The sequence below is a fragment of the Takifugu rubripes genome, chromosome 21 (assembly GCF_901000725.2).
Source record: "Takifugu rubripes chromosome 21, fTakRub1.2, whole genome shotgun sequence".
Taxonomy (NCBI): Eukaryota; Metazoa; Chordata; class Actinopteri; order Tetraodontiformes; family Tetraodontidae; genus Takifugu; species Takifugu rubripes.
In genome coordinates, this window is record NC_042305.1 from 5944450 (window position 1) to 6015939 (window position 71490).

Below are 71490 nucleotides of genomic sequence, written 5' to 3' on the forward strand. Positions count from 1 at the left end.
CTAGTCACCTGATATCAACAGTGAGAAACAACCCATATTAAACAAATACAGGGCTTCGCCGATTACTAGCATTAGCGTGGCCTCACCGTCTGTTTCACCCGGTGTCTTTGTCTGTTCAGCGTGTGAAATGTTTAGTTACTCCTCTGCCTCCCTTAGTGAAGGGAATAGGTGCAGAAAGTGTAGTTTATTTATGGCTATGGAGGCTAGACTTAGCGAGCTTGAGACACGGTTCCGCAGCTTGGAGTTAGCTGGAGTTGCATCAAGTAGCCAGGATAAGCTAGCTGCTGCGGAGATGCCTAGCGTAGCTTCAGCTAGCGGTCCCCCGGCTGGGTGACGGTTCGCAGGAAGCGTAGCCCAAAACAAAGGCCCACGGTGCACCACCAACCGCTTCCCGTGGCTAACCGCTTTTCCCCACTCGGCGACACACCCGCTGAGAAACCAACCCTGGTAATTGCCGACTCTGTTTTGCGCAACGTGAAGCCGACTCCAGCGACCATAGTCAAGTGCATTCCGGGGCCAGAGTGGGCGACATAGAAACAAATTTATGGCTGCTGGCGAGATGTAATCGTAAATTTGGTAAAGTTATTATTCACGTCGGAGCCAACGACACCCGGCTTCGTCAGTCGGAGGTCACTAAAATTAACTTGGAGTCGGTGTGTAACTACGCAAAAACGATGTCGGACTCCGTAGCATTCTCTGGTCCCCTCCCCAATCTGGCCAGCGATAAGATGTTTAGCCGCATGTCATCGCTTCGTCGGTGCCCCGAAAACCAGGTAGCCTTTATAGACAATTGGAGCACTTTTTGGGGAAAACCGGGTCTGATTAGGAGAGACGGTGTCCATCCCACACGAGATGGTGCTTCTCTCATTTCTAGTAATTTGGCTAATTTTATTAGACCCAAAGTGACCTGACAATCCAGGGTCCAGACCAGGATGCAGAGTTGTAGTCTTACACACCTCTCTGCTGCTTCCATAGAACCCTCATCCACCAACAATAATACGTATATTTAACACTATAGAGGTAGTCTCTGTTCCACGTGTGGCAGCATGGAGTTCATGCGCTGCCGATCACCTTAATTGTTCAGGCAGTTGCAGCTGTGGCGTTCCCCTTAAAAGGAAACTGTGCTGCACTGGCTGCTCTTGTTGTCGAGCTTTTGGGTGCCTTTGGTTCGTCGGCTGTTTGGCCCTGCTAGCGGGAACGCTGTGGTGGCTCGGTGTGCGTCTCCATTTTAGAGATTTCTTTCCCTTACCTGACGGTACGTAGCGGCTGCTTTTAGCCTCACCATATGGGGAATTGTCAGCAACCTAAAATTGCTTTCTCTCTTAACAGAAATTGTTACAGGTGCCGGCTCTAGTGCGCTTTCCTCCCGTTGCCGTTGGCCGGCTGCTGTTTTGCCCTCCGCATCGCGTTTATCGCGTATGCTCCCGGCTGTCACTCCTGTCTACCTCTGCGAGGTATCATCGTGTGGGGTCCAATCTAAAGTGCGAGTGTGTGAGTGAACTGAAACTAGGATTGCCTTTATTTTGGGTTTAATGTTTTGTTGCGGGGGTTACTTTGCATGTTTATTTGGGTTTGACTAAGTGTGCTTTTTGCTCGTGTGGGTTATTTTTGCATGTTATTTGGATTTGATTAATTGTGTTATTTGTGTGCTGTGTGGGTTATTTTTGTATGTTTATTTGGGTTCTATTATTGTGTACGTTTTCTGTTATTTTCTAAGTGGTGCCGATCCTACCCTGTGGGGTGCAGGTGTTTTAAAGATAATTGATAAATCTTGAATATGAATTTAATATCTGCACGTTGAGTGTGTGTGAATGGGTGTGTGAGAGTATTTTAGCAATTGTTGTTAGCGGATATCCGGAAATAAAGGTATTTAATTTTGCACATTGGACCAGTCTCTTATCCTCATTAGAAAACACTTGTGCGGCCTTGATGATAATTCTCCAGGTGGAATTCCTGGGGTGGCGTTGTCGACTTAGAAAGGAGATATACCGAGCCCCGTCTGGGCCCCGCCACACAAGCATAGCTGAATCTTACCTGTCTAGGAGAAAATTAGCAACTTCTGTGTCGGTCTTTATATTCTTCTCCATATTCAGCCATCCCCATCTTTCAAAGGCATCTTCTATGCGGTTCATTCTTTGATTCTGACTTTGTCATGTCATGTCAGACACTGGTGATTCAAAATGTTTGTAGCAGCAGCTGAGTGCTAACTGACAACCTGAGTGCTGAAATGTTTTTGATTTTTTACATATGGCTCCTTTAAACTTCCTTATGGTAAACTCACACTAGGCAATCATACCATGACCAAGCATGTTTGGGTTAATTGTTTGGCTAGAGTGAAAGCAGAGTCACATTTTGCTGTCACTGCACACCTACTCGGCATGACATGGTGGAAGAAAGTTTTGAGAAAAATTAAAAAACAGTCATCCGTGTTTTCACGTTGCATTAACCACATGTAAACAATGGGCCAGATTCACGAAGCGTTCTTACGAACAAATTTGTTCTTAAGTCCCACTTACGAACAGTTGACGAAGATTGTGGCATTCACCAATTTCTTCTTATCCTGGATTTATTCGTAGGTAAGAACAAATCCTACGAACACTCAGGAGTACTCTTGCGCACATTTCAGTGCCGACATGTTGGCATGGTTGTGTTTTCTTCTCTTGTGCAGTTCAATAAAATTCAATATTACAATGATAATTCTGTCATATTTATTTATTTATTTGTTTATTTCCTATTTTTGGTGATTTACGGAGAATTTTAAAATTACGTAAATGTGCCAATGACTTAACATTAATCAACCAAATTGGAAACCATGCCAAAACTGTCTTTTTATTTGATTTTATCTTGATTTATTTTATTAGGGGATCGAGGATATTCCCTGGTTGTTGACACCACTGAGGGTTATTTTTGTATGTTTATTTGGGTTCTATTGTGTATGTTTTCTGTTATTTTCTAAGTGGTGCCGATCCTACCCTGTGGGGTGCAGGTGTTTTAAAGATAATTGATAAATCTTGAATATGAATTTAATATCTGCACGTTGAGTGTGTGTGAATGGGTGTGTGAGAGTATTTTAGCAATTGTTGTTAGCGGATATCCGGAAATAAAGGTATTAATTTTGCACATTGGACCAGTCTCTTATCCTCATTAGAAAACACTTGTGCGGCCTTGATAATTCTCCAGGTGGAATTCCTGGGGTGGCGTTGTCGACTTAGAAAGGAGATATACCGAGCCCCGTCTGGGCCACGCCACACACGGTTAAAAGTTCACCAAGCACAGAGCAGGGGAGCGGTCAATCACCAAAATCTTATTAAAATTAATACTAAAGCACAAGTTGGAGAAACTAATATCACAATTAAGTGTGGACTGTTAAATATTAGATCTCTTTTGTGTAAATCCATGTTAGTACACGACCTGATAGCGGATCATCACATTGATTTATTTTGTCTTACTGAGACCTGGCTTCAGGAGAAGGAGTATGTTAGCTTAAATAAATCTACTCCTCCTACCCATCTTAATTATCATATTCCTCGTGTTACTGGTCGAGGAGGGGGAGTGGCAGCAATCTATCACTCCAAGTTATTAATTAATCCTAGACCATAATATAGCTCCAGTTCATTTGAAAGCCTGACTCTTGGCCTCACACATCTGAACTGGAAGGCAGAAAAGCCACTTCTGTTTGTAGTTGTATATCGGCCCCCTGCTGGGCCACATTCAGAGTTCCTGTCTGAGTTCTCTGATTTCTTATCTGACTTGGTCTTTAGAACGGACAAAGTCATTATCATTGGAGACTTTAATATCCATATACAGTGATCCCTCGTTTATCGCGGGAGTTGCGTTCCAAAAATAACACGCGAAAAGTGAAATCCGTGAAGTAGTCAGCTTTATTTTTTTTTTATTATTTTACAATGCAATACTGAACTATAGAATGAAACCAAAAATCAAAACCTGTTTTAAAGCCCAAAATGTGTTTAAAACAATTATTTTAATATAGTAATACAAGGTTGGAAACATTGTCACTCGCGTATTTCACAGTCCCAGCTGTGCCTCTTCGTCCTGACTCCGCTCCGCTGTAGCGTCTGTTTCTACTGAAGGCGCAGGAGTCTTTCTCCGAGAGAAGAACATTGTTATGGGTAGTTGTTGGCGCTCTTTCTTTTTCTGAGCAAGAAGATTTTTATAAACGGATATGCCACCTTCGATTATATTTGAGAACTGCAATGAACGACTCGCAAAAAAAATCCGTGAAGCAGCGAAGCCGTGAAAGATGAAACGCGATATAGCGAGGGATCACTGTAGACGTTATAAATGACAGCTTTAGAAATGGCTTCATTTCATTACTTGAGTCAGTTGGTTTCCTCCAGCAGATAAACCAACCAACTCATAGCTTCAACCATACCCTAGATCTAGTTCTGACTTATGGTGTTGAGGTAGAACATGTGTCAGTGTTCCCTCAGAACCAACTCCTGTCAGACCATTCTTTGATCACTTTTACATTTATGATTAATGTTTCTTCTATGCTCAGAGCACAGTCTTACTATAGCAAATGTCTTTCAGATAATGCTGTTGCTAAGTTTAAGGAAGTGATCCCTGTGCTAATCCCAGGACCACCAAGTGCTTCTCTGCAGAGGTTGACTCTATTGCTGAAAGTGCAGCAGCCTCACTGAGAATCACGATTGATTCTGTTGCCCCCCTGAAAAAGAAAATAGTAAATCAGAGGAGGTGTGCCCCTGGTATAATTCACATATCGGGACCCTCAAGCAGAAAGTGCGAAGACTGGAAAGGAAGTGGCATTCTTGTAAAATAGACAGCTATCATGTAGCCTGGAAAGACTGTCTATTAGTTTACAAAAAGGCCCTCCATAAAGCTAGAACAGCTTAGGTCCTAAAAAGTGGCAGTGATTAAGCCGTTGCTTAAAAAACCATCACTGGATCCTGATGTCTTAGCAAATTATAGGCCAATATCCAACCTTCCTTTTATCTCTAAAGTTCTAGAGAAGGTGGTGGTGACTCAGTTACTGGAGCACCTGCAGAGGAACAGCCTGTTTGAGATGTTTCAGTCAGGCTTTAGAGCTCACCACAGCACAGAAACAGCACTTCTTAAAGTCACTAATGATCTTCTCATAGCTTCCGATCATGGACTGGTCTCTATGCTGGTTCTGCTGGACCTCAGTGCTGCTTTTGATACAGTTGATCACAGCATCCTGTTACAGAGACTGGAACATGTGATTGGGATTAAAGGGACAGCACTAGACTGGTTTAGATCATATTTATCTGATAGATACCAGTTTGCTCATGTCCATGGTGTTCCCTCCTCATACAGTAGGGTTAGCCATGGAGTTCCTCAAGGTTCTGTACTTGGACCAATCCTTTTCACCTTGTACATGCTTCCCTTAGGGAACATTATTCGGCAGCATGGGATACATTTTCATTGTTATGCTGATGACACTCAGCTCTATTTATCCATGAAACCCAAGGAGACAGAGAAGTTAGTGAAGCTCCAGACCTGTCTTAAAGACATAAAGTCCTGGATGTCTTCAAATTTCCTCCTCCTTAACCCAGGAAAAACTGAGGTCATGTTGTTTGGTCCTCAACCTCTCAGGGATAGATTAGATCACATGATCACTCTAGATGGTATCTCATTAACATCTAGTCTCTCTGTGAGGAATTTTGGAGTAACTTTTGACCAAAATCTCTCCTTCAACTCACACATTAAATTAGTCTCTAGAAGTGCCTTTTTTCACTTGAGGAACATCACAAAGATCAGGAAGCTGCTGACGCGGCATGATGCTGAAAAGTTAGTCCATGCATTTGTTACTTCCAGGCTGGACTACTGTAATTCTTTATTATCAGGGTGTCCAAACAACTCTTTAAGAAGCCTCCAGTTAATCCAAAATGCTGCAGCCAGAGTTCTGACAGGTATTGACAAAAGAGATCACATAACTCCTGTAATGGCGTCGCTTCATTGGCTGCCCGTTAAATTTAGAATAATTTTTAAAACCCTTCTTTTGACCTACAAGGTCCTCAGAGGCCTAGCTCCATCCTACCTGGAGAGCTAGTGATACCTTATCAGCCCAATAGACCGCTCCGCTCTCAGAATGCTGGTCTACTTGTGGTTCCCAGAGTTTCTAGGAGTAGAATGGGGGGCCGAGCATTTAGCTACCAGGCCCCCCTGCTATGGAACCAGCTCCCTGTCCAGGTACGGGAGGCTGACTCCATCCCCACTTTTAAGATCAGACTTAAAACCTACCTCTTTGAAAAAGCTTATTGTTACTAATTCTGTAGTTCCAGTTACTATCATAGACAGACAGATTATCATACTTAGGGGGTCGTCTAATCGTTAGGTCACATCTTAGTTATGCTGTTATAGGCCAAGGCTGCCGGGGTCCGGAAACATGATCACCTGACAGGCCTCTGTCACCCCACTGGGTCATGGCTTCCTCTCCTCTCCTCTCCTTTCCTCCTCCTCATTAAGCAGACTAGTTATGCTGATTCTTGTGTAGTTTTTCTGTTTCTCCCCCCCCCCCTCTCTATTTATTTACAGGTATCGCTGCATGATGACCTCCGGCCCCGCTACCTCACCTTCACTCTACTTCTCCTCGCCTCTAACCCTCTCCTCTCCTCTACCCCTCTCGTTTCCTCTCCTCTCCTCTCCACCTATTCTATCCTCTACCTGTCCTCCCCCTTCTCCTCTCTCTTTACCCAGCCGGCCATCAGCAGGAGGGTCCCCCTACATGAGCCTGGTTCTGCTCAAGGTTTCTTCCTGTTAAAGGGGAGTTTTTCCTTGCCACTGTTGCTTGTCTGGGGTCAGGCCCTGGGATTCTGGAAAGTGCCTTGAAACAATTTTGATTGTATAAGACGCTATATAAATAAAGACTGATTTGATTTGATGTGCCTCTTTTTTAGAATATTAAAAAGAAAGCAACTGTAGTGACCATATCAGCCCATACTACTAAATGGCTTTGTTATGTGTCAATAATTACATTAACTAGACTATCAACCAACAGCCTTGATACATGTGGCTGGGAATAAAAAGTCTCACTGACTCAAGGACAACTTCATAGATACCAATGCCACAGACATAAAATCCCAGACACTCTGAACCACTTCTCCTGTTTTGACCAATGGAAATCAGCAGCTGGCATTTGGCTAGCCTTACTAGGGAAGGACGACCCTCATACAGCTGACACAACTTTAGATCAGGTCCTCTCCGTGTGTAGTCAACATGAGGCAGGAAGCTGGTCCAGATGAAGTCAGCAGAAGGATTCTCAGGGCCTGCACAGATCGGCTAATAGAGGTATTTACTAAACTTGCGACAACAGTCTGCAGTCCCTTGACAATTATCACAGTGACAACAAAGAACAAATGCTACTGCCTTAATGAATACAACCATACGGCTCTGACTCCAATCATTACCAAGTGTTTTGAGAGTCTCATCCATGTACGGCTGTCTAAGTACACATAATCTACCCTCATCCTCAAAATAGTCACATGCCGGGGATGTACCTTGGCTCTCTCCTCTACCCCATATTCACAGATGACTGTCCTCCTATACAGTCTACCTACCAGTCAAATTTGCCAATGTCACCACCATAGTAGGCCTGATATCAAACAACTACATGGCAGCTTACAGAGAAGAGGTTCCGTACTTAACAAATTGTTGTCTTCAAAATGACCTGGACTTAAACATAACAAAAAACCAAGGAAATCTTAGTGGATTTCAGAAGATCTAGAAGCACTGCTAGATGGGCACTGCTTTTCAGTTCATATGGAGAAGTTTGAAAGATTAAAGAGCTTCAAATTACTCGGTGTTTACATCTCAGCCATCAAAGCCCAACAAACTCTGTATGTGTACCGTCTACTGTACCATCTATCTGTCAGCCATAGAAAACATCCTGACCAACTGCTACACCAAGGGGTGGCAACCCATGGTTCTAGATCTGCATGAGGCTCTTTAGTGCTGCCCGAGTGGCTCCCTGGAGTTTTTTCAAAAATATGAAAATAGAAATAGATTTTAATATAATTTCTGTTGTAGGAAAAACATGACAAACATTCTTAAAGTTTTCCAATGCTGGAAAAATATGTATAATAAATATATAATTTCAACATTTCTGTCAACAAAGATTTTCGTCATAGCCTGCGACACATGTTTCTTTGAGCTCGTCGTGGTGCCAGACAGGTGGCTGTTGCAAATAAACCAACGGGTGTGTCACGGGACATAAACATTTAATCATACATGCTCATTATGTATTTATAGCATACTTATTTTGATAGTAGGCTAATATAGCTAATAGACACTTACAGCATGTGTTGCCTTCATTTTAAGGCTTGTATAAGGCTTTTAATTTTTGTGCGGCTCCAGAAAGATTTGTTTTTTTCTTTCTTGGTCCAATATGGTTCTTTCAACATTTTGGGTTGCCGGCCCCTGTGCTTCACTTTGGTGCTATACAGTCTGAGCAAAGCAGAAAACTCTGAATACATATTAAATACATATTACACCTCAAAGTCCTTACTGCTGAAGCACCTCAACCTCGCATAAACAAAGGGAATTTTTCCCATTCGTTAGGGTTCAACAGTCCAAATCTTCCACCAGACAGCTGCACTGAGCTAGTCATTGCTGTTTGTTCCCATTCACATACATTGGCATTGGCAGCCAGATTTGCACGATAGCCATTCCCCTGACCCAAATTTCCTTCACACCAATATGCTAAACACCTGGCTCAGCAAGCAAAAATGGTTGCATGGAATTAGTCAAGCTTTAAACATCTTCTGTACTGGTGTTTTGTTATTAAACAAATCAACCTTAAAACTGGCTTCCCTCAGGTCCTCCCTGAAGTTTACAAATCTGTTAAATTGGTGCAGTGACTCTGGGATCTCTTTTAGCACAGACACTTACTCTGGCTGACTGGAAAAGAAAGCCAGTTGTATTTCCAAATATCATTCACTCTCTGGACACTGTTTTTTTGTCTATCCTCTGTGAGAAGATACAAGATTTTTAAAAAAAACAGACTGAGAAGAAGCTTCACCTCATGAGCTGTTACTGCCATCACCCCTGATATTCAAAGACTGTTACAAATAGAATTTTGATAAGTCAATGTGACATGTATCATTCTGAGAATTGCATTGAACTGTCTGCATGAGCTTCATTTTTAATGTTTTTTAATTTACATTTTATTTATGAACGATGTATGATGTTTACGCCTGCCATATTGGAGATGCTGTTTCACATTGTTTATTAAGAGGAATGACTGTAAAATTTGTATTCTAGAAATTTATATACTATCCTAATATGAAGAAATTCTATTCAGTCTATTCACAACTCACCAGAATTTTGATTATGAAGAAATATTGGAATATAGTTTCCTTGTCTCATTCTTTTTTTTAAACCTTTTAGAACAGTTGTAATGCTATAGTTGTGCATATAAACATGCATTTACTTTGTGCCTCTTTCAAATGATAGGTAATCATTCATTTAGCATCCATTAGAATCTATTTATTGAGCAAATTAATTATGTTTTTTTTAAAGATTTAATTTGCTTATTCTCATCATAGGTTTTAATCTGACTCCTGATCCTGGGGATTAATAATCTAAAGGTTTGCATATTTAAAAATAAATAAATAAATCAAAGAAAAGTTGCTTTGGCACCAGCACACCAGCATGATTTTTTAGAAATAGAAAAGGCAATGTTTCTGTCAAAACTGTAGAATTTCAATCTGGAGACGGCTGGATGGAGACGGGTAAAAAATGCAAGTGTATAAAGAGACACGAGTAATATTTACCAGAGTAAGATGTGATGTCATCAGTAGCAGAAGGAAAATATTCACAAGATTTTCGTCAGAATCCATTGAGAGAAAATCACCTTTAAACGTCATCAAATTATGTGTCTGTGTTTTTAATCTTTTTTCTCTTGATTAAGCTTAGAATGTGTCGGATGATTTTCATTTGACTGCTTCTCCTCTATCCTTCCCCTTTTTCTCCTCCCCATCCTCCCCCTTTTCCTCCTCCTCCTCTTGATCGTTTTTTCTGAAGAGAAGCCAAGTAGAAATGAGATTCTGCTGCTCACACTGTTTCAAGGTTCAATATGATTCTCTTTATAGGATGAAAATTCTGACAAAATTCACACATTTAGATGTCAGCATAAAGGAATACAATGATAAAATAATAAAATACAGACATTATTTTTGCATTGTGTGCATACAAACACACTATTGATTTTAGTAATATAAATATTTTTTTAAATGTTTCAAAAATATGTAAAATTCTACAACATTTTAGTTTTTTCTATTAAAAAAGATTTGCAAATATGTCTACAAGAGCTTATTTCTGTTTTAAATGTTAATTTTGAGCTGAAATAAACCTTATGAATTATATTAAATGGTTTTTTTTTTATCTATTTAGATTGTTGTTCGGGGTAAGACAAGTCCTAAGCATTTTCAGTGGTGAAAGGTTCTTCTGCCCAAACTAACCAACCGAATCTAAAAATATATACATGATCTATGCTCTGTCTATACAAACCCTAGCTTCTACATTATTTTAATATTTTGATATGTGACTATGTATCTAATGTTAAATGACCTTAAGCAACATAACCCAGATTACAAGGCTTAAACGACAAAAAACATACACAGATGAGGTCATGAATGAAAGTTAAAAATAGCTCATCAAACACAAACACAATAGCAAACCCAATAACTTTTCAGCCTGGCTTCCACCTTCCACCTAATTTTAATGATGGTGATGATGATCTTTTTGTTCAGACTGACCAAAGACAGCTTCCTGTCAGATGCCTATGTTGTTTCATAAAATATGAGAAAAAGCAAATGAACAGATGGAGTCTCTAAATAAATCATCACTTTCTTCATGTGGTTGTCATGGAAACACCATATCCATCTGGAGCCACATTAAAGAGAGAAAGATGGGGATGGAGACAGTTGTCAAGGCCATCGGATACACTCACACACCACAGTCTTTATTTTCATGTTTTAACAGAAGCACAATTATATACCAATTTAAACAACTATACAAACACAACTGTGTATACACACACACATATATAAAAAAAAATCTCTTCCTCAGCCTCCTGGGCGGTGCCTCCTTCCTTCAGACTCGGGTCCTCTACCGGAGTCTGAGGGTTCTGCGCAGGATCTTAGCTGTTCCTAGGACTGCGCTCTTCTGGACAGAGATCTCTGATGTGGTTCCTGGTATCTGTTGGAGCCATCTACTCAGGTTGGGTGTTACTGCCCATAGTGTCCCAGTCACTATTGGGACCACTGTTGCCTTAATGCCGCACATTCTCTCGATCTCCTCCTTCAGCCCTTGGTACTTCTTCAGCTTCTCATGTTCGTTCTTCCTGATGTTGCTATCACTTGGGATTGCTACATCTATCACCACCACTGTCTTCTGGTGTTTATTTACCACCACTATGTCAGGCTGGTTGGCCACCACCATCTTGTCAGTCTGGATCTGGAAGTCCCACGGGATCTTGGCCTGCTTGTTCTCCAGCACTTTCGGGGGTGTCTCCCACCTGGACCCTGGGACCTCCAGTCCATACTCTATGCCAGCCACCTGGTTATGCCGCTCCATGTATGTCTTGCCTGCTAGTATCTTGCACCTGATGAGAATTGTCTTTATCTTGTTGTATGTGTTTTACCATATGTTCCTGTCTTCTCTTAGAAGTTAGGCATGGTAGATTCATTGGCAACTATAACAAGGATCAGAGACATTCCTTTCACAGGATTGTTGTTTGTTGTTCCATTGTAATCTCAGGAGCCAGTCAGGCAGGGGGTGTTAAACACCCATCATAAACGGGACATCATGGTGGGGTTGGTGATCTTATTTGCATAAAGAATGGGAACTTTGATCTGGCCACCTGGGAAGATAATGGACAAGAAGGACTGTATCAACACCAAAGGAGGCTGGAAGAAGAGGACGAGGTCATCCCAGCAGAGGAACTGGATTGGATTCCATGAACATTGAGAATTTGCATGTGTGTTTCTATAAAAGACTGGGCCAAGGGATAGTTAGGTTGTCAGACTTCGTGCCCTGGCAATTGACTCTGTTGTTGCTAGGGTTATGAACTGGCCCGGAGCTCTGTAATATTTGTATCTCGAATTGGTTCTATTGTTAAATACATTTTGAAATTGGCATTTTTCTTCTTGAAGTCTTCATTCAAAGAACACGCGGATTAGCAGCTACACTTGAAAGGTATTGCGATCCAACAATTTGGTGACCCCGACGTGATGAAGACAGAGAAGTCATCTGAGGCAAAGAATTAAGCAACGGTCACTTCGGAGGACAACTGACGACAAAGGGATCCCTAATAAAAGGTAAGCAGACACCTGTTTAATCAAAAGTTCTGCACATTGGCAATTTCCAAAAATTTGTCGTCATTGTCAATTGAAGTGTCCTAGTTATAAATTCCAGATACAAATATAGAAAATATTGAAACGACTGCAGGAATTACGGTTAGAGTCCGGAAAATAGACGGTTAGGGGCCGGAAGTACTGTTGAGAAAACAGGGAATTACGGTTAGAGTCCGGAAAATAGACGGTTAGAGGCCGGAAATACTGTTGAAAAAACAGGGAATAGACTAGTAGAGCTAGTACAGTGCTGTATTGCTGTATACACAGCACTGTATATGAAAAAGATTTGGGTTGGGACTCGGAGCGCAGTTGACGGGACGGACACTCCCGACGCCCGAGATTTGTGTTTTTGTGTGGGTTGGAAAAGTGCCAGAGTGAACGTGAATTAGAAGGCTCTTTGTCCTTGGGAATTAACCCCCAGAGTGGAACCGGATCAAAGACGTTTGATCTAGAAGCTTGTTTCAATGAGGCATTGAGTTGACCGTTGGAGTCATTCACATTCAATCTCACTTGGGAGCATAGTTAAAGATGGAACTAGAATGTGGTAAATCGTGCTGGGATAAGGGAGAATGTTCTCCCTATCCTCGGTCTGTGGAAGAACAGTGGAAGTGGACTCTTGATCAGGTGGTGAGTGGCATGAAAGAAGAGGACAGGGAGAGAGAATTGGATGCAATAAAAAAGTTGTGGAAGGAAGCTCAGAAGCAAAAGATACTTCCCCCTTGAGAGGTGAAGGTTAATTTAGCTGAAGCATTGTGTAAGTGGGAGTCAGAAATTCACACCATATTACAGGATCATCTTGATAATCCAAAATTAGGGTTTATAGCAGGGAAATCATGGAAAAAACAGGGTAAGGAGTTAGAAGATAAGCGTCGAAGGATACATGTTGTGGCTGTGGCAGGTGCAGCGGTGCACTATTGCAGATCTAGGGGGGTCACACGAGTGCCCAATGTAGAGAAGCCTTTATTAAAAGATCCAAACCAGACACTGACATTTAACACCACTCTTTACCCATCATTACCTACTACCTCTTCCCCACCCCCATATCAATTGCCAGTTTTGACTATTAACAGTGGTCAGTTAGATGTGGACAGAGATGAAGAACTGCAGGAGTTAAGTGAGACAGTGTGGGAACTTCGGAGACATTCAATTGTTTAGTGGATAAGATGCCCCCACCCGCAGAAAGAGGCGGCAAGTGGATGTCCAGCCTTTTTAGTTTAACACAGAGCATGCAGTTGGTGATGGGAGACTTTAAAGGAATTTTAGGGAGACAAGTCTCTCTCTGGGATTTGGATAAAGTTGAAGTAGCAGCAGGCATTAGACAGACCTAATGCTGCACGTTTTGGACCTTGTGCAACCAGGGTTGGTGAAGCTATGAGACAGGTATTTCCAATATCTCCAGGAGCAATGCAGAATTTAAGATTTAAGTGGGAGGAAAGTGAGTCGGCACATGGGTTCCTTACGAGGTGTAAAGAGGAATGGATGTGTGCCACAGGGTGCCATCCTGGCTCAGATAATCTACACACCACTTTGTTCTGTCAGGCCATAATTTTAGGACTTCCACAGTTAGTGAAAGAAGCCATGGAAGGAAATCCTGACCTTCCAGGCAGCACAGCGGATGTCTGGGAGAGACATCTTTCACACCACATCAACACATTTAAAGCTAAACAACAGGGAAAGAAAGAGGAGGTGATTACAGCGCAGGAACAGCTCCTAAAAATACAGTTAGATGAGGCACGGAAAAAGCTTAATGATAAACAAAAGGAAGAGAAACAGATGGTTCAGCAGTTTCCTCGGCAGGTGCAGCCAGATCAGTTATGTCCGCAACAGGATTTTGCTCTGATAAACCCGTATTGGGTCAGTCCAAGGGGAGGCATGTGTGGGAGACACGGTGGGCAGGGATACGGCTTGATAGACGGGTACTTAGGCCGAGATCAGTGTCACGCCTGCAAAGGGTATGGTCATTGGCAAAGGGACTGTCCATATCGCAACTATCCGGATGTACCAGGCAGTGTTCCACTATCTCATGGAATTTATCACCGGAGCCGATCTCATCTGACACCGTCGAGCTTGTGGGGCTCTCAGGGAGACCGGAGAGACTGCCGTTTTTGGTGCCATTAGTGACTCATTTTGCCGGACAGACTGTGTTGCACCCTTTGTCATTTCACAACATGGCCCTATCAACCTGTTGGAACGAGATCTCCTTGTGAGGACAGGAGCAGCAATTCTGTGTGGAGACAAAGGTCTTGTGGTGCAATTTCCTAATGGACTGAAACTGAACTGCTGTATTTCACACCAAGGTGTGAAGGGACAAATGCTGATGAGTCCGACACCCTCTCCAGAACAGGGGGTGTGGGCGGATATTTATTGGGGAAACCTGAGACCTCACCTGGTGTCGGGGTTGTGGCATTGTTTCAGAGCTGGAGGCCCTGGTTGTCGATGCTAAGTCCCTTTGCCCCGCCAGTTGATCCCTATCATGTCACCCTATTTTACGACCGTGGGAATAATGAGGTCTATCAGGATGCGTTTAGAGAAAAGTTATAAGGAAATTTCTGGATGATTACATCACCGTGTTTGTGTGTTGGGCCTGAAGGTGTGGCTGCTTAGGTTGACTTTACTGCTGAACAGAATGAGTGCTATGAGAGACTGTAAAGGAAATGTTGTCATTTCTGGGTCTCGCGACCTATAGTAGACATTTCATTCCTATATATTCAGAAAAGTCTACACCCCTACGTACAATGGTGAATGAACAGGGAATGCGTGATTTGACAGCCCGGCTAACATGGACAACTGAGGGAGAGAAAGCATTCATTGCACTTAAACAGGCATTCACCACAGCTGCACATTTGGCAGTTCCAGATTATAAGGATACTTTCTTTTTGGATGTTTCTGAAGGAGAACATACAGCAAATGGTGTTCTCTTTCAGAAAAAAGGGGGTAACAGGAAAGTATTAATGTATGCAAGTATAATGCTGGACCCCATTGAAAACAGGCAGCCACCATGTGTAAGGCATGTAACAGGGGTAGCAAAACTTTTACAAAAAACAGCACATTTAGTGATGGGTTATGCTCTGACAGTTCTTACAACACATAGTGTGGTATCACTGGTTAGCTCAGCAGCATTCACCATGACCTCACTTAGACAGACCAAGATGGACAAGATTTTAACTGCACCACACATAACATACACACATGAAGGGATAAATATGGCAGGGTTTAACACAGCATCAGGCTCTCCTATAAAACATGAAGCAGAGATGAGGCAATTGGCACGGGCACTCGTGGAGCCAGCGGAGGTCACAGTTGTAAAGTGCAAAGGTCACAGCAAGGAGAACTCTTTAGAGGGAAAAGGTAATGAGGCGGCAGATCAGGCAGCAACGAAGGCAGCAGGTTATAAACCAAGTTACAGTTTGTTGTTGGTAGAGAAAATGGTTCATGAAATGCTTCCAAGATACGACAGGGAAAGACTTAGTTGTGATCAAGAAGAAGCTTCTCCACATGAAAAAACTGATTGGAAGGAAAAGGGGGGCTGTGAAAGTTGAAGGAATTTGGCGGGTCCCAGACGGCAGACCTGTTCTCCCGCCCGGTCTGTTAGATGCCGTTCTGGAAGAGGCCCACGTCCTGACACACTGCAGGAAACCTCGAATGATGCAGAGAATGTTCAATATGCACACACTTTAACGTAAAATCAACAATTAGACCACATGAGGGTAAGTTTCCATGGCAGGGCAAGGAAAATTATAGATTTCACCGATATGATAGTCCGAGTCAATGGGTTCCGATACCTCTTGGTGGCAGTGGATGCATACACTGGCTACCCAGAGGCGGTTCCCGTAAAAGCAGAAGATGCAAAAAAAAGTGTTATTACATTTTTGATTAATCCGGCACATGGTTTCCCCAAACAAATTAGGTCTGATAATGGAACTCATTTTAAGAATAAAGATTTACAAGAAGTAGAGAAGGCGTTAGGCAAAGGTAGAAAGAATGAATCAAACACTGAAGAGCAAAATTGGCAAGATATGTGCTCACAGTGGAATGAAATGGACACAGGCGCTTCCAATAGCCTTGATGTCAGTAAGAAGCTCTGTTAAGCTCCCGGACAGGATTCACCCCCTTTGAGCTCGAGTGGGGTGTTCCCTTTCCGGGACCAGGAGCAGAAAATCCATAGGCCAGCCCAGCACTTTTATGTAATATAAATCTTAATTTGTTCAACTAAAAACGACTCTCTCAGTTTTCTCCCAACAGGCAACCTCTGTAACCACAGTCAGTAAGGATCCAGGAATTCCACACACAGCTGAGTGGGTTCTTCTGAGAGTCATCAAGTGAAAGTGGTCAGAGCACAGGTGGACTGGTCCCTTTGAAGTTGCAGAGTGAACATCACATGTTAACCCTAACCCTAACATACTAACACCCTAACACCTTAACCCTAACACTGGTATTATTGGAATCAATGTACCCCAGCAGGTAATTCACAGAGAACGCTTGGACAGATCGAGGAACATCTAAAGAAGACGGCACCATGATTGAACTTCTATTATCCTTGATTACATCAAGAGGAGTTGTCAATGAATTGTTTGTATTGGCCTAGCTTAGGCTAGGCCAAAAGGGGGATTGATGAGAATTGTCTTTATCTTGTTGTATGTGTTTTACCATATGTTCCTGTCTTCTCTTAGAAGTTAGGCATGGTAGATTCATTGGCAACTATAACAAGGATCAGAGACATTCCTTTCACAGGATTGTTGTTTGTTGTTCCATTGTATTCTCAGGAGCCTGTCAGGCAGGGGGTGTTAAACACCCATCATAAACGGGACATCATGGTGGGGTTGGTGATCTTATTTGCATAAAGAATGGGAACTTTGATCTGGCCACCTGGGAAGATAATGGACAAGAAGGACTGTATCAACACCAAAGGAGGCTGGAAGAAGAGGACGAGGTCATCCCAGCAGAGGAACTGGATTGGATTCCATGAACATTGAGAATTTGCATGTGTGTTTCTATAAAAGACTGGGCCAAGGGATAGTTAGGTTGTCAGACTTCGTGCCCTGGCAATTGACTCTGTTGTTGCTAGGGTTATGAACTGGCCTGGAGCTCTGTAATATTTGTATCTCGAATTGGTTCTATTGTTAAATACATTTTGAAATTGGCATTTTTCTTCTTGAAGTCTTCATTCAAAGAACACGCAGATTAGCAGCTACACTTGAAAGGTATTGCGATCCAACACACCCTGCTGTGATGTGCTGGACTGTCTCAGGGGCATCTCCACACAGTCTGCACCTCGGGTCTTCTCTTGTCTGGTATGGTAGACCCTGGCCTCTATTGCTCTCGTGCTCAGGGCTTGTTCTTGTAGAGCCATGAGTAGTGCCTCTGTGCTGTCTTTCAGTCCAGCCTTTGTCAGCCACTGGTATGTTTTCTCGATATCAGCCACTTCCTCAATTTGTCGGTGGTACATTCCATGCATGGGCTTGTCCTTCCATGATAGCCCCTCAGGTTCCTCCTCCTTGGTGGGCTTTTGTTGCCTGAGGCATTCACTCAGCAGTGGGTCAGAGGGGGCCATCATCTTGATGTACTCTCGGAGGCTTGTTGTTTCCTCCTGGACAGTAGTTCGGACACTCACTAGTCCTTGGCCCCCTTCCTTTCGCTTTGTGTAAAGCCTCAGGAATACTGGACTTAGGGTAAAACCCTCCTGCACCCCCTGTGCATTGTGAGGTGCTCTTACCTCTGTAGGTAATTAGCTGTGGCTGACCACCTAGCTGCCTCCTCATGGTTACCACTTGCCTGCGGGATCCCCAGGTATTTGTAACTGTCCTGCATATCTGTGATGTTCCCTTCAGGTAGGTCAACCCCATCAGTTGCGATCACCTTTCCTCTTCTAGATACCATCCGCCCACATTTATCTAGCCCGAATGACATCCCTATGTCCTTGCTGTAGATCCTAGTGAGGTGAATCAGAGAGTCGATGTCACGCTAGTTCTTGGCATAGAGCTTGATTTCATCCATGTAGAGGAGGTGGTTGACGGTTGTTCCACTTCGGAACTGGTACCCATAGCCACTCTTGGTGGTGATCTGGCTGAGGGGGTTTAGGCCTATGCAGAACAGCAGGGGGGACAGAGCATCTCCTTGATATATGTCACATTTGATGCTCACCCGCGCAATTGGCTTTGAGTTGGCCTCCACAGTCATGTTCCACAGCTTCATGGAGTGCTGGATGAACTATTTTAGTGGCCTGTTGATGTCCAAAGACTTGGATGTCTTCAAATTTCCTTCTCCTTAATTCAGGAAAAAACTGAGGTCATGTACCTGAACCTCAGGGATAGATTAGATCACATTATCACTCTAAATGGTATATCCTTAGCATCTAGTCTCTCTGTGAGGAATCTTGGAGTAACCTTTGACCAAAATCTGTCCTTTAACTCACACATTAAAATAGTCTCTAGTAGTGCCTTTTTTCACCTGAGAAACATCGCAAAGTTTGGGAAACTACTGACGTGGCATGACGCTGAAAAGTGAAAAGTCCATGCATTTGTTACTTCCAGACTGAACTATTGTAATTCTTTATTATCAGGGTGTCCAAACAGCTCTTTAAGAAGCCTCCAGGTGATCCAAAATGCTGCAGCTAGAGTTCTGACAGGTATTGACAAAAGAGATCACATAACACCTGTACTGGCATCTCTTCATTGGCTGCCCAATAGACCACTCCGCTCTCAGAATGCTGGTCTACTTGTGGTCTCCAGAGTCTTTCTACTTTTAGGATTAGACTTAAACCTACCTATTTGAAAAAGCTTATTATCACTAATTCTGTAGTTGCTATTATTATCCTAGACAGACGAACTATCACACTTAGGGGGTCGTCTAATCATAAGGTTAACATCCTAGCTATGCTGTTATAAGTCGAGGCTGCCGGGGCCCAGACACATGATCACCTGACAGGCCTCTGTAACCCCACTGGGTCATGGTTTCCTCTCCTCTCCTCTCCTCTCCTCTCCTCTCCTCTCCTCTCCTCTCCTCTCCTCTCCTCTCCTCTCCTCCTCATCACGTAGACTAGTGATGTTATTTCCTGTGTAGTTTTTCTGCCCCCCCCCTTCTGTTTTCATCTGCAGGTATCGCCGCCTTCAGACCTCTGACCCTGCTGACCCAATCAACCTGACCCTTCCGGCAGCCTACATTACTAAATATAATGTATTTCTGTATGTTCTCTGTGGACTATGTGTGCCTATTCTCTCCTCTACCTCTGCTCTCTTCTCCTCTCCTCTCAGCCGGCCATCAGCACGAGGGCCCCCTACATGAGCCTTGTCCTACTCAAGGTTTCTTCCTGTTAAAGGGGAGTTTTTCCTTGCCACTGTTGCTTGTTTGGGGTTAGGCCCTGGGTTTCTGTAAAGCGCCCAGAAACAATTTTGATTGTAAAAGACACTATATAAATATGGATGGATGGATGGATGGATGGATGGATGGATGGATGGATGGATGATGGATGGATGGATGGATGCCCCACCCACCTGGACAAGCCCGGTAGGCCACCTGGAGGCTGAGGGGGAGATAATGTTAGGGTCCAGGTTTCCAGGTCGTGTGTTGTGGTCCTGCTTGTTTCTTCCTGTAGCAGGCGTGGAGAAGCAGACAAATTGCTACAGCTGTCAGCAATCTACATCTGGCCACCTATTTAAGGACAGAGCGCCCATCTACCAGCGTAGGAGAGTTGTCGTTTCTGAATGGTAAATCTGACTCCTGTTTCTTCACGTTTGACAAGACCCATAGTAACACCTCTCCCAGCTCGTTCAAGGTCTCCATGGTGCCCTGCTGGAGGGAAGAACAGGCAGGACCTGGCTCCACAATGGAGCTCACTGTGCGCCCTGGAGGACTGGACGAGTGCTTTCCCTGCAATCCAGGAGGACTTTCTAATTAATATTTCAATAAAGACTTTGTTTTTGGACTTTTTATCACTGCATTTTGCCTGTTTTCGGGTCCTTACACATGGGTGATTGAATTTAACTAAAATTTAAAGTTAAATTCAACTCTCAACATCTTGTCGCGGCAGTAGGTGCGGAAGATGGCCACCCTCTCCTGGTAATCCGTGGGCAGCCGCTGCGCAACAGTTGTCCTTGCGCGTATGGAGAGATGCCGCCTCCTAATAAAGCGAAAACACTAAGATTGCTCGATTGCCATTTTTAGCCGCATATTCGATGGCCTGCAGTTTAAAGTAAGCCTCATTCATACACGTCTCGCTTGACCGGCGCCATTTTAGGGGGTCCTTACGCGTAGGTGTGCCGCTAATCGATTGGCGGAGCGTTTACCGTAGTGCACCCACCAAAGGCGCACAGCAGATTTTGACAAGACAAGGCGCTCCATACTATAAGGCGCACCGTCGATTTTTGAGAAAATCTCAGTGTTTTAGGTGCGCCTTATAGTCGTGAAATTACGGTAGCTTTGATATGGTTTACTTAATGTACTTGCATGAATGATGTATGTCTGTTCTCTCCTTTATCTATCTTACCTCATTTTCTTAGCTTACCATGAGCAGGAGGTTCCCCCATAGGAGCCAGGTCCTGCTCAAGGTTTCTTCCTGTTAAAGGGGATGTTTTCTTTGTGTTGTTTGTTGGAGTTAGGGGTCAGGCCCTGGGTATGTGTAAAGAACCTAGAGGCAATTTTTTATTGTAAAATATGATCTAGAAATAAAGATTCATTGAATTTATATGATGATTATATTATTGTCTCTGGACTACATAGAATGGTAAATTAAAGGAATACAATGGGAGATAGGGTAACGAGAGCAAGCAGAGTGGAGCATTACTTGTGCAGTTTAAATGGAATTTGATTGTGAAATGTAAATTGAGTGCAGAAGGAAGGGTTGAAATGGAAATTTAATCAATCAATCTTTAAATCAGAAATATAGACAATATATAGAAAACAATAAGATTGATCCAAAGATTTATTTGTGTTTATCTGTATTGTTTTATTTGGGTGTTGATTTTGACCCATCATCACATTAAAGAATCATGTTGACCCAAATTAATTAAATGTTTCCAGTTTGAAAATCTTATAGTCAACCCTAAAATGCAGAACACTGTATGCAGCAACTGTAATAATATTTATCAATTTCACATTTAATTAAGATAAAGTCCACTGATCATGAACAATTCTCAAAGTGCCCACAAACTGTCACATATCTACATTCAATCCCTAGGATGTTGACTGATGGTCCTCTCTTCTCATTGGTTGGCCAAGAGAGAATGTCCAGTCAAAAATAAGTTACCAGACTTCTTCAAAATTCTTTTCTTGTGATGACATCTTCTTGGATGGTTGGTTGGTTAAATGTTAGACAAGTTGACTGTTCTGTGCAAAGCCTAGAATAAAGACACAATCAGAGTAAGAGCAAAAAGAGAGACAGAAGATGCAAATTAGTTATAATCTGGTACATTACATCAGATGAAGACATTATATTTGAGTTACAACTCAAATATAAATGTCAGTGTCCCCATTAGAGTTAGAGTTAAGTTAAGAGAGCATACAGAGAGACACATCAGACATACATCTCATCAGACCATAAAAACACGACCTGCCCATTGAAAAAGACTGAAAGTGTGACCCCAAAATATATAAATAACTAGACAATTCCGCAGAAATGGTGAGGGTGTGCCTCACCCTCTGGCTGGTCCCTGCCCCCTCATGTCTGCCTGTTGTACCTCTATGTCTACCTATTGCCCCCACCAAGGCAATTGAGTATATGTTGAGCAGTCTCAGTGCCTGCACAATGCCTATGAGCAGCCCCTCCTATACCCACTGGCTGTGAGTAGCTCCCCCTCCGCCTCGCATGCAGATTCGTGGTTTGAACCACCGGTTTTCAAACACTGATTTGGACCACTTAACACAAGACTTTGAAATACAATCGTGTGAAGTTTCAGAATTTTAGCTCACCTGGTGATGGAGAAACGACGAGTTAAACATGAAGTTTTTGTCAGTTCTGAGCCGTTTTCCCCAACTCTGTTTTTGTATTGAGTTAATAGGAGATTTGAGCGGACCAGTCGGCGCTTTTACGGGCTCGTTTTACGTGGCCCTGGCTAATTAAACGTCCTCAAGTTTGCAAATTAGTCGAGGCTCGTAGCTACAAAATGATGTAATATTTATGAATCTAGGAGCTTCCGGGATAGCGTTATGGCCATTTGTTTGGGAGATTTTCGATTTGAATTTTTCTGCTGCTCCGCTCTAGGTCACGTGGTCTCCCACTCTAACTTGAGCTGAAAATGGTCGAGAGGGCATTTCCAGGTGGAAAAGAAATGCCCCGCAAGGCCTTTCATATTTTACATGGTGACTCAGGACCTCTGTAGTTACGTTTTAAAGTTTGAATGGTCTTTCTATGTGAATGTATGCCGGAGGTATGGACCCTTAAACCGGAGGTTAAATTCTATGACCTTTCCAGGCCTCTCCTATTAGGTAACATGGGTTTTTAAAGCCTTGAAAACAAGTATATCTTAGTTTATATGTAATTTTAGACGCAGGGCTGAGTGAATTAGAGGAGTGGCTGAGAACAAGTGTAAGAACACATGCTAACGCAGTTAGAAAATCGCCAGTAGCCAGTACACCACCATAAGAGCCTGCACAGCAGGGCAGCTGGGTAACTATTTGAAAGAAGCATAGCTCAAAACAAAAGTCTTCAATTGTTCACCATCAAGCACTTAATGTAACCAAATAAATTTTCTGCTTTCAGTGATACACTTACTGAACAACCAGCTCTCGTCAATGGTAGCTTCATAGTGCAAAATGTAAAAATATCCACACTACCCGGAGGGGATGACATTGAGTCCTACCTGAAGCTACCAGCTAAAAGTAAGTGTAGATAAAATACAATTATAATACATGTTTGTGTTACACCAACCAAAAAGAAGTTATTAAAATCAATCTGGAGTCCATGTGTGAGTATGTGAAGATGATGTTAGTTTAAGTTTCTCTGGACTTCTTCCTAATATGACTACTGATGAAATGCATAGCTGCATGTCTTCCTTCCACCAGTGGTTAATGAGCTGGTGTCCAGCAAACGGCGTGGGCTACATAAATAGGTGGCAGTTTTTTTGTGAGAGACATAGCTTGATTAGGAATCCACCCCACCCTGAATGGAGACACTGCCATGTCTAGAAGTTTAGCACATTCTAATAGTCTTAATCAATCAATCATTCAATCAATCTTTATTTATATAGCGTCTGTTACTATCAAAATTGTTTCTAGGCGCTTTAGAGAATCCCAGGTCCCCTTAACATGAAGAAACCTTGAGCAAGACCAGGCTCATACAGGGGGACCCTCCTGCTGATGGCGGGCTGGGTAGAGAGAGGAGAAGAGGACAGGTGGAGGAGAGAATACTGTATTTTCACGACTATAAGGCACACCTAAAACGCTGAGATTTTCTCAAAAATCGACGGTGCACCTTATAATATGGTGTGCCTTGTGTGTAGACTGAGTTCCAAAATCTGCTGTGTGTCTTTGGTAGGTGCACTACAGTAAATGCTCCGCCCATCGATTAGCGGCACACCTACATGTAAGGACCCCCTAAAATGGTGCCGGTTAAGCAACACGCGTATGAGAATTACTTTAAACTGCAGGACATCGAATATGCGGCTGAAAATGGCAATCAAGCAGCTGCAAGACATTTTAATGTAAATGAGTCCATGGTCAGAGAGTGAACGAAAGTGAGGAAGACGAAGCTGAGTATCCGCGAGAACAAAGCAAGGTGGCCCGAGCTGGAAGCCTGAGTGGAACTGTTGGTTGTGGAACAGCGAACAACTGGAAGGGGCGTCTCTACTGTCACCAAAGGCCAAAGCGATTGCTAAAGAAATGGACATTGAGCATTTCCAAGGAGGTCCGTCTTGGTGTTTTTGCTTTATGAGGAGGCAGCATCTCTCCATACATGCAAGGACAACTGTTGCGCAGCGGCTGCCCGCGGATTACCAGGAGAGGGTGGCCATCTTCCGCACCTACTGCCACGACAAGATAACCGCGCCCAACCACATCTATGTTATGCCACCATGGATTGTAGATGCATGGGCTATGATACCGTCTTCATGTATTGTAAGAGCTTTCACAAAAGCCGGCATCAACGCTGAAGCGGAACCGGTCGGTGAGTCTGATTCAGATGATGAAGAAGAGGAATTCGGGATGCTGGACATTGAAATAGCGCAGCTATTTAATTCAGATACAGAAGATGAAAACTTTGATGGTTTTGTGGCAGAAGAATGAATATTTTGTTCAATAAATGTGTCGAAACTCACTGTTTTACTTCCGTTGTCAATTTTTACTGTATGTTTTAGCATGCGCCTAATAATACGGTGCGCCTTATGTATGTTTTAAATATAGATATAGCACCCGTAACTGAGACTGCGCCTTTTATTACAGTGCACCTTATGGTCGTGAAAATACGGTAGGTAGAGAATATAGAAATACATTATATTAATGAAAATAAACTGCCGGTAGAGTTGAGTTGAGTGAGTCAGCGGGGTAGATGAATACGGGGGTGGGGGGGGGACTACACAAGAAATAACATCACTGATCTAATTGGAGAGGAGAGGAGAGGAGAGGAGAGGAGAGGAGAGGAGAGGAGAGGAGAGGAGAGGAGAGGAGAGGAGAGGAGAGGAAACCATGACCCAGTGGGGTGACAGAGGCCTTTCAGATGATCATGTTTCTGTGACCCGGCAGCCTCAGCAGCATAACTAAGATGTTAACCTAATTATTAGATGACCCTCTAAATATGATAGTTTGTCTGTCTAGGACAGGGGTGCTCATTACGTCGATCGCGATCTACCAGTCAATCGCGGAGGTAGTACTGGTCGAGCATTAAAAACATTAAAAAATATCAGCCTATCATTCATCCCGTCACTTGATTGATATACAGTGGAGCCAGTTAGATGACAACTGAATTTGACCTTCAGGTGACCAATCAAGCGCAAACAACGGTGCTAAGTGCAGCAGAACTTACGATGTCAGCCTATCATCAATCCCGATACTTGATTGACTTACAGGGCAACCAGTCAGATGACAACTGAATTTTGACCTTTAGGCTCATGCGCAAACAACGGCGCTAAGCGCTAAGCTGTTCAGCGCATTACCTCTGATTTTAAGCCAATTAGTTAATATTATGTGTTTTGTAATATTGGCTCATTCGGTTATGCAAGGTACATCAACACACATTGTACATACAAAGAATCTTCAATACATTTGAAAATAATTAGATGTTTTGCATTTTTGTGGTGGGTAGATCATTTTAAATTGGTAATTTTGTAAGTAGCTTGCATGCTGAAAAAAAAATGTTTTTTGTCATTACCTTACATTAAGGTAATGCACAAATTTGCTTTGAGCAACAAGGATTCATGTAGTTATGCGAAGTACACAAATTTATATGGATCATATAAAGAATTCTCAATATATTTATGAATAAATGTATGTTTTGTAAATTTATAGTAGGTAGATCTTCTTGACTTGGTCATTTGAAAAGTAGCTCGCATGCTAAAAAAGTGTGGGCACCCCTGGTCTAAGATAATAACTGGAACGATAGAATTAGTGATAATAAGCTTTTTCAAAGAGGTATGTTTGAAGATTTTAAGTCTGATCTTAAAAGTAGAGATTGACTCAGCCTCCCGTGCCTGGACTAGGAGCTGATTCCGCAGCAGGGGGGCCTAGTACCTAAATGTTCGGCCCCCCATTCTACCCATCGAGAATCTGAGGACCACAAGTAAACCAGCATTCTGAAAAAAGGCAATTCTAGAGACTGTTTTAATGTGTGACTTGAAGGACAGATTTTGGTCAAAAGTTACTCCTAGATTCCTCACAGAGAGACTAGATGTTAATGAGATACCATCCAGAGTGATCATGTGATCTAATCTATCCCTGAGAGGTTCAGGACCAAACACCATGACCTCAGTTTTTCCTGAGTTAAGGAGGAGGAAATTTGAAGACATCCAGGACTTTGTGTCTTTAAGACAGGTCTGAAGCTTCACTAACTTCTCTGTCTCCTCTGGTTTCATGGATAGATTTAGCTGAGTGTCATCAGCATAACAATGAAAATATATTCCTTGCTGCTGAATAATGTTTCTGAAGGGAAGCATGAACAAGGTGAAAAGGATTGGTCTAAACCAGTCTAGTGCTGTCCCTGTAATGCCAATCACATGTTCCAGTCTCTGTAACAGGATGCTGTGATCACAGCACTGAGGTCCAGCAGAACCAGCATAGAAACCAGTCCATGATCTGAAGCTATAAGAAGATCATTAGTAACTTTAAGAAGTGCTGCGATCAGGCAGTAAATCAGTTTAGGACCTCGTGACGCTAACCCTGACGTTAGCCTGCTGTGCTGTGATGAGCTCTAAAGCCTGACTGAAACATCTCAAACAGGCTATTTCTCTGCAGGTGCTCCAGTAACTGAGTCACCACCACCTTTTGAGAGCATAAGTCAGAACTAGATCAAGGGTGTGGTTGAAACTATGAGTTGGTTGGTTTATCTGTTGAAGGAAAGCAACTGACTCAAGTAATGAAATTAAGCCATTACTAAAGCTGTCATTTACAACGTTTACATGGATGTCTATGTCTGGCCTCCAGAATGCACTTAACTATGGTAGCTAGAGTCGGCTTCACATAGTGCAAAACAGAGTCGCCAATTGCCAGATTTGGTTTCTCAGCGGGTGTGTCGCTAAGTGGGGAAAAATGGTTAGCCACGGGAAGCGGTAATCCATGAAAAATCAGAGCTGGGGCCAGAACGCAGAACTACAGTCATACACACTTCTCTGCACCTCCATTAAAACAGTTGCAATGACAATATATTATAGAAACTGTTTCTGCCCACTAATTTTCTAAGCACTTAAAACCATGAAGGGAAGTCACTCAAAACAATGTTATAAAATTAACACAACCACTGTAGTATCTCAACAGATCTACATTATAAGAAAAATAAATGTGGCCTCTTAAACATCAGCTCTCTGCCCTCTAAGGCTGTTCTGATAAAGACATGATATTGGACTTTGATATAGATTTATTTTGCCCAACTGAAAGCATATTTTAATATTCACATTGGCAAGGAAAATGACTTAGCATTGTATTCACTCATTATTTCGATGGGGTTTTGCCGAGGGTAAATTCACCAACTCAACAGGTACATTGACAGCCTTGATTTGGTCCTTACATATGGTATTGAATTTGAAAATTGACAGTCCTTCAAACTTCTATTTTCACCGACCAGAAAAACCCGATAGACTGCTGCCTCTGTGACCTGGCCCCAGTTCAAAGTGGTTTAGTGAATTGTGGTCTGAAATGTAAGCAAGCAGCTAGGACGAGAATAGGCACCATGACTTGCCCTCATTAGATTAGTAGAGAGGACATGCCTCAAGCAGAGGAGTTCAAGTATCTTTAGATGAAGATGGTTCTTACTGTGGTCTTAACCAGTCCGATAGACATCAATCATTTTGTTTCTCACCTGTTCCTGAATGTTTCTACATGGGGGCAAGATGTATATTTATTCCACATCTCATAGCATGCTTCACTTTGTCAAGCAGGTCCTATTTAAGTAACTTTTACATCCCGCAGGTGTGGCAGTAATCAGGTCTTGCTGTGTACAGTTAGCCATCTGCAGTCATTGCTTAATGGAATACATTAACCTACACCAAAAGAATAACCTATAGATATAAAGTATTCAAAAAAAGATTATTTAAAAAATGGTTCAGAAAATAAAGATTGCATGTTTCACTTTTAATATTTGTTAATACTGCATGGAGATCATATGTAAGTCACTCCACCTTTTGTGCTGCTCTCCAGGAAAACTTTGATATATGATGTAGGGACGTAGCCTTCTTCCTCCAAATTCCTCCGCACTCTTGTCCAACCATCACCTTTGTCTTCTTCCACTACAGAAAGTAGTTCTCCTTCCACCATTGACAAAGTTCCCTCAGTCTGACCTGCAGAGACATGACATGAACACGACAATTATTTTTTAGGACTGCACCTTTAACCAGGTATTAAAACATCAAACGCGTCTCCCACTCCAGGCTTTAAAGAGTCAGTGAGGCAGCTTTTCCAATAGAATGTACATTTACAGTAAATATGTACATTTATAGTAAGAGTGAACAGATTTTCTTCATCCATGGACAAACTCTTACTTCAACAAAATTTCTGTCAATATTCATATCAATTCCCATGACTTTAATATAAATAATATAAATGTCAAACCAATTTGTCATGCCATTAATGGAAATGAATGGTTTAATTTAATTAAATCACAGAGTGTGCCAGTGCATTTAAACTATAAACCAATCAGGACATTTTTCATCACATTTGCAAATAAATCAAGTTTTATGAACATAACAGAGTAGAATGGAAAAATTGGACTTTTACAGCGCCTTTACAATTAGTTTTTTCTTTTTAAAAGTCAAAGTTCAGACCAAATTTTAGTTTCATTTCTTGAAACAACTTCCAGGCTTTCTAAAAACTTATAATGATGCTTATACTTGTGTATGTCAACAAATTATAATGTCAAAAAGTTGATTTATTTCAGTTTGTCATACCTGATTTCACTTCCCTGTTGACTGTGCACCTACATATTCATTTGTGGTGGTTAAGGTAATATAAACAAGCGAGCAAAGAAGTTACCCTGTTTGGTACCCTGTGCTGCTTTTGGTACTCTGTGCTACTTTTGGGTCCTTTTTCATGAAATACAGTTTACTCCATTCAAAAAGGTAAAATTTATATGTTCTATAGATTCATTATACCATTATACATAGACTGATATTTTTTCAAGTTTGTCTCTTTTAATTCTGATTATTATGGCTAAAGCCCAAATTCAGTGTCCAAGAGATTTAAAAAAAAATTTTTTTTTAAAACAGCTGTAAAGGTTTACTGAGCTACAAAATAGTCCATTTAGTTTAGGAGGCTTCACCAACATGAAGACTACAGGCCTGATAGTTGTCCAGGAGACCATCATTGATGCCCTGAACCAGGAGGACCAGACATCAAAGGGTGAAAAAGCTGCTGTTCTCGGAGAGCTACATCCAAGCACATTCATGGAAAGTTAAACTTTTAAGGCCAATCTCAGAGCTCAGTCTGCATGTGAACTGTTTTGTCATTGTTGAAAGTCACCCAGAAAGTATGTGGCAGTTCCCACAGATGATCAATGATTTTACAGTATCCGCATAAATGCCTAACCCTAACCCCCATAGTCTCATCTAGAGGTTCTCCGTTGCTTTCTTTGCTCACTTCTCCACATGTCCCCACCACAGGTTTAGAAAGTTTAGTAGGAATCGTTTCAACCATGTGGCTCAGTGAAGTGTGGATAGGCAGAAGTTACTGAAGGTGGTGTAAGGAGTAGAAAGTGTTAAAGTATAGGATGTTTCCAGGAAGGAAAAAATTGCAGATCATTTATATCATTACACCAGCTGCTGTTGATGTAGAAACAAATGCCACCACTGAGTTTTGCTGGAGAATTGCACTGGAATCTGTCCAACTACAGGGTGGAGTCCAGCATGCTTTCTTCCATCCATGTCTCCATAATGGCAGTGATATGACATGCCATCTTGGATCGATTGAATTAAGCTTTTTTATTAGCCGTAAGCTATAGTATCTGAGTTTAAGTAAACACTTGAAATATGTATTTGGATTAAATACATGCAAATATTTTGATTAAATTTCTGAAATCAATCAACTTTTGAGCAATAGCTTCATTAGAATGTTGGTGGTCATGTTGGAATATATAAAACCTCATCAACCTCACACATATCTATGCTAAATATAAAGCAATTAAAATAAATAAATACCCTGAAAGGGATAAAGAGATTTGCAGGTCCCAATGCTTGGTAAAAGATCATCATCAAACTCATCATCAAACTCAGAAGTTTGAGACTTAAAGTGAAGCTCTGAACTGCCATGGTCTTCAGTATAACTGCCGTCGGGACTAAGAGACAAAGAAACAGACAGAAATCATCACCATGGCAGTGGGTTGCACTGCATCAAATTCCTATGGGTTGAGGGATGATTGGAGATATTATTGATTCATAGTAGTTTTAAAGCTTATGGTTGATTATGAATGATTCTATTTTTTTTACAACAAATCAGAACATTTTTTGGTTTGATACTTAACCTGAAATGCATATCTAACCAAATTCTTATTGCTAATTTTAAGGAAGACAAGATGAACACATCTCATTTCCAAATGAGTCATAGTTGTGTTGAAAAAAACAACAACTATTTGACCCTCAGTTTAAGCATTTGGAATAAGCTCCAATACCCTCATCATGTCTCTGCAAGGGAAATAGTAAAGACAAGAAAACAAAACAAAGACCAGACCCCAGAAAGGCAAAAGCAGACTCATCCTTCTTGAGCCATTAGGTACCTCTCTCTGCTAGCTGGATGGTGGTTCTCCAGCTGTTTCAGGCTGCTGCCTCCTGACGCATTTAGGGCACAACCTCGACTATGTCTCCTGGTGCCATTTTCAGACAGTCTGTTGTCAGTTTCCTTCAGCCACGCCTGGGTATACAAGCAGAGACAACAGGCTTGTTAACACATTGTTGTATGTTTATTGTACACTGCATATTGTGTGCATTTGTGATATAAACCTGGTTTTTCTTTAGTTCATCATCCAGTTTTTGAAGAATCTGTTTCACTTCTTCCAGTCGAGGCTCCAAACTGTCAGCATCACCCATCTGAGGACTTTGTTCATATACCTCCTTCATCTTTAACAGAGCATCCCTGAAAACACACACACACATTCCATTCAACTCCTTATAGCTGTTACACCTATTATTTAAATAAGAGAAGCGCAACCGACACCATAATCATGCCTTTCAGGTTAACAAAGGATGGCAAGCACAATCAAGAAAGACGCAGGGTGCTTTATTTGCTAAAATGGGACCAAACCCTGGATTGTCAATAATCAAATAGCAAATCAACACAAGCATTAAACGCTATAATACAAAACCCAATAGTGTAATAATGAAACCAAACGAACGAAAAATTGTCACAAAAGCACAAGAAAAGGGGTTAATGACATCAAAAACTGACCTGTAAAATGAAGAGAGCAGGTGTAGACATGCAGCAAGAACCAATCAGATCAGAGAAACCTGCCAGGTGATCATGTTTCCATACTCCGGCAGCCTTGGCCTTATGCATTTGTTACTTTGGCCTTAACTAAATATGCTAAAGGTGACACTGCTGCTGTTCCAATTATGAGCATTAAATTAGCTACAACAATGATTCTTGCTACACAATAGTTAAGGAGTCAGCCTCCTGTATCAGGGAACGTGTTCCACAACAGGGAAACTAATAGCTACAGGACATGTTCAAGGGAGCCAATCTGAGAGCCACTGGACTTTGAAGAATACATTTTACTTTCACAATTTCAAAAAAAAGGTCTAGAGCCGACTCTAGCGACCATAGTCAAGTGCATTCCGGGGGCCAGAGCGGGCGACATAGAAAACAATCTAAAGCTTCTGGCGAGAAGTAAACGTAAATTTGGTAAAGTTATTATTCACGTTGGAGCAAACGACACCCGCCTTCGTCAGTCGGAGGTCACCAAAATTAACATAGAGTCGTGTGCAACTACACAAAAATGATGTCGGACTCCGTAGCATTCTCTGGTCCCCTCCCCAATCTGGCCAGCGATTAAATGTTTAGTCGCATGTCGTCGCTTCATCACTGGCTGTCACGGTGGTGCCCCGAAAACCAGGTGTCCTTTACAGACAATTGGAAGAGTTTTGGGGAAAAACCTGGTCTAATTAGGAGAGACGGTGTCCATCCCACATGGGATGGTGCCTCTCTCATTTCTAGTAACTTGGCTAATTTTATTAGACCCAAAGTGACCTGACAAACCAGGGTCCAGACCAGGATGCAGAGTTGTAGTCTTACACACCTCTCTGCTGCTTCCATAGAACCCTCATCCACCAACAATAACATATTTAACACTATAGAGGTAGTCTCTGTTCCACGGTTAAAAGTTCATCAAGCACAGAGCAGGGGAGCGGTCAATCACCATAATCATATCAAAATTAATACCAAAGCACAAGTTGGGAAAACTACTATCACAATTAAGTGTTGACTGTTAAATATTAGATCTATTTTGTGTAAATCCCTGTTAGTGCATGACCTGATAGCGGATCATCACATTGATTTATTTTGTCTTACTGAGACTTCAGGAGGAGGAGTATGTTAGCATAAATGAATCTACTCCTCCTACCTATCTTAATTATCATATTCCTCATGTTACTGGTCGAGGAGGGGGAGTGGCAGCAATCTATCACTCCAAGTTATTAATTAATCCTAGACCAAAACATGGCTCCAGTTCATTTGAAAGCCTGACTCTTAGCATCACCCATCTAAACTGGAAGACAGAAAAGCCACTTTTGTTTGTAGTTCTATATCGGCCCCCTGCTGGGCCACATTCAGATTTCCTATCTGAGTTCTCTGATTTCTGATCTGACTTGGTCCTGAGAACAGACAAAGTCATTATCATTGGAGACTTTAATATCCATGTTGACGTTGTAAATGACAGCTTTAGAAATGGCTTAATTTCATTACTTGAGTCAGTTGGTTTCCTCCAGCAGATAAACTAACCAACTCATAGCTTAAACCATACCCTTGATCTAGTTCTGACTTACAGTGTTGAGGTAGAACATGTGTCACTGCTCCCTCAGAACCCACTCCTGTCAGATCATTCATTGATCACTTTTACATTTATGATTAAGGATTCTTCTATCCTCAGAACACAGTCTGACTATAGCAGATGTCTTTCAGATAATGCTGTAGCTAAGTTTAAGGAAGCAATCCCTGTGCTAATCCCAGGACCACCGTGTGTTTCCCCAAGGATCAATCATTATAATCTTAGCCCTGCTGAGGTTGACTCTATTGCTGAAGGTGCAACAACCTCACTGAGAATCACGCTTGATTCTGTTGCCGCCCTGAAAAAGAAAATAGTAAATCAGAGGAGGCGTGCCCCGTGGTATAATTCACATATCTGGACCCTCAAGCAGAAAGTGCGCAGACTAGAAAGGAAGTGGCATTCTTGTAAAATAGACAGCTATCATGTAGCCTGGAAAGATTGTCTATTAGTTTACAAAAGGGCCCTCTGTAAGGCTAGAACAGCGTACTTTTCTTCTTTAATTGAAGAAAACAAGAACAACCCCAGGTTTCTTTTCAGCACTGTGGCCAAATTAACCAAGAGTCACAGTGTTTTAGATCCATGTATTCCTTCTTCCCTTAGTGGTGAAGATTTCATGAGCTTCTTCACTGATAAAGTTCTAGCTATCAGAGAAAAAGCTAACCAGGCCATCCCAACAACTGGACCATCACCAGATGTGCTGACTGTGGGGACATACAGGGTCTCCAACGAGCCCTTAAACTCCTTCAGTCCTATATATTTTTCTGAGGCATCATCGCTAATTCAGAAAGCCAAGTCCACCATGTGTCTTTTAGATCCCATCCCAACACACCTGTTGAAGGATGTTTTACCATTGATAGGCAGATCTTTCCTGGACCAGATCAATTGTTCTTTAGTGACAGGTTATGTACCCCGGTCCTACAAGGTGGCAGTGATTAAGCCGTTGCTTAAAAAACCATCACTGGATCCTGATGTGTTAGCAAACTATAGGCCGATATCCAACCTTCCTTTTATCTCTAAAGTTCTTGAGAAGGTGGTGGTGACTCAGTTACTGGAGCACCTGCAGAGAAATAGCCTGTTTGAGATGTTTCAGTCAGGCTTTAGAGCTCATCACAGCACAGAAACAGCACTTCTTAAAGTTACTAATGATCTTCTTATAGCTTCAGATCATGGATTGGTCTCTATGCTGGTTCTGCTGGATCTCAGTGCTGTGATCACAGCATCCTGTTACAGACACTGGAACGTGTGATTGGCATTAAAGGGACAGCACTAGACTGGTTTAGATTGTAATTATCAGATAGATACCAGTTTGCTCATGTCCATGGCATTCCCTCTTCATACAGTAGGGTTAGCCATGGAGTTCCACAAGCGTTTGTACTTTTGTACCAATCCTTTTCACCTTGTTCATGCTTCCCTTCGGAAACATTATTCAGCAGCATGGAATATATTTTCATTGTTATGCTGATGACACTCAGCTAAATCTATCCATGAAACCAGAGGAGACAGAGAAGTTAGTGAAGCTTCAGACCTGTCTTAAAGACACAAAGTCCTGGATGTCTTCAAATTTCCTCCTCCTTAACTCAAGAAAAACTGAGGTCATGGTGTTTGGTCCTCAACCTCTCAGGGATAGATTAGATCACATGATCACTCTGGATGGTATCTCATTAACATCTAGTCTCTCTGTGAGGAATCTAGGAATCGAGGAATCTAACTTTTGACCAAAATCTGTCCTTCAAGTCACACATTAAAACAGTCTCTAGAAGTGCCTTTTTTCACCTGAGCTAGTGACACCTTATCATCCCAATAGACCGCTCCGCTCTCAGAATGCTTGTCTACTTGTGGTTCCCAGAGTCTCTAGAGGTAGAATGGAGGGCCGAGCATTTAGCTACCAGGCCCACCTGCTATGAAACCAGCTCCCTGTCCAGGTACGGGAGGCTGACTCCATCTCTACTTTTAAAATTAGGTTTAAAACCTACCCCTTTGAAAAAGTTTATTGTTACTAATTCTGTAGTTCCAGTTACTGTCATAGACAGACAAATTATCATACTTAGGGGGTCGTCTAATCATTAGATTAACATCTTAGCTATGCTGTTATAGGCCGAGGCTGCGGGGCCCAGAAACATGATCACCTGACAGGCCTCTGTAACCCCACTGGGTCATGGTTTCCTCTCCTCTCCTCTCCTCTCCTCTCCTCTCCTCTCCTCTCCTCTCCTCTCCTACCTATTCTATCCTCTACCTTTCCTCCCCCATCTCCTCTCTCTCTACCCAGCCGGCCATCAGCAGGAGGGTCTCCCTACATGAGCCTGGTCCTGCTCAAGGTTTCTTCCTGTTAAAGGGGAGTTTTTCCTTGCCACTGTTGCTTGTCTGGGGTTAGGCCCTGCTATTCTGGAAAGCGCCTTGAAACAATTTTGATTGTAAAACATGCTTAATAAATAAAGATTGATTTGATATGATTTGATTTGCTCCAATGGAAACCAAAGGCCTAACCCTGACAGAGTGGAAAAGGGAAGTTAAGGATGCCCCTGTAGCCTGATCCTGAATAGAAAGACCAAAGCACCTATTGACAATGTTCCCTCTAAGCTGCGCGCTTGCGCAATCGCGCACTGCTTGCACATACTCAGCGCATAAGAAAATCTATGCAGCGCACAAAATAAAATTCAACAGAAACGTATTAATGAATATTTAATTTTAGAACTGATATAATCTAGTTTATTAGACCAGTAATATTGTTTTCTGTACCATTTCGCAACGTAACTCAATGAGCGACAGGTGTCCAGCCAATCATAGCATTGATAGTGTTTGCGTATGTGCCCTGCCTTTACTCGCCGTTCAGGTTAGCTAGCTAACAACAGTGCAGCAGAGTTAAGAGACGCAAATGCTAATCCCTTATCATGGCAAAACAAACGGGCAGAGCCACATCCACTCATCAAGCCAAAGTAAAAAAGAAATGCGATTCTTTTAAGATGGAATGGCTGTCGGATTGTGTGCAAATAGAAAAACAAGCAGTGAAACTCTTCCTAGGACTCTTTCAGGACTCTTCCTATGGTTAAAGCAGGACTCTCACATATAACATAGTACACATCTCATGAACAACAAGATTTTTGTCTTTTTCATTTTATGTGCTGCTGTCATTTGATTATTTTAATAAGCCATGTAACTTGCTATGATCCAAGGTAACAAGCATGATACTGGTGTGTGGCCACAGCGTACCCATCTGATGTTGCTCACAGTGGTCCTCAGTGTGCTCAGGGAACTTTTGTGTCTGCTCAGACACATGAAAAATTAGAGGGAACATTGCCTATAGACTACCACTCTTGTAAAATTTGTCAGAATCTACATCCATGTTGTGAGTTGGTGGTCATTTTACATTTACTTTTTCATCATTTAGCAGGTCCTTTATTCCAAACGACTTAGAGTGAGAGACATAATCAGCTACTATGCAATCGAGACCAATGTGAATAAAATACCTTACAGTCCTAAACTACCTGGCACAATTACAACTACCTACTAACAGTGCAGAGCTATGGAGTAGTGAATCGGGATATAAATGCTGCATTTTGGACCATCTGAAGTGGCTTTACCACACAATTCAGCATAACTGTTAGAAGTGAATTGCGGTATTTAATGCAGATCACATGACTTGTACAACCAGCAGTTGTGCTTAACATTATCTTCATGAATCACAGTAGCTGGGATAGCATTCTCAGGACTGCTCTGAGATTTTTCTATGTACTGATAGCAGCTTTAACACATGCAACACAACAATTGATATTGTATTTAACTTTGTCAGAAATACTCTCCAAATCACCATCCCAGTCATTGCAGTCAAAGGACTGCAGAAGCCAGAACCTACACACACCTCCAGAGGACAGATAGGACTCAGAAGATATGGCGGGTGGCAGCGGGGGATGTTTTTGAGAACAGAATAGTGTTTGATGAGGTGTACCTCTGTTCTTTCTCTCTCTGAATCTCTTGGCTGATATTATTGATTCTGCTTTGAAGTTTAATGCGTCTCTGTTCAGGAGGGAGGTGGCTGCAGTCTGCCGGAGCCAAGCCCTGAAACAAATTTTAAAACTACATTTACAAAATTCAAATATGACCACATAACACATTAACTGTAATGGAACATGTGCAAAAAAGGTGCAATGCTCACCAGTTTCAGTGACAGCTGTCAGGGGTAAACAGGGGTAAAACATCATCAAAAGTGATTTTATACATCTAGACATTTAAATAAATATACACACATTAACATAAACCCACATCTTACACACAAATTTATTTGTATACACATGCATTTTTAAAAAGTAAAAGCACATATAAAAACATATATTTATATATAATACCCCTCGCTTGAGACTGCGAAAACACTGTTTCCTTCTTGTCCTGGAGCCACACATCATGAAGTCATTCAGCTGCTGGGTGATAGGTGCTCTACAGGCAGGGGGGGGGCGTTGCAGATTATGAGCTGGGGCCTCTGGGGAAGGCAAGATCGGGGGTGGGGGTGGGGGTGGGGGCTGGTGGGGGGATGAGAGCAGTCTCAATAGCTGCAGTAAGAGGGAGAGCTGTTGTCAGTGCAGCCAGATTTGAGAGTGTTTATTTGCATAAGCATCAGCTTTATGTTCAAACCTTATTTTTTCGTATAAAGGGCCATCTTTTTTTGCTTTGTCTTCGTCCTTCAGCTCGATTATCAAGGTAACTGGATTCCGAAACGCTCCGTCTGATGGTGGCACTATAGTCCTGGAATGCCACATCACCTGGAGGGTCGAATCCTGATTTATACACCTCCGCTACCTGCTGGGTGTCCTAACCATGCAAACACAATTATTTTAAACATTGTTTGTACTGGTATTGGTATTACTGTCCGTCTACTGTGAGTCAAATGTTCATATTACTGAATCTGAAAACGTTGTGCTAATTTGTATGTAATGGAAAAAAGATACAAAAAAAAAACATGGTGAGAAGCAGGATGTGTTTTTTCTTGTTTGGCCTTTTTCCATCTACTATCCAAGGAGACTCACCATCCGGGGCTGAACGCTTTCAGCTGCGTCCATCATGGCATCCAGGCAACGGCTCATAACAGGGAGAACCTTTCTCTCAGTATCCACTAACAAACGCATGCCTTCGCATATTCTCTCAATGCGCCTCTCCTCCATGTCCTGGATTCGCTACAAACACAGAAACACAACATTCCCTGACCTTCACCTTTCTCGGAATAACCAGGGCTATGTCACAGTTGTGCTATCTTACTTGGTATATAACGGGAACTAGGGTGTGGTAGTGCTGGTACTGGTCATGGTTAAACTGGCTTAAACTGGACTGATAGTCTTTCCTAGACTCTTCAGCAGCTTCTTTCTTCTGTTGAGCTGTCTGATGAGCCTGAGAGTGATTAAAATTTGTTCAGAGCTTTGTTATTTTTCTGAGAAGCATGCCATCTGTCAAAAAACCTGCTTGGTGGAGGTAATGATGTAGTGAAAACACTTCTCTGGCTGGTATTAAAAAACCTAAACTGCTAGAAATCTTGCCATTACCGTATTTTCATGACTATAAGGCGCACCTAAAAGCCTAGAATTTTCTAAAAAATCGACGGTGCACCTTTTAACCCGGTGCGCCTTTTGTATGGATTACGGTAATATTGGTTAATTGCGGCTACCGTAGTCAGTAGGCGTGGCCGAAGTAACAGCAGTAAGAGTGATAAATAGGAATTCTAGTTCAGTCCCAAACCATTTCTGTCTGTAAAGACCCCAAAATGGCTCATTGGCAAGAGAATTTAACGTGAACGAATCAATGGTACGGAAGTGGAAGAAACAACAAGACGACCTGCGCCAGGTGAAGAAGACTCAACGGAGCTTCCGAGGAAACAAAGCCAGAAGTGGATTAACAAAGGAACTCCAGCCGCTAGATATTGGTGTCAACAGGGCATTCAAAGCTAGACTGCCAACTGCGTGGGAGCGTGAACACACGTTCACCAAGACGGGGAGACAGCGCCGAGCAGCATACGCCACTATCTGCCAGTGAATCGTAAATGCCTGGGCTGATATATCAGTCTCGACCGTGGTCCGAGCTTTCAGGAAGGCAGGGATTGTCAATGAAATGCCAGACAACACCAGCGACACTGACCCTGATGACGACTGTGACGAGATGGAGCCGGCCATGTTGGACGCCGTATTCGCACAACTGTTCAATTCGGACACCGAAGAAGGAATTCGAGGGATTCCTGAATGAGGAATGAACTGATAAAGTGAGCTTTACGTGTTTCTTTTGTGTGTTTACAACTTAACAAGGCTGGTCATACTGTGAATATGGACATTACCATTTGAACAACGTTGTTATATTGCTATTGTTATATTGCTATTGCTTTGCACTACTTCGAGAATTACCGTATATTGTGTTTGCACTAACGTTTAAATTACCGCAACGGTACTACGTGATAAAAATGTTGCACTAAATCGAAGATTTATTAAACCCCACTATCCACTTGTGATAAAAATGTTGCACTGCCTGTTATAACTCGCTGTTTTACGCGAAAACACTACGTCACTCGGGAAAAATAATAAAACAGCTGTTTATTCATTTGGGAGTGAATGGAGTTGTGAGAACGCCAGTTTGTATTCTATTAATAAAGTTTGACTGACTTATCTGACTGTTTTATTGACATTCCTTTTAGCGCAGCTTGATCTAGTGAATGCGTCATGAAACAACAGGCACTACGCAGTTTCTATGCTATGCGCCTTATAACACGGTGCGCCCTGTGTATGAAAATAGTTCTAAAATAGGCCGTTAATTGAAGGTGCGCCCTATAATACGGTGCGCCTTATGGTTGTGAAAATACGGTATATTTGATCCAGACGTGATCTTTAACTCAGACATTAAATATTGTTATAAATTTTATGCAATTACATAAAAATCAGGTTTTCCCCAAAATTATCTAAAAATAGTTATTTTGAAAAATTTCTAGCTTTCCACACATAGGTTAAAAAAGATCTTACCTTCAAAGTGCAGCGCTGAGGGAGATAAGATCAGAGACAGTTAAACATAAATCATGTCTCAGATGTCAAGGTGATTCTCGATGGCTGTTCTCAGGCATCCAGTTGTTAGCATTAAGCAATACATGGGGAAATCAAATCAAATCTATGTTGAGGCCTTTAATATGTGAGTGCCTATAATCATCATTCAATCAAAAAGAACCACTGCTTCTGAAACTGTTTGCTAACTGACCAAATCATAGAAAAAATAAAAGAAATTTAGGATTTGATGTCTACCACTGTAATCAGAAAGCACAAAGAGTAGAGTTTCTACTACTTCTAATGTGAATGTATCTACCTTCTCTCCATCTGTCTTGTTGTCAAGGTCAATTCTGTTGCAGATGTGCTGTGCTCGCTCTGCCTCCTTACAGTCTCGCTCAAACCGCCGTTTACTCTGAAAAAATACAAAGTAAACACCAAAATAACTAGATCATCAACCTCAACATTAGCATTTATTGTGGGCTTGAAAGTGTTCAAAAAATGTAACCATGCAGGTTGTCAAATTGTAGTGGATGTGGAATTATTCCTGTAGTTCATGAGAGTGGGCTCAGCCCTCTTTATCAGTCATCAGGAATGCACACCTACGAATAAAGTTTTCCAGCCCTTTTGCTCTGTACTCTCCTGGTAAGATATTCACTAAAACCCTGTTTTTGTTTGTTAAAACCATAAACTTGTAAATTGAATGCTTTCCAGTCACTAGTAGTGACATTGTTTCAACAACCTATGGAACCATCTCACCAGCTTTACACCTTTCTCTCACAGAAATCATTTGGATATGAATTATTACTTTACATCTCCTATGTTCTGTAGGACATTTTAAAATATATGTATAACAATAAATGAAAGTATACTTCATCCAAATTCTTTATTCTTACAATATTGCCTTCAATAGCAATTAAACTGAAGTAGGTTTGTAATTGTCACTTTTATTGATTATATGAATGTGGTATCTGACATTATCCAATTGGAGCGGGACATTTGGTTGTCTCTTCCAATCCTGTCACAGCTCAGTGACTCACAGCTCAGCTCACTGTCACTCACATTACAGTAACAGTGTGTACTAAAATCTATACTAGAATCTTTATCGCCTACTCATTGACACTAAATATGCGCTGTAAAGCCTAAATGGCACGGCTAGAATTAGTCAACCTTGTATTTCTGTGCACCTACTTTCCGCAAATAAGTACAACTTGGATTTATGAATATCATAAAATTAAATTTTTTAAACACCATCCACATCTTTTCCACCCAATTCCAATCCTTTGAAAATTATGTGATCAGCCGTGATTCCCAAATACTTGATCAGATCAGGGAAACCCGTTGCTTTTGGAGTTGATGGAATCATAAATAATAGAGAAAAAAGCCAAATGTAGGATAGTGTTGCCATGTCCAATATGTTTTATGCCATTTCTTTGTGTTTTGTTCTCTTGGTTCTCTCACTGGCCAACTCCCTCCTATCGCAAGCAACTCCAGAGGTTCTTGGGTTGCCAATTTCTATCTGTGCTTTATTGAGGACTATAGTAAGGTGGTAGCACCTCTTACTAGCATAACCTCCACTTTAAAGGCTTTCCAGTTGTCCAATGAGGCTGAAGTGGCATTCTGCCAGATGAAGTCCCTATTTGCCTGCATCGCTGCAGGAAGGTGTCGGGTCGGGTCCGCTCCGCCCTCCTACATGCTTCCTCACAGTACCAGAGGCAGGCCAACCTTCACCATGTTCCAGCCCTGTCCTATCTGCCAGGCCAGGGAGTCTCGCTTTCCTCTAAGGATCTCTCCCTCCAAGCTGACTCCCGGAATCTCATTCCTCATTTTCTCGCACCATTTGTGATTGACCGTATTGTCAACCCCTGATGGTGGCCCAGCTTAAATGGCACATTCCTCGCCACCACATCTGGGATAACAGTCCTCTGTGCACCTTATACCGGGATCATCCCAATAAGCCTGGTAGGGTGCCAGGATTCGCCCATTGACGGGGAGGGTGCTGGGATGTGCAGGTCAGATTTGTTTTTGCTTTGTCCCCTTTTTTTTAAATACTCATTTCCCTTATCTGTGCAGGCTGGATTTCTCCAACCCCCTCTTCTGGAGTTTGTCACCTGCTGGTTGCGAGCGCATCAGGAGCAGCTGTATTTATCTCTGGCCCTGCCAGTTTGTCGCTTTAACTCCATGTGGTAATTGCGTACCGTCTCCTGTGCTCATTCTTATAGAGAGAAGCTAGAGTTTTGATTTCTGTTTCTTTGATTGCCTTTTGTTTTGTTTCCAGCCTCAGCTGCTACGCTCAGTTTCATTTTCTGGGTCCAGCCTGCTCTGGGCCACACCTGCAAGTTTTGCTTGGTGCTCTTTTTCTAGTTGACTAAACCTTCCTTTGGCAAAGGACTTTTCTGATCGTGGTCTGCATTGTGGGTTCTGTCGCACTTCTGCCTTAACAGAGGCACTGGCATGGCCAGTGTGTTTTGTGCCATTTGTTTGTCTTTGGTTTTCTTGGTTCTCTCTCTAGGGGTGTGGTGGATTAGCTTTTGTACCGTTTGTTTGTGACTGTTACACTTGCAGCTATTTATCAATCAACACTCTTCAATAGCCACTGCCTGCTGTTCACCAGCATCTGATCGTTTGTTCTGTCTTGTGGTAAACGTGCGTCAGCAGTGTCCTCATGATTCGTACCTTAGAGTAATTTTGTTCTTTTTTTCACACCTCTTCCTAGGCCACCACGCACCTCTCTTTCGGAGGAAGAACCTGCACTTCATGCACCTCACTTTCCACCGCACAGTGCACTGTAATCTCAGTTCAATTAAAGTCTTGTTTAAGCACTGTCAGCTGTTGTGTGTCTCCTTACGGGTCCAGTCTAAACTCTGTGTGTAACAAGTGTATCTACATGAAATATTTTATTTCTCTTGCCATAGCTTATTTAATACTTATGTTATCTGTAATGTTTGGTTCAGGGTACCCTCTCTAAAAGCTAATAGAGTATAAATACATTTTAAAATGACATAATACAATTTGTGGTTTAGCTATTTGACCACTGTGCTTTGTAAAGTGCTGTGTGTGAGCCACCTGGTACGAGCCAACTGGACAAATCTGTTCCTATTCAAGTAATAAATGTGATGTTAAAAGTCTGGCTCATCCATTTGAGCACAACAAATTCCAACTCAAGTAAATCTTGACTGTGTATTCAGACCAACATCATAACTATTTACACAGTTGTTATGATGTTGGTCTGAATACACAGTCCACACTTAAACTTTGAATAAAATTGGAATTATACAAATTAGCATGGTGATCGGTGCTGAAAGATCACCCACAGTTTCCAGTTGTTTCCAGGAATTCTCAATGTGCTGTTGGGCACGACGACCATCTTGAAAATGCTGTAAAAATAAAAAACACGAATAACTTGCTGATGACAATGTTGCAATTTTTACAATTTGCAAACCATATTTTGACATAAAATTGTAGAGTGTGTTTGCGCAGTTGTGTGCATGCGTATGTGTATGTACGCACACTCTTTCTCTCGGTCTTCAACTCCTGAGTGTATCTCATCAGTTCACAAACTACCTGGGAGTTCAGGTTTTCAGATAGTTCTTCTTTCTGAATTGAAAGTTCATGCAGTTGTCGAAGAGTCGCAGCAAAGGCCAAACACCATGTGTACCTTTACCAACCAATCAGAGAAAGGATAACAAAAATGTTTCAACAATGGAGACAATACCACTCACAGAAAATGGCAGAGAGCAGGGAAGAGCAGGTTAAGAAAGCACTTAACGTTTACAGCAGAACTAGTCATCCTCTATTAGCTACTGAGTTTCACACACAGCCAATGTAGCAAATGCAGAATGTATTGTTTGCAAAATATCAAGAGGACACAAGAAAAAAGTCATTCATGGGTAAATCTCTACTTTGTTGCTTCCAGAACTCCACTGCATTTAAAAAACCCAAATGTTTCCATAAATACAGCACCCTCTACAGACACATATTGTGCTCTATGGGGTGCAGCAAAGGATGGCAATTTAGATGGTTCAGCATCTTTCACATTTTGTAGTCCTGGAGAGTATTTAAACAACTAAGGAGTTCATGTTCTAGTTAGAAATTATGAGTGTATATTTCCTTGTGTGAGGGGTCCATAGAAAAGAACACCTAACACTCTGAATTACTTCTATTTTCTCCTCATGTCTGCATCCCCCATTCCAAAATAGCCTGAAAATAGATTTATTTTTTCCTGGCAGGAGAAAAGAAGCCAAAATGATTCTTGTAGCACTGACTGCAATTAGATTTTTTTTTAAATTTATCACGATGTCAATTCCTGAAATTAATAAAACCTTCAAAGATGGGAGCAGCTATGTTACTGTGCAGAACCCTACTCCCAGGCCTAGCACTCACAAGAAGATATATTATAGGTGTACACACTAATTTAGATATTTTGTTCTTTATAAAGAAACGTTTAGCATATTAAGGTCTAATCTAATCTAGTTTTATTTATTTATGGAAAAGAAAGTGAGTTGATTACAGAGAAATAACAAAATAAGCCTTATTTTACTCAAAGAAATTAACAAAATGTATATTGTAACTCAGGTGAAAAGGCAGGGCACCTTACACCTTATTAGCTATGTTGGCTAATTTAGCTGTAAAAACTTCAGTGAGATGCTTCTTGTAGCCCAGTCAAACACATCAGTCTTTAACATTGGTGTGTTGAAGATTATTTTTCTAGAATGCTTCATTTTATTCATGCCAAACATATACCCTGTTAAAATGTCCCAATAATTCTGTTTAGCCTCATCTGTCCAGAGAACATTATTCCGTAAGTAGTGATTTTTGTCTCTTTCAAATGTTAGTCTGATCTTCGTGTTTCAATCAATCAGAGCAGTTTTCTCCTTCCACACCTCCCATGAAAGTTCACCATGTGCACATTTACCATCAACAGTAACAAGAGTTGGAGGTCCCATGATGACATCTTAGGGCTTTTGGTGAGTTGTTTCAGCATCATGTGGTCTGTGCTCAGGGTGAAAATGCTTGGACAAGCAGACATGTTTGTTTTCAAAGTCCTACACTTAAATTTTAAACAGTGGAATGGCTGATTTAAATTATTTGGAGATCTTTTTAAATTTCTTACCAGACTTGAACACCACTATAATCACTGGTGGAATCAGATTTCCCTTTTGATTTCGCCAAAGTGTTCATTCTCACACAGTCAGGACACCAAACTAAATATCTGAAGTTTAAATAGGGTTACACTCCATCAGAAAGCAGAGTTAAAATTCTCTATTCAAGTGCACCTGATGGGATACACCTTTGTTTGCCATTTAATTGGACTTTTTTTTTTTATGAGACCAACCTGCTTTCATCCTCTCTCCCTCTCTTTATTTGATACTTCTTGGAAAGGCTCCTAAGTAGGAAGACAAATACATATGTTATTAATCTCATTAAAGGTACAATAATACATAAAACCAATATAAAAAATATATAAAGAACAAACAATCACCCACACACATACATATTTTCTTTCTTTATATTTTTTTCTTGACTGTACCCCTGAATGAGACAGCTCAATGCAAGGCCCTACGTGAGCATTTGGGGGCAGGTACCTTGCTCGTGGATACCTTGGTCAGTGCTCCAAAGGTGTCCAGGCACTTCTGCTTACTACTTGAACACCCAGTTCCCTACAGACTGAGCTACCACCACACAAATATATACTAGCGGTAAGTAGTAGTATAGATAAGTAAATATAGCTGTCACACAGAAGTTGTATAGCAAGACATAAAATACATACTGAATATCTGTATACGTAACCTTACACGTGCACAGACACACACACACAAATGTTAAAATGAGGATCATTTGAATATTATACTGAGGATCAGTATGATGACAGGCACAAACAGCTGGGTTAACAAAGATAATGACAAGAACAATGTTTTTACAAGAACAATGTTGGAAGAGGCAGGCTAGAAGAATCAGAAGGATCAATAAGATTTCAATGTTACCTGATCTGTTTGGCATAGCTCAGCTCAATGTCTGCTCTCTCTTTAATAAACTTGGTGTATCTCTCCAGGAAGTCAATGCCCCAGCCAGTGTGTTTTTCCAAGCTATCAAACTGATCCTGAAACACAAAAAGAAAATGTTCAGTTCTTTCACATATTCTATAAGTCTACCGGCAGCTGAACTATGAATTGATTACAATGCATGATCTACACTGTTACCTATAAATTTTTATTTTAGACTTTTTATTCATATACATCAATAATCACTTTTGTCCAGACTGATGAATAATTTTGGGAAGATTTACTTTGTCTACAAAGAATAAATCACATCTTAATCATTTTGCCCAAATAAATAAGAAATATTTGACTCTAACAATGGGCAACGGTGTATTACGTTTAGTTCAAACTCAAATGATAACCAGTAGTGGTGGTAAATTTTAAAGTTTTCTACATTCTATAAACTGTACAAATGCACCTACATAATGCACCCAGGATTCAATTTAATTAAATTCAAATGTATTGATACAGTGACCTCTGAACAACCAACAGGAAGAAATATGAAGAACTCTAGAACAGGAACAGGCTCATATGTGGGGACCCAGCCAATAGGAGAAGAACAGACACATCAAATGTACATACATTTACCTTAGACATTAGCATTACCTGCAATGCTAGCAGTGCTTGAAATATTTATGCTGAAATGCCATTTCAAGATGGCACTAGTTCAGCATACAATCACTCTCTTTTTTCTGTTATCCTGTTTTTCATATGTGTGATGTGGATGTATCTGCTTAGGCTTATGGTTAGTATCAGCGAGGTGTTGGTACAAGTCAATGCTTAGCTGCGATCATCCTGCCTGATTGATCCTCACCTCCTATATTCCCGTTACTTCAAAGTCCTCCCACCTGCCTTTCCTGGGCTACAGTCATAGAGCTCAGGAGGTCAGGAAAAGGCTAGAAACCACAGCAACCGGGAAAAAAAAAGAGTCAGCTAATTTAATCGAGGATTCCCTCAACCATGCCTGAGATCTGGGAAAAATTTGGAAATCATAAACTGCCAGGGAGCAAATAGAACAGCATGTTAAAAGGCAGCATAGGAACTTGCTAAGAAAAGTGCCATTAGAAACACCATGGTAAATGCCCTGGCCCCCAAGCTCAGCAAAGTAAGACAAGCCAGGTTCTCAACCTGGTCCCAATGGAGTGCCCTGCAAGCGCTACAGGTTTATCAACTTCAACAACTTCAGCTCAACTTTATTGATCCCTTTTGGATGAATCCCTCAGGGAAATTTAAGATAAATTTAACTGGATTTCAGGAAATATGAACTCCCCCAAAGTAATAGAGCTATTGTGGAAGCTAATGACAGCTACCTCTTCTTCTAATTGCTGACCATAAGGATGACCATCTACCTGCTAGAGAATGACTAGATTGACACTTGGACAAGTTGATGTCATGGAGCTGAATAAAGGTCAAACCTGCCAAAGCCATAGTCTGTCTCTCAGAAGAGGAGTCTGTTCATCAAGTTTACATTCAAGAGAATGCCAGAAAGCTCTTGAGCTAAGAGAAGCCACTGACCGGTCAGTAAGGAATGCCAATGCTGAGGTTCCCACTAGCCGAATTGTTCATCAAGAATGTCCCTGTACAACAGTCTGTACATTTACATTTTAACCATTTAGCAGATGCTAGCGACTGACGGAAACACATCGAGCCAGTATGCATTTTAGACTTATGTGAATAAAATACTACTTTACAGTCCGAGACTACCAAATGCAAGTGTGACAATCAGTGATATAAACAGGAGAGAAGGAGCCAAGAGGTGAAATGAGAAAGGAGGAGGATGAGTGCTGTTAGAAGAGCATATGCTCTCAAAAGAACTATGTCTTCAATAGCTTTTTCAAGGAAGAGTGGGTTGCCCATGTTATAACAGAGCTCTGGAGGTTGTTCCTCCATTGAGAATAGGTTATGAAAATAGCCAGAATTGCCATGCCTGTACAGATGGCTTTATCAGATGACAGTCATATGCGGAAGGAGTGGTGGCATGGGCTCCAACAGGAATGTTCAAGTAAAAGTAAACAGATCCAGCGAGTACTCTGTAGGTCAGCATGAGTAACTTGACTTTAATGCAGGCAGCTACAGGTAGCTAGTGAAGCTCTATTAGCAATGGGGGTGTTGTGGGTGTGTGTTGTTTGGTTGAAGACCAAATGTGCTGCTGTATTGTAGACAGTAGTCAATGCCGATCACCATGGCTTGTACTGGCAGCTAGGTGGCATGAAGTAACCTTAACCCTGCCTCTTTGAAAGGGCATAATATTCACAGTGTGACTTTTATATTTCAATTTAATGTCACCCATTTGTTGAAATCTGTTTTCACTTTCATATTTTTTGGGGGGAAGATGGGTTTACTTTATTTTATTTTAGAAGATTCATTGGGAAACTACTGTGTTCAAATGGATTCCAACAATTTTTAACTGCGGTTGAATAGCAAATTAACAACACAATCAACATTTCCGGGGGGAAAAAAGAAAAAACATCCAGAATGGTTAAGCAGTGATGAACAGATCTGATCACAAAGGAATTCCATAAAGAAAAATTCCATCAAACAACAAATCAATCACAACTTTTTGTTGTTCTAGTGGCAACAATAGGCGCAAGGTGCAATACCCATTCAGATAAATAATTGGCCTGATGGGGGTTCACCCATTTTGTGAACTACTGCTTACAGGGGGTGCTAAGGCAGTCTCAGAAAATTGGAGGAAAATTGAGAAAAAAAAATGCAAACATAACAATACAATACAAAAAAACTGACTGTTATTATAAATACAATGTACTAATGTGTACTAATATAACATTGCCTGCGTGTTCTTGATGTCACTGTTTCTGGCCTGGCGGTTTGTGTGTGTCGTTAAGTTGCTCTGATCCTCAAAGTAGCATGTAGCTAGCTAGTGCAGGAATGGTCAGGTTTTTGAAAAGAAAAGGTCCCATGGAAAAGACAAAAAGCTCAATTATGGAAACTGAGTACTTGTGGCAAAATAAAATACGCAATAAAGAGGCAACATCCTCTTCCCTGTGAATCAAGGAAAAAATGGCTTCTTTAAATGAAAAAATAGCATTCCTGAAGAGTCAAAACTTATAGCCTTCAAAATATCAGCTATAGCTGGTATCATGACAAAAGGAGATAGATGAGAATGATAAATGACCATGACAGAAGGGTAAATCCAGACACAACACGAAGAACTGGCATTAAATGTGGCTGATATTGAGAAAGCATACTGGAAAAAGGCAAAAAAGATTGATCAATAAATTACATTTTTATTTATTATCTCCATGCATGCATACATTAATATGGAGTTGTTGCATTCTAGTGACTGACAATGACAGATAGATTGAGGATGGAATGATTATAATGATGATTGATGAGAAATGTTGAGTTATGATTTAAAGTCTGCATGCTCATGTGATGCAGAGCATAATGGAGGTTCACGCCAATTCCTGTCTGCTTCCTGTGATGCAGTGCATAATGGAGGAGGCAGAGCATGAACCGCAGTCGTCACTCACCATGTTGCTATGGCAGAGCAGAGATACCCCCGCCCCCCATACATACACACACACGCACACACACAGGATGAACGGTTAATATTAAAGGGATTGTTTGAATGAAACCTACCCACAGCTCAGTACCCCAGTTAGAGCTCATCATGTAACTCCACTATGGCTGCTCCCTCTTGTAATCTGACATCTACCACAAGATGCTGCGTCTGATCCCCATGCGTATCCCTTCCAACACACCAATTCCTGTCTGCCTGTAGCAGTCTGTCATGGATGGTTGGAAAAAGAGAGGGCATGGCTAAAACTGAGCATGCTCAGTGTGTCAGTATACGAGAATAAAACAGCTGTGATGGCATCATAGTACCAGCAGGTAGTACTACCCTACATTACACTGTATACAATGAGAAAATTAGATTAATGAAATACATTTGAGAAAGGTTAGATGAGTTTAAATACTTTTTTTAATCATTTCATGGTATCTCTATATGCCCTTTTTATTTTATTTTTATTGAATATAACCTCAGCTTAACTAAACCTTGACATAAACAAATTGCATATAATACTATTCAGAAATGTTTTTCAAGGATTGATTAAGTTAATGGAGTTACTAAAGCAAAACAAGATTGTTGATTTGTTCGTAATTTGAACCCATTTGTGAATTTGAAAAATCTACATTTCAATGGCGGTCTGATCCCCGGCTGCAGAATCGAGCTCTAGGGACATGGAATGTCACCTCTCTGATGGGAAAGGAGCCTGAGCTGGTGCGCGAGGTTGAGACGTTCTGACTAAATACAGTATAGTAGGCCTTACCTCGATGCATACTAAGGGTATGTTTACCCCGGTGGATGAGAGGGTAGCCTCCCATCGCCTTCGGGTGGGGGAACGCATCCTGACTGTTGTTTGTGCCTATGGCCCAAGCAGCAGTTCAGCGTATCCACCCTTTTTGGAGTCCTTAGAGGGAGCGCTGGAGAGTGCTCCTTCTGGGGGCTCCCTAGTCCTCCTGGGTGACTTCAATGCTCACGTTGGCAACGACAGTGTGACCTGGAGAGGTGTGATTGGGAAGAATGGCCCCCCTGATCTGTGTCCGTGGTGCCAGCGTTCCACGAGGCTGAAGTGGATTCGTACTTCAGCGCCTTCGAGCGAATAGCTTCAGTGCTTAACTGGCCAAGGGACATGTGGCCTGTCCTCCTCCAGTGTAAGCTGGTGGGAAAAGCACAGGAGGTTGTGTCTGCTCTTTCGTTGGAGGATACCCTACAATATGATGTTGTGAAGGAAGCAATTCTTCGTGCCTATGAGCTTGTTCCTGAGACCTACAGACATAAATTTAGGAGCCATAGAAAGTCGGGGGGACAAACCTTTATTGAGTTTGTACGTGAAAAGGGCAATCTCTTCGATAAATAAAGGTGTCTACGTTGTTCAGAGCTGCTGTCCTTGCAGATGAGTTTGTGTTAACCCACAAGAATGTTTTCTCGTCTCCCCTCCGCTCTGACAGATTTTCTGCTTCTTGAGCCACCAGCGCCCGAGCCCAGCCCCCCCCCCCCCCCCCCTTGAAAAGGCTAGAGGGCACCCGTTGTCCCAGCCAGGGAGTCGTGAGTGTATTTATTGCCACAAGAGGGGCCACGTCATCGCTGACTGTCTGTCGTTGAAACGAAAACAGCAAGCACCCGCAGCTGCTCAGCAAAAGAACGTGTGCCTGGTTAAAACGTTTCGTAAACGGGCTACTGAACAAGCTAACGCCATAAGTGATAAACCAAATCCTTGCTTCACCCCTTTTACTTCAAAAGGCTTCGTCTCATTGACTGCTGGGATGACAGACCGTAAGGAAATTACCCTGCTGAGAGACTCAGCCAGTTCCCAGTCAATCATCAAGGCTAACATCTTACCGTTGTCATCAGCTACATCTTGCCACTCTAGTGTTAAAATTCGGGGAGTGGGGATGGTTAACATGCTCACGCCACTGCACAGAATCCATCTTCAGTGTCCTCTTCTTAGTGGATGGTTTGAGGTTGCAGTTCTCCCAGACTTGCCTGTCCCCGGTGTTGATTGCCTCCTCTGTAACGACATTGCTGGAGGAAAGGTGAGCCCAACACCAATAGTTGTAATAATAATAATAGATGTCCCTGTTGAAATCAATGCCCCTAGTGAAATCAAGAGTCTCCTGAGGTTTTTCCAGCCTGTGCAGTCACGAGGGCCCAGGCTAAGGAATACGGAGAGGATCTGGCAGACATCTTCTTCTTCGCAGATCGACCAACCAGTTCTGAAGCTACCGAGTCACAGATTGGTCATCATCAGCACGCAGCCAGCCTCAGCACCAAAGCTATGGAGCTGCCGGCCACGAGAGAGGAGTTCATCAAGGCCCAGCAAAATGATGAAACCCTGCAAAACTGCTTGTCCTCTGTCCTTAGTGTTGAGCAGGTAAAGGGACAGAAAGTGGTCTACTTCATGGATCATGGGCTACTCTTTCGCTGTTGGAGACAGGATGCCTCGGGTGATGGGGACTGGAGTACAGCCTACCAAGTCGTGGTCCCAACGGCGTACCGACCTCAGGTACTTTCTCTCGCCCATGATAACCTGTGGGGTGGACATCTGGGGATCACAAAGACATTTGATAAGATCCTTAGGCATTTTTTCTGGCCTGGACTGAAAGCCGATGTGGTGCGCCATTGCCGCGCCTGCCATGTGTGTCAGGTAACTGGGAAGCCCAACCAAGTGGTTCCTCCAGCCCCACTCTGTCCTATACCCGTGATGAGGGAGCCATTTGAGAGAGTGATGGTCGACTGTGTGGGACCTTTGCCAAAAACCAAATCTGGCAACCAGTTTTTGTTAACTATCATGTGTGCTTCCACTAGGTTCCCTGAGGCCATTCCTTTGCAGAGGGTCACTGCTCCAGTCATCAGTAAGGCACTTGTGGAGTTCTTCACAGTGTTTGGCCTACCTACGGTGGTCCAGACTGATCAGGGGACTAACTTCATGTCCCGTGTGTTTGCTCAGGTACTGAAATCTTTGGGCATTAAGCATATAACTTCCAGTCCTTATCATCCTGAAAGCCAAGGGGCATTAGAAAGGTTTCACCAGACCATGAAGACAATGCTCAAGAAATGCTGCTTTGAGAGCAAGAAGGACTGGGATGATGCAGTGCCATTTGTTCTGTTTGCGGCTCGGGAAGCTGTACAAGAGTCACTGGGATTCAGCCCTGCTGAGTTGGTGTTCGGGCATGAAGTCCGTGGTCCCTTGAAGCTCTTAAAGGAGCAGTTTCTTCTTCCAAGAGGTGGGGAAGGTTGCAGCATTCCAGAGTATGTTCTGAGACTCAGAGAATGTCTTCAGAGGGCCTGCACCTTAGCCAAAAGCTCACTCGCCTCTTCACAGAAGAAGATGAAAAGACGCTATGACCAAAAAGCAGTACCACCCTCATTTCAGCCTGGCGATAGGGTTTTAATCCTCTCCCCTATCCCTGGTTCTGCCTTGTCTGCCAAGTTTTCAGGTCCCTATGTTGTGGAGAAGAAGGTGAATGACACCAACTTCATCATTCAAACTCCAGACGCGGAAATAGGTTGTGTCATGTGAACATGATGAAACCTTGCTACTCGCCTGGGAAGGATGGGGGAAGCGACCCGGTTTCAACTACAAGTGATGTGGGCTTTCCAGTATCATCGGTTGACACGGTGAGCTGCCCTGAAGAAGATGGGTTGGTTATGTGTGGTGCTACACCCCCAGGGGTCCGACTAAAGAATTTAGAGTTGCTTTCTGATTTGTCTCACTTTTTGTCCCACCTCCCAAGTGACCATAGTAATGATATTAGAGAGTGTTGAGAATTGTCTTTATCTTGTTATGTGTTTCACCATATGTTTCTGTCTTCTCTTAGAAGTTAGGCAAGGTAGACTCATTGGTAAATGTAATAAAAACAGAGACATTCCATTTGCAGGATTGTTGTTTGTTCTATTGTTATCTCAGGAGCCAGTCAGGCAGGGGGTGTCAAACACTCATTGTAAATGCGACATCAGGGGGGTTGATGATGATCACATTTGCATGAAGAATGGGAGCTGGCCACCTGGGAAAACAATGGAAGAGAAGAACTCTACCAACACCAAGTGGGACGGGAGGAAGAGGACGGGGACATCTCAGCGGGGGATCTGGATTGGATTGCATGAACATTGAGAATTTGCATGTGTGTGACTATAAAGGACTGGGCCAAGGGATAGTTAGGTTGTCAGACTTCGTGCCCTGACGATTAACTCTGTTGTTGCTAGGGTTATGAACTGGCCCGGAGCTCTGTAATATTTGTGTCTGGAATTGGTTCTATTGTTAAATACATTTTGAAATTGATACTTTACTTCTAAGTCTTCATTCAAAGAACACGCGGATCGGCAGCTACACTTGAAAGGTATCGCGATCCAACAAGAGCTGATATCCGAATTCCCCAGTTTGTTTAATGACATTCCTACTCAGACTACCGCCATTACACACGACATTGTCTTGACTAATTCAAGACCTATTAAGCAACGTGCCTATCGAGTAAGTCCTCTAAAGAGGGAGTGCATGAGGAAGAAGGGTCCGCTGTGTCCAGTTCCAGTCCGTGGAGTTCACCTTGTTTGCTGGATAAGAAGTCGAATAGCTGCCCAAGGTTCTGCACAGACTTCCGAAAGGTGAACTCCGTCACAGTCCCTGATGCACATCCCTTGCCACTTATTGATGACTGCATTGATGAGATTGGTCCAGCTCGGTACGTCAACAAACTGGATTTACTGAAAGTCTACTGGCAAGTTCCATTGACCCTCTGGCATCTGAGATCTCGGCATTTGTGACACAAAACAGCTCCCTTCAGTATACTGTTATGCCTTCTGGTCTCTGCAACGCCCCTGCTACCTTTCAGAGGCTCGTGAACAAGGTCCTGGGTGATGTTCCACACTGCAAAGCCTATTTGGATGACATTTTTGTGTACTGATGACTGGACGTCTCACATGGCCACATTGAGGAATGTTTTTGCACGTCTGGCAGGTGCTTCGCTAAGGGCCCTCGACCCGTACGACGTGCAAAACAAAGTGTAGACAAGTGTAGACAAATTGTGGCAAAGTCAAGTTTTTTGACAGGGAACTGCAAACATAAAGTGCCAAACTGCCCAAATGGTTATAAATATCTGTCAAAATCTCTCATTGAAATGTAAGCCATCAAGCTATTGAGCCATCTGCTGGATGGAAAAAATGAATGCAGGGCAAAGCGATGACTGTCTGTGGGTGTAGTAGTATTTGAACACACAAGTGATGTTATTTGTGCCATTAGGTGCAGTCAGAAATTGAAAAGATGGTAAAGAATACCATGCCCGGGCCTGTAGTTGAGGAATAACATTTGTCGTGCAAGAAAAATAGTGATGATGCTGTCATTGGTCCCTTGCAGGTTCCTACATTGTGGTGGCCCAGAAGACAAGCCAGGTGTCTTGGAAATGGAGGCGTCCTATGTTTGGAAATGAATAAAGCACTGACTGTGATTAAAGAGAGGTGGCCCCACCCAGGTGACACTGAAGAGCAAGAACATTTAATTTCCCAATGAGTGCTACAAAATAAAAATGAAAAAGCTGTGGCCATGACCTGTTGACAGCCTTTTTTTTTTTTTTTTTAACTTATTGTCAAGTACAAAGAAGCATTTATTGTCAAGTGCAGTCGATAAAACACTCCAATTTTCTTTGCTTACACCTGGAAATGAGGTCCCAAAAGAATGTCCACAGCCCTTTGAAAGTCTACAAAAGTGTCAAAAGTCTGGCCTTCAAGTCCTGGAGATGATTACTTTTTGCTGACAGTATGTCTGAAACCACAGGATGAAACCACATCCTGTCATCCTTCAGGACCTTCCTCCCCTTCATCTTTCCATGTTTTTCCTGAAAGGATGCGTTTTAGTGTAAGTTTTCGTATTGGCACACTTTAGTGTGGCGTCCCCAGGATATGGAGCAAAGAGTCACCTCGATGTGTGGTTCAGACGGCGATCTTGCCGTTGACGATGGAGTGGTGCATCTGACGGACTTGTGTGCAGAAGCTGGCCGGCTCTGTTTTCCAGGTCTTTTGGCCTTTTCTGCTGCAGCTTTAGTGAAATGTGGGAGAAAAAAACCAACGTAAACATAACTCATCTAAAGTGTAGCTTCAGTCCTCACTGCGTTCTGAAAAGCTTGTGCATAATATTAACAATTACATTTCACCCTGTCCATAAATGGCTCTGTCCACACACATCTCCAGGTGGCAGGAGACTTGCGAGAAGAACTGGAGGTAATCCTTAACCCACTCATCATTTATCGGTCCTCTCTCTGGCCACTGCTTCTCTTTAACGTGGCGATCGACGATACTGACATATCACATTTAATTATGAATCATTTAACGGGACAAGAATGAGCAAAGATTAATTTTGTTTAGAACAGCACACTTACTATTTAATGTAGCCAACATCGTTTTTCACCAGCCACTGGAAGCTTTTGCCTCGGTACTTGCCAAAAGTCAGAATTAGCTGACCCATCCACTGCACCTCTGAGGGATTTTGGGTGACCAGGCGGCATCTCCTTTTAGCTGAAGACAAACGGTTATGTCTTTAATGCCAGATTTGTCTAAGTAGAGTGAGTCAACTGAGCATCAAAACATATATTTGACCCTGATTATCTTACCTTCATCACAGACATCTCAGTCCACTCATCAGTGGGCTGATGTGGTTTTGACTGGTCCCGTACCTCTTTTGAGGCCTTCAGAATGCACTGCTGCCTATCCTGTGGCACACTTGTGTATACACAGCGATGGCATCAATGGGTCCATTGCAGAAGGTTTATCTGAAAAAAACAACCAAAGCAAAGTGTCATGTGCAAGCAAACAACTAACCCAGAGATTACTACTGCCACCAAGCAAGGCACTTCCCAGGTACTTGCACTTGCTGCCCACATCTGGCTGCCCTCACCTTTCTTGGCTGTATTGTCCCCCCCACTTCCCACCTGACAAGGCTGTATTGTCCTCCCACTTCCCACCTTTCTCGGCTGTATTGTCCCTGCACACTCATGGACATTCTTTTGTTTGTAATATTCAATAGGCATGTAGGTCACAACATTGAACGTAAACATTTAATTCGGAAACAAAGAAGGCAAACAAGCAATTCGAGCATGGAGGCACCTCAATAACACAATGTCTATAGATGCGATTAGCGACATTATCCCGCTAGCGGAAAGTTGCTTTTTCACGGCAAAAGTCAGCTTTCGAGCACATTTACAGGTACTATTGCAAAGATATGCTTCCGAGCACGCAAAAAGCACGCAAATATGAAAAGCACTGTAGGAAAGATGGGCTGACTTACCTCAATCCAAATTTCCGCAGGTCGATTCCAGACGCACTTACCGCGCGGCCCTCTTATTGGGCTCGGATGATCGGGGGCCCGCCTTCCGCCTTCGGGACCAATCGGAAGGCTTCCCCGTCTACACCTCGCTTCGTAGGTGTAGACTCCGGACCAATCAGAGGGCCCGGCTGTCTACACCCTGCCCACAAGTGTAGACTCCGGGCCAATCGCGAGCCAGGACCGCCCTACAGTCTACATTGCACTCCGCTCCGTGGGAGATTTGCCTCAGGAGTCCCACAGGCCAGTCAGGTCCGATACGACTCCTTCTTCAGCCTGACGGCATCCCTCACCACTGGTGTCCACCAGCGGGTTCGGGCATTGCTGCCACAACAGGTACCAACCACCTTGCGGCCACAGCACCGGTTGGAGGCATGGAACATGGTCCACTCGGACTCAATGTCCCCCGCCTCCCCCGGGACATAGTCAAAGCTCTCCCGGAGGTGTGAGTTGAAGCTCCTTCTGACACGAGACTCTGACAGGCGTTCCCAGCAGACCCTCACAATACATTTGGGTTTGCCGGGTCTGTCCGGCATCCTTCGCCACCATCGGAGTCAACTCACCACCAGGTGGTGATCAGTTGACAGCTCTGCCTCTCTCTTCCAGAACATGCGGCCGCAAATCCGATGACCCGATCACAAAGTCGATCATCAATCTGCGGCCTAGGGCGTCCTGGTGCCAAATGCACATGTGGACGCCTGTTACGTTCAACCCTTTTGAAGGGGGTTAATGTAAAGACTAACAAACCACCAGGGAAAGACTGATACAGACTGTCAAGATAGTGCTTTTTTTCTTAACAGGAAACACGTGCATATATCAGGAGTGGAGGGAGAGGTGGAACAAACGGGTCTGTGCCAAAACAAAAGTAAAAACACGGCGCATCTTAAAACATCAAAAACACAACGGTGGCCACAGCCCATAACCTAGTGTAAATAACAAACAGAATGTCTACATGCGGCAATGTATGGGGTACCTAGTCCTTACCTAGTCCCACCTGCCCTCCACAAACTCTTCCTGTCCAACCGTGAGCGAGAAAAAGCCCATGAAACATGGGAGGAGAGCCTTTAAAGCGGGACTCCGCTGGTGATTGGTCAGATAGACACAGGGGAGCCAATCCTAAAATACCCCGGGAGTCCACAGGTGGTGTCAATCTTCCTCATCACCAGCGCTGCCTGCCTTTTGGTGTTCCACCAGTTCTCTCAGCCTCTAGATGGTGCCACTCTGGGAGGTCACCGGAAACAAAGAACACAAAGAAGAAACACCAACAACTCCCCTGACACGTAACACCCCCTCCCATATAAGTCCAACCCAAGGTTTGGACAATGTTATATTCCTGCCTACAGTGCCCGAGACAGCGCATCCGCAAGAATGTTTTCGGACCCCTTTTTGTGATTAATTTCTAAATTGTAATTCCGGGCGATTAAAGACCAACGCATTAATCGATGGTTATTTTTATACATCCTTGAGAGAAAAACAAGAGGGTTATGGTCTGTAAAAACCTTTATAGGCTTTGCGCTAGAGGCAAGATAGACCTCAAAATGTTGCAGAGCATACAACAGTGCAAGCGTCTCCTTTTCGATTGTCGAGTACCGGAGCTGATGTTTGTCGAACTTCCTTGAGAAGTAGGCTACAGGATGGTCAACACCTTGGGGATCCTCTTGTAGAAGGACGGCTCCAGCCCCGACAGCACTGGCATCTACTTCCAACTTAAATGGCAATGAAAAATTGGGAGCAAACACAACGGGGTTACAGCTGAGGAGACTCTTGAGATCCTCAAAGGACTGTTGGCACTCCCTTGACCAAGCAAATGGCTTTTGAGGACTGGTTAGTGCAGTCAATGGGGCTGCCACGATGGAAAAATTCTTGCAGAACCTACAGTAGAATCCAGCCATACCGAGGAATCGGCGCAACTCCCGCCTGGTTGTTGGGGCAGAAAACGCAGTAATGGCTGCAATCTTTAGATCCGCAGGGCGCACCTGTCCTCCGCCAACCTGCTGACCAAGATACAAGACAGAACCTCTTCCAAACTCACATTTAGGAAGGTTAAGGGTTAGCGAAGCACCTGCCAGATAGGCCAAGCGGAGTGCAGCTACGGCAGTTGCCGAGGCAAAGACCCGAGCATATGAAGAGTTCAGTGAGGCCATGGAGAATGACTTCCAGACAACTTCGAAAAGGTTCTGGACCACCATCCGGTGTCTGAGGAAGGGGAAGCAGTGCACTGTCAACACTGTGTATAGTGGCAATGGTGTGCTGCTGATCTCACCTCGGGATGTTGTGGATCGGTGGAAGGAATACTTCGAAAACCTCCTTAATCCCACCAATGCGCCTTCCAGTGAGGAAGGACCCAGGGACAGGACCCGGGGACAGGCTCTCATATCTCCGGGGCTGAAGTTGCTGAGGTAGTCAAAAAACTCCGCGGTGGCAAGGCCCCGGGGGTGGATGAGATCCGCCTGGAGTTCCTTAAGGCTCTGGATGTTGTAGGGCTCTCGTGGTTGACTCGACTCTGCAACATCACATGTACATCGGGGGCACTGGATTGGCAGACCAGAGTGGTAGTCCCTCTTTTTAAGAAGGGGGGCCAGAGGGTGTGTTCCAACTATAGCGGGATCACACTCCTCAGCCTCCCTAGTAAGGTCTATTCAGGGGTATTGGAGAGGAGGGTCCACCGGATAGTCGAACCTCGGATTAAGGAGGAGTAATATTGTTTTTGTCCTGGGCGTGGAACGGTGGACCAGCTCTACACCCTCAGCAGGGTCTTCGAGGGTGCATGGGAGTTTGCCCAACCAGTCCACATGTGTCTTGTGGACTTGGAGAAGGCATTCAACCATGTCCCTTGAGGGGTCCTACGAGAGTATGGGGTGCCGGGCCCCTTGATACGGGCTGTCCGCTCCCTGTATGATTGGTGTCAGAGTTTGGTCCGCATTGCTGGCAGTAAGTCGAACTCATTTCCAGTTAGGGATAGTCTCTGCCAGGGTTGCCCTTTGTCACCGATTCTGTTCATAACTTTTATGGACAGAATTTCTAGGTGTAGTCATGGTGTTGAGGCGGTTCGGTTTGTTGACCTCAGGATCGGGTCTCTGCTCTTTGCAGATGATGTGGTCCTGTTGTCGTCATTGGCCCGCGACCTCCGCCAAGTGTGAAGCAGCTGGGATGAGAATCAGCACCTCCAAATCCAAGGCCGAGTGCCTTCTCCGGGTCAAGGAGGAGATCCTGTGAGTGAGGGAAGAATGGAGCAGGAGATCGACAGGCGGTCGGTACAAGCGAAATGAGCTTCCTCCGTAGGGTGGCTGGGCTCTCCCTTAGAGATAGGGTGAGAAGCTCTGCCATCCTGGAGGAGGTCGGAGTAGAGCCGCTGCTCCTCAGCGTTGAGAGGAACCAGATGAGGTGGCTTGGGCATCTGGTCAGGATGCCCCCTGGACTCCTCCCTGGTGAGGTGTTCAGGGCATGTCTCTCTGGGAGGAGGCCCCCGGGAAGACCCAGGACACGTTGGAGAGACTATGTCTCTCGAATGCTCTGGGAACGCCTGGGGATCCCCCCCCCGGATGAGTTGGAAGAAGTAGCTGGGAGAGGGAAGTCCGGGCTTCTCTAACCCTAACCCTAACCTTCTCTTCCCTAACCCTAACCCGACCCTGGATAAGCGGTAGAGGATGGATGGATGGATGGATGAATGGATGGATGGATGGATGGACGGACGGACATTTCAATGGTGTCCCAAGACCGCTGGTGTTTGACTAAGATTCTATTTGCATCACAGATTGGGGACCCCCAATTATTGTGATTTAAAAATCAGTCTGTATAACAAAGGAGATTTCAAAGGCTCTGCTTTGTACTCCTTCCGATTACAGTTCCTTGACCTATCTCTAAGCAAGCACCATGCCACCCTGAAGAGGAGACTCATTTCAGCTGTTTGTACCTGGGCTTTTGTTGTTGACCCAAACTTCATGACCATAAATGAGGGTAGGAATGTCCATGGACCAGGCGGGAGCTTCGCCTCTTGGTTTACAGAGTGATACAATGACCGCAATACAATACGGCCATTGTACCGCTCCTCCCGTCAATCTCACGCTGTCCTTCTCTCAATTATGAACAAGACCCCAAGACACATAACTCCACATGAGGAGCGTCCTATCAACCTAGAGGGAGCCACCTTTTTCTAGTTGGAAACCACTGGAAGTGCTTATTTCCACCTGCTTAACACTACAACTTCAATTATGCTGAAGGTCCTAAGTCACTGCAGACACCAAGGCAAAAGCAGTGGTGCAATTCAGCATCTCCCAAACGTCCCCACTTCAAATGTACAGTATTGGTAGAGCACTGCTTTACCCTCCTGAGGTGCCGGATGGTTTGTAAGAATTCCTTCGAGAGCAACAAATAGTCCTCCTCCATGGCCTCCTTGAATTTCTCCCAGATCCAAGCTTTTGCTTCCGTGATCGCCTGAGCTTACGCGTCCTTGTCCTGCCTGACTTTTTTTTTAATTATTAGCTCAATCAGGATAATTTATTGGCAGCACAAAATTATAAAAAAAATAATTTTATTTTGACCAACTTACAAACAATACAAAAATTACATGCGACATGTGTCGTGAAACGCTTCCAAGGTCCGAAAATCTCTCCATGTTGGAGGCAGTCCATCTTGCAGGAAGTGACCACAGCGCTGACAGGGAGACTGGAAGAGCTTAATATAGCTGCGCAGCCACGTCTGAAAACAGGCAAGTAGAGAGCGAGTGGAAGAGCCGAGAAGGCATGATCAACCTGTTATAGATCAGTCTTACCATAAAGGAGCGGACAACAACATCAGGCATCTGAGGCAGCTGATAGTGCAGTAGGGCGGTGGTGGCATGGTCTGTTACCTAGCAACAACAAAACTAATTGACATTGTCACTGAAATGACAGATGTTGAATTAATAATCAGCTCATTGAAACTAAAACTATATTTAATATGTAACATAATAGAAATTAATCATCTTTTCTTTTGTGTGCTTGCAGCTCCACAGGAGAAAGGAAAGACATTTGGCTCTTTTAGTGGTATTTAATGGTGTCACCGCCTGGATTTTTAGAGTTTACAGCGCAAATTTAAAAGAGTGGTTTTAAATGGTGCTGACCATTGAGATCGTTTCAAACATACCTTCTGAAACACCTGGTACTGAGACTTTGTCCAGATGTCCAGCTGAGAAGAAAAGAGAAAGATTACCACAGAAACATATTTATTAGAGGTGAACTGTAAATACTAAAAACCTAACCTTGCCATCTTCATTGTAGATATTTTCACTGAAACCACGAACAACGGTTCTATCAATGAACAGTGAACGCATCACAACAATGGCCTTTAACACCTTCCCCAGGGTCACCTGTTGGACAAACCAAAAGCTCTTACCAGGTCTGGTAAAAAAGAAAAAGGGTATGAAAACACTTCAATAAATAGACCAAGGAAAGAGTAAAACAGCAAGCACACAACTCTTTCCTGCATTACAGGAGCAATAAGTGAAAATCATCACTTTTAGACAGAAATTAAAAATCTCTATGTAAAGATGCAATATAGAGTATAGCACGATTTCATGTATGTTGATCTCCAGTTCTTTGTTACAATCCAGGCTGGCTGGTTCATATGCATTCCTGTGAATCCCACTGATGCCAACCCTTGGCTCTCCCTCCCAAAAAAATGGCAACAGCCAGTGGGTGTATTTTTGAAAATGGCAGAGAGTGAAACAAAACGCTTATTTGAAAACGATCATGATCCATTATTACCTCTAAAGAAAAAAAAGTAATTGGCAAAGACGTTTTCGGCTAAAGAATGGGACAAAAGCTGGACTAATATTAGCCTTGCAAGTCCAAGGACTTTGCAGATCTTCATTTGCAGATGCGGCGAGAGGGTGGGGTAGAGGTGGATTGCAGAGGTAGAGAGAGGCTGTGGCTGATGGCTCACTTTGTTTTCGTCTACAGTACAACAGCGAACCTAGCGGTGAAAAATATTTCACTTGTTGCAGCTTTAAAAGCCAAAGAGTAAGAATAACTACTGAGACACAATATCACAGTAACAGGAACTTTGACCACGGGTGACCAAACCTTTGCTGGCCACTGTATTAGTAATACTGACAGGATGACTGAAAACACTGATATATCTGACATTTAGTGTAAACATATCGATACCAGCAGAACAGCTGAATTCCCATTTGGTCTAAACAGCTCAATGGTCATGTCAGGAAACATCCTGCCAATCCGAGAGATGACGTCATCCACATACCTGCACACACAGAAGGAGATTACAAACTGTAGCAAGAGTGCAGTCAGCAACACTTTATTCAACAAAATTCTCTTTAACGAATTTTCCGGATTATAGGGCACACTTAAAATCCATAATTCTTTTCAAAAATCGACTGCGTGCCTAATAATCCGGTGCAGCTTGTGTATGGATAAATTCTGTTTGTGCTTACTGATGTCAAACCGATTTTAAAATCTGTTAAAGTTTTAATGTGACTACGAATAAATCAAGTGCACCACTTATAGGGTTACAGTAGTCAGCATGGGTGTGTGTACCGGTATATGGACCCCAAAACAGCACCAGTTAAGAGGCATGCTTACGAAGCAGATTTCAAACTGAAAGCTATCAGTCACGCATGGGAATAGAGCAGCTGCAAGAGAATTCAATATTAATGAATCGATGATGTGGAAGTGGAGGAAGCAAGAAGACGAACTGCGCCACATAAAGAAGACCAAACAAAGTTTGAGGAGGAATAAAGTGAGAAACTCACATCGGGTGAGTTACGCCACTATCTACCAGTGGATCATGGATGCCTGGGCTAAAATATCAGGCTCAAATGTTGTCCGACCGAAATCGCCCAGCTGTTAAACTCAGACCATGAAGATGAAGACTTCGATTGATTTGTTGAATAGGAGTGAGCTAAAAAGTGAGTTTATTGTTTTGTATTTTAAGTGAATAATGTTATTTTGATTGCGTGTGAGTTATCTGACTGTTTTGCGCATCATAATCCGGTGCGGAAAAAACCCATTCCGTTTTTTTGGCAGTGCGCCTTAAATCCCGATGCACCTTATGGCCTGGAAAATATGGTAAATAAATGTCTTCTTCAAATGTATAGCCATAAAAGTGATAAGATTACAGACTTGGACTTAGCAGAAACTGCCAGAACACTAGCTCGATCATCACTGGATCTTGGCTATTTAAAGATTAGTTGAGAGTGAAAGCTACGTTCCTCTCATTTAATTGATCGGTGTAACGGGGTACCACTACACTTGCTGTCTTTTTTCTTTTATGTAATGGAAAGTCAGATCTGGCTCTCAGACTATGTTTACACAATGGAACAGAAAGGCTTTTCTTTTGGGTTTTCAGAAGTCTTCTGCATCGCATGTGAGAGTGTGTGTTAGTGACAATGGAGTGATGTGGATGTCATTGTGACAAGTCTAACCAAACAAAAAATACATGTGTTCAGTGAAGATCACCAAAATGCCTGTATTGTTGCAATACTCACTGAGGAGGAAGCACCAAAGTACTTGGTTGGACTTTAGGTCTTCTCTTGGCTGAAGCCCCCATTTGATTGGCTGATCGTTTTAGTGATTGTTGGTTCAATAAACTGGAAGCCAAACCGGCATGGTACTGTAACTATTGAGAAATACATAAATCATCATCATTGTCATTGTCTCAAAAAGAGAAGATAAAGTATAATCCAGAAAAATCTGTCAATAACTCAATAATCAAATAATGGATGTGCTGACTATAGAGGTGTGAGACAACAACTGAATATGAATTAAATCTGATGAATAATATGAGAATTTTTGAAGTCAATAAATAATAAATCACTTTTTTAATTAATCAAAATATTTTTCTTCACTTTTGTCAGCATAAATATGCATTTTTTTAATGAAAAGATTTTTCTTCATGGCTGAAGGACTTCTCTACCAATGACTGCAAGTGTGTGACGAGGAGTAAACCTTGTTGGACCACTTGTAAGCTTGTAGCAGCTGAGAGTACAGAGGCGTTTTATCCTGAACCGGGTCCAGACTCAGCAGGCCGCTATTATGGAGAGGATGAGACTCTGAGGGACGACCAACCAACCCACTGAGACGCTCCAGCTCACTAAGATTCAAACATGCACAACCAAAATAACACACCACGAAGTATAGTAAATATGGTACAATTGGGGGAAAAAACACCATTTTACATTGTTTAAATTCAGATAAATGTTAAAATATTTTAATGGTTGTTTTTTGAGACTGTATACCCTCCTGTTTCTATTGTTTTAATAGCAAAGGTCTGACGGTAGTCTGTTTTATATTTTTTTATAATCTAAAATCTATTATTTATTTTGTTTTCTATCAAAGCTCTGGCTGTCTTTGCTCTAACTTACTTAAGGTCTCTGTTGACCGCCTGTAGGTTGTCCTGAAACTCGGTTAAAAACAGCTTCTCTCGTCCCTCCAGATTCTCTCTATTCTTCATTCCATCTTTCAAGAAGTCGAACACGCGACTTACGCTCGATCGTAATGCCTGAATACCGTTGATTGCGTGAGAAAAGGCTTCTAGATTTACACCAACGTTCACAACATCCGCCATCTTGTTTTTCTAACGACGGTCCATTTGAAGTTTGTAGAGAATGGTCTGTCATCATTGTCTTCTTCGTCCTTATTTTATAACGATTGGCAATGTTCGGGTGCATTACCGCCACCAACTGGTCAGGAGGACAACCCAGGATAGATAGAGCTCTAAACTCCTTATTATTAGTAGTAGTAGTAGTAGTAGTAGTAGTAGTAGTAGTAGTAGACTATATAAACTATAGTCTCTCTATTAACTTTGTTCCTGTCATAAATTTCAGCACAATTCTGATGCCCTCACTTCCCAACCCACTCCACAGAATATCACTCACATGCAACTGTATTTTTTGTTTACTGAGGTGCCGGATCTATGTACCCACACTGTAGAGAATACAAACTACCAAGGACCTTGGTAGTTCATATCTTCGACAGTGGTCCACATGTCTCTTCCTCACCACAGTAGTCACACCCACTCATGTTGTATTTCCCTATTTTATACAATATATTATTTAAACCTGTGTGCCCAAATCTGAGTCGTGTGATCGCCACCTCCTCTCTCCTGTCTCTCCCTGCACACACACACACCCCTTTCTCTGGATTCCATAATACCATCTTCCTTCCCTATCTTTAGCCCCATGTTTTTGCCACTTCTCGATTATTTCAATATTTTGACTTCCTTCCTACTCCTATCTTTTAAATCTATTATTATTTGCAGCTCTTTTTGCAATTTCATCTACCATTTAATTTCCCATCACCCTAAAATGAACATTGGAATTCTGTTAAGTGTCTGCTGTATTTCGAATAGAATATCTGGTCTATTATCGGTCTACTGAATGATTATCTAAACTTGCTAGAGCTGAGCTTGAATCTGAACATATATTTACTCTCATTGGTCTTAGATCTTCCACCCACTGTATAGCCAACAACAGTGCCAATATTTTTCCTGTGTGAATTGACAACTTGTTATCATTCTCTACCCCATTAAAAACACCAAACTGGTACAATCAGACCTATTTCCATCTTTTATGTGAACTCCTTGATTTATTAGTATATATCTGGACGTAATTGTAATAACTATCAATGTATGCTTGAGCCATTTGGGAATTGAGAACACAATTCCTATCATTCCGTTTATCTAATTATTATGAGAAGTCTACTCTAGCATCAAGAAGAATCCAGAGTTGGATGACTTGCAAGAGTACTGTTGGACTGATGTGTAATTGATGTTTTTGAAGTTGCTTTGCAACTTTGACTGTGACCCTGGATACTGACCTCGTAGTTTAATGCTAGTTGATCCCTCCTTATCTCCAATGGTTCCTCTCCCATCTCTACGGGTAGTGCTGCTAGGCCCCTGTACACATTCCAAGACACCGATGTTGCATTGTATCAGGTTTGTTCTGCTGCCGAACAATATACGATGGCACCATAGTCCAGTGTAGCCCTAATAAATCCCGTGACTTCAGTGTTCTACTGTCTGCTCCCCATAGTGTCCCTGCTAAATACTGCATTAAATTAAGTAACTTTTTACATTTTAGAAATAATTTCTGAATTTGCACTGCCCATGTTAAGGGTGAAAAAGTTCAGTGCTAAAGGCCCTGTGTGTGCGTGTGTACGTGCTATGGCTCCTCATATATTCTTCCAAAATATTCAACTTTAATCAAAGGACAATCATCTGTTACTCTGGACATAAACATGCAGACAGGTGCCTTCTAAGCAGAAAGGCCTTTCCGCCTTCTCCTCCCCAACATAAAGGAACTGAAGAGAAGGCTGAAAAAATTCCTGCCAACAGATGTAAGCTTTTCATCAAACCATACCCCTAAAAGCTTAAAATGCCTGACTTTTTCCAGTTCTTGATTGTACAATTTCAGCTTAACCTTACTACTAACTTACTTTCTTGTAAAAAGCATTGTCTTTATCTTATTGACTGAAAACCCAATTGTTTGCCCACTTCTCTATTTTTTAGCATCCTCTTGCATTTTATCCACAATGAACTCATACAAATAAATTTATCATTACAGAAAATAATAATGTACTCAAAATTCTACTCTGGTGTTCCGTTCTCAATGTTAACACTTCAGGAATTTTCATTTCCTATTCAAGAAGTGAACATCTGCAAGACAGGAAGATGTTTATTCCTCGAATCATTCTCACACACACACACACACTTTAAGATTCTTTCCACCTGCTTCACTTTGTTTCTCTGCTCTTCTGTGTTGCATACTATCAACAAATTCCCACCTCTCAACACTTTAGCCATTTCCACCTCCCTCAGTTTCCTTACTCATACTAACATTCTCATCCTCTTTCCTGAACCTCAGGATAATTTAAAATGTTTCCACTAAATCTTTTCTTCGAACAGATCTATTCCCTTCATGAGCTGTTTTCTTCCAGATTTCTAAAATAATTCTCTTTTATAATTTTGACCTGCACTCAAACTTCCCCCACCTTGTTCCTGATTCGATACCCACTACTTGGCTGTCCTCGAAGGAGTACCCGCTCTCCTTTAGGTGTAAGTGGACTGCTGATTTCTGACAGAATGGCACCTGTGTTGTGCCTTTCTTCTGTGGAGAGGTTGTTTGGTTTCCCCAGTTCCTTGCATTCCTCCTGGCACTGTACAGCATAAACAACATTACTTTGTTTGTGTCTTGTCCTTCAGGTGTACCAACCTCTGTCTGAGAGTGTTGCTGGGTTTGAACTGAACCAGTATGTCGTGCTTCTGGAGAATCCTCCTAAACTTCTCAGGACAGCCAAGTATGGATACTGGCCAGAGAAGACCGCTGGTTTGAAATGGGTGTCAAGTTGGAAAAAACATCCTTAAACAGAGGTGGTGGGCTGAGGCACTTCCTATTACCCACATACAATGCAGTCCTCCACTCCTTCCAACAACAAACCAAACGTTCAAACCATTCCAAGAGACCTGGTGACTCACCACCAAGTGAGCCAGCAGACATAGGGGAGACACCTCAACCGAAACTAGGTGAACGACCCTACCAACCACCCTGCCAACGACTCTCAGGTGACCACTCAGATCATTAACATGCCAATGGTCCACAGGGGCTATATTTTCAAGCTCTGTCCCCAGCACATTCAGAACTGAATAAGCCTTCTGGATAGAAGGCGAAACATCTTCAAAGAGAAGAAACACAGTCCAGTTGACAGAGAAAACTACCTTGGATACGATGACCTGGATGATTGAGAATCTACACAGACAATAGAGATATTACTTTATACGTCCCACTGCTTTGAAGAGTATTGTGTCTACTTTTTTGTATACGTTTCTGTTAGAATTCGTTTAGAAGTTAGGCATAATATAATTGTGGCAGCATGGAGTTCGTGCTACGCCCACCTTAATTGTTGGCAGATGCAGCTGTGGCGTTCTCCTTAAAAGGAGACTGTGCTGCGCTGGCTTCTCTATTTTTGTTGTTGAGCTTTCGGGTGCCACGCCACAGCTCACCTGGTCCTCATCGGATTGCTGTGCAGTCGGGCCGTGCTATTTCTTACACGTCCAGGTCTGCTCCCTCCTTTATCAGAGCTGGCGAGCCTTTGATGCTTCAGCTGTTTAGCCCTGTTAGCGGGAACGCTATAGTGGCTTGGTGTGCGTCTCCACTTCAGAGATTTTTTTCCTTTACCTGACGGTACATAGTGGCTGCTTTTAGCTCCACCATATGGGGAATTATCGTCGGGAACCTAAATTGCTTTCTTTCTTAACAGGAGAAATTGTTACAGGTGCCGGCTCTAGCGTGCTCTCCTCCCGCTGCTGTTGGCCGGCTGCTGTTGGCCAGCTGCTGTTTTGCCCTCCGCATTGGGTTCATCGCACATGGTCCCAACTTTGCATCACTCCTGTCTACCTCTGAGAGGTATCATCGTGTGGGGTCCAAATATAAAAGACAGAAAGGGTCTTACAGGAGAGGATGCTGACGATGTAGCGGAGCAGACTGGGGATGAGCAGCAGCGAAGTCGGGGCCAGGCGGAGAAGTCAAAACCAGGTGAGCAGACAGGAACCAGAAACGCTGAGGCAGAAGTCGTAGTCAGGGGCAGAAACCAGGTAGGTTGTCCGGGGAACAGGCGAGGCAGGCACAACGAAGACAGGCAGGGTCGATAACGGGGAATCCGGCAGGGGAATAACGCTGGAAAGTCTCGCATCAAAGCAGAAGAACAATCTGGCAAAGACTGCGAGTGCAGGGGAGGCTTATAAGCAGGGCTGATTGGGAATAAGCTGCAGCTGTGCTTGCAGGTGAGTGGAGTTGAGCTGACGGGGTGGGAGTGGCTGGCAGGTAGAGTGGAGCAGAGGCAGGGAGAGTGGAAAATTACTGGGGCAGAGGGACAGGAGGGAAGTGGGGAAATGGGGCTGTGACACCAGTCTCTTCCCCTCACTAGAAAGGACTTGTGCGGCCTTGATAATAATTCTCCAGGTGGAATCCTGGGGTGGCGTTGTTGAGACAAAGAAAATCAATTTGGTGAGTCGTACCGACTCCCTGGGGGGAAAATTGAGATTTAGGAAAGAGATGTACTGAGAACTGTCGGGAGCACATCGCATAATCATTAGCAAGAGTAAAATGATAAGCAGTCAGTTGACCCTTCCTAGCAAGTGTAATAAAGATAAGTAGTCAGTTGACCCTCCTTTGACATAACTGTTGTTTGGATAATTGTAATCAGGGAAGACTGTCAGGCTAAAAGTCAGGCATCGTAAAACTGGACAGCATAGTTTAGTGGTATTGATAACTAATTGCACCACAACAGCAATGTACAATAAATTTCCAAATGACCTCTCCCTTCTTGAATATAAGGAGGGGGCAACTGTGAGCTCGACTATGTAGGGAAATGTCTCATGGTAGCTCCTTAGGGATTAATAATATACTTAAAATTTCACTTTATTGAAGTGTTTTAGTGCTTACTTTTACAATCTGCATTATGTCAAAATCTCAGAACAAGGCAGACACTGCTAAACTTGCTCATCACAATTCATCAGAATTTAGATGCTAACGAACTGATGCTACAGACCATTAAAGCGCTGATGGAGGAGATGCAATCTGAACTTGTTACAAAGTTTGAAACTATCAATTCAGAGATTGTGAAACAAGAGATTAGATCTGCCCTGAAACCTCTTCATGACCGTGTTACAGGACAAAATAGCACCGTCAATGAACTAGAGAAGGCTGCTTATGAAGCAGTAGTGTTGCATCACTGACAGCAACAGTAGAATCTATGAGGAGGAAGTGTGAGATGCAAAAACATCAGGCTCATCCACCCCCCACCCCCCCATGAGTGGTCCAAGCTCTACTGCTAACTGTTGGCAGTGGCTAACATCAACGTATATTCCTCTGTTTGCAGCTGCAATGTTAATGTTACCCTTAATGTTACTCTAAGCTGTGACCTTTCTTTATTTTACGTCTTTAATTTAAACATAAATATATTTAATATATCATTTGACATTTATCATCAAAGTCCTAGCTGCTCAATCTGTATGATATTATTACTTTATGCCTTTCATATTTGTTGTTACTATTTTGCACAGTATTATATAAATTTTGCACTTTCTTACTCTTATGAGACTTTTAAACAAGTTGATTTCACACCCAGAGTTTACAAATTAGAAGGTTAGATTCACTTATGATGATGAGTTTGTATTTTGAAGGGAAGGGTGAGTGGGCATGCACCCTCTTAAAGGATGCTTTGGCCAGGGGGGTTTAGGGATTTCCAATTTGGGGGTTTGTTTTATATCATTGAGGTGGGAAATGGTGGACTCTCCTTGGATACAATGTCTTTATTTTAGAGTATTGGGGAGTTATAGAAATAATTGGTACACATATACCTTATTCAGTGTCATTTCTATCTTATCTTATTCTATCTTATATGTCTTATATTTAACCATTGACCTTGGGTATTGATATTAAGTTCACATACCTAAACTGTAAGTGCCTGAACAATCCAATTAAGCACAACTAAGTTTTACAGTACTTACAACATAAGAATGCAAATATTATTTATTTGCAGGAAACCCATAAACTCAGATAAACTCAAATTCAGGAGGGTCCGGGTGGGACTGAAGCTGAGCTAGGGATGTGGCATTACTTTTATATAAATCTAATCCTTTTATTCATGCTAAAACTATAACAGATCCCTT

At 42.6% G+C, this 71490-nt stretch overlaps 3 protein-coding genes and 1 long non-coding RNA gene across 10 annotated transcripts in view; all 4 read right to left on the reverse strand.

Moving 5' to 3' along the window:
- Nucleotides 1–9960, reverse strand: part of LOC105419283 (noelin-like) — a 22299-nt gene extending 12339 nt beyond the window's left edge. For both annotated transcript variants that reach the window (XM_029830150.1, XM_029830149.1), the window contains exon 1: nucleotides 9774–9960. In XM_029830150.1, coding sequence (XP_029686010.1) covers nucleotides 9774–9866 — 93 coding nt within the window. In that variant the 5' untranslated portion in view covers nucleotides 9867–9960. The remainder of the gene's footprint in view (nucleotides 1–9773) is intronic.
- An 11251-nt stretch (nucleotides 9961–21211) lies between these two features.
- fnbp1a (formin binding protein 1a) lies at nucleotides 21212–49758 on the reverse strand. Of its 2 annotated transcripts, none has more exons than XM_029830228.1 (18): nucleotides 49595–49758; nucleotides 45938–46053; nucleotides 45289–45339; nucleotides 43464–43611; nucleotides 43268–43330; nucleotides 40273–40368; nucleotides 39939–39953; nucleotides 38200–38328; nucleotides 37971–38117; nucleotides 37579–37755; nucleotides 37296–37496; nucleotides 37106–37120; nucleotides 36899–37008; nucleotides 30917–31049; nucleotides 30694–30827; nucleotides 30119–30255; nucleotides 28109–28267; nucleotides 21212–21688 (listed from the first exon to the last, which is right to left on the reverse strand). In XM_029830228.1, exons 1-18 carry the CDS (start codon nucleotides 49625–49627, stop codon nucleotides 21660–21662), a joined length of 1893 nt encoding a protein of 630 aa, XP_029686088.1. In that variant the 5' UTR covers nucleotides 49628–49758; the 3' UTR covers nucleotides 21212–21659. The 2 variants fall into 2 exon arrangements, with proteins under 2 accessions (XP_029686088.1, XP_029686089.1); XM_029830229.1 differs by having other exon boundaries at nucleotides 21213–21688; nucleotides 37296–37466.
- Nucleotides 49759–55220: 5462 nt separating this feature from the next.
- LOC105418490 (uncharacterized) lies at nucleotides 55221–57134 on the reverse strand. 2 transcript variants are annotated; one of them, XR_003886817.1, is made up of 5 exons: nucleotides 56117–57134; nucleotides 55886–56021; nucleotides 55654–55803; nucleotides 55427–55545; nucleotides 55221–55345 (listed from the first exon to the last, which is right to left on the reverse strand). It is a non-coding gene; the product is annotated as an uncharacterized lncRNA (long non-coding RNA). The 2 variants fall into 2 exon arrangements; XR_003886816.1 differs by lacking the exon at nucleotides 55221–55345 and having other exon boundaries at nucleotides 55413–55545; nucleotides 56117–57124.
- A 4204-nt stretch (nucleotides 57135–61338) lies between these two features.
- Nucleotides 61339–65449, reverse strand: med27 (mediator complex subunit 27). 4 transcript variants are annotated; one of them, XR_003886808.1, is made up of 9 exons: nucleotides 65186–65448; nucleotides 64770–64914; nucleotides 64310–64440; nucleotides 62973–63066; nucleotides 62571–62778; nucleotides 62066–62173; nucleotides 61951–61992; nucleotides 61598–61675; nucleotides 61339–61524 (listed from the first exon to the last, which is right to left on the reverse strand). XR_003886808.1 is itself a non-coding variant. In XM_029830322.1 (8 exons), the coding sequence occupies exons 1-8, from the start codon at nucleotides 65386–65388 to the stop codon at nucleotides 61390–61392; spliced, it is 873 nt and encodes a 290-aa protein (XP_029686182.1). In that variant the 5' UTR covers nucleotides 65389–65448; the 3' UTR covers nucleotides 61341–61389. The 4 variants fall into 4 exon arrangements, 2 of the variants coding, with proteins under 2 accessions (XP_029686182.1, XP_003978330.1); XM_029830322.1 differs by lacking the exon at nucleotides 62571–62778 and having other exon boundaries at nucleotides 61341–61524; nucleotides 64770–64851; XM_003978281.3 differs by lacking the exon at nucleotides 62571–62778 and having other exon boundaries at nucleotides 61341–61524; nucleotides 65186–65445.
- Nucleotides 65450–71490: the final 6041 nt, after the last annotated feature.

Excerpts from the sequence above, each read along its gene's own strand:
- fnbp1a (XM_029830228.1), bottom strand. The coding sequence starts at position 49,627 with ATGATGAGCTCTAACTGGGGTACTGAGCTGTGG. Across the intron at positions 30,828-30,916 it reads ATGAACTAAAGAAAAACCAG|GCGTGGCTGAAGGAAACTGA; the intron begins GTTTATATCACA and ends TTGTATACCCAG. Across the intron at positions 21,689-28,108 it reads CCTGGAGAGCAGCACAAAAG|GCTTTGCACAGAACAGTCAA; the intron begins GTGGAGTGACTT and ends TCTTTATTCTAG.
- med27 (XM_003978281.3), bottom strand. The coding sequence starts at position 65,388 with ATGGCGGATGTTGTGAACGTTGGTGTAAATCTAGAAGCCTTTTCTCAC. Across the intron at positions 64,441-64,769 it reads CTTACAAGTGGTCCAACAAG|TTACAGTACCATGCCGGTTT; the intron begins GTTTACTCCTCG and ends ATTTCTCAATAG. Across the intron at positions 61,676-61,950 it reads AGTACCAGGTGTTTCAGAAG|GTAACAGACCATGCCACCAC; the intron begins GTATGTTTGAAA and ends TGTTGTTGCTAG.